Source organism: Benincasa hispida, chromosome 7 (genome assembly GCF_009727055.1).
Source record: "Benincasa hispida cultivar B227 chromosome 7, ASM972705v1, whole genome shotgun sequence".
Lineage (NCBI taxonomy): Eukaryota > Viridiplantae > Streptophyta > Magnoliopsida > Cucurbitales > Cucurbitaceae > Benincasa > Benincasa hispida.
In genome coordinates, this window is record NC_052355.1 from 51,389,815 (window position 1) to 51,455,967 (window position 66,153).

The window sequence follows — 66,153 nt, forward strand, 5'->3', positions numbered from 1 at the left end:
ATTTAGCTACTCATGCGTAATATACAGAGAGTGAATAGATATAAAGATGTAAATTCCATTTCTATAGATAAGTTCAGAGTACAAAATGACAATGGAAGATAAGGATAGAGAGCCTGGTAGCAATTCCTTACTTCCCAAGGATTTTACATTGTTAACTCTATTCTGCTTAAAAGATGTTCCTGCTTCCACAGGAGTTGGCCTTCTCTCTGATCTCGACGCTTCCGGCACTCTTCCAAGTTCACCGGAATGATCTCTCGGTACAATCTCACTTCCCTCGCTTCCGCCTTTTAAGTAAAATAAAACTATGAACAAGACTACTTCTATCTAAGAGGGAAATTCTTTTAACTGTCGAACTCCTTCACTGAAGGTGGCCTCTGGTATTTATAGAGCTTCGGGGTAAAAGGCTTCTTCTCTCTTATAATTGCACTGATGGGATGGCATTAATTCTCTGTCTGATGCACTGAATATTTGTCATCGAAAAGTTGAGTGTACTTGCTACAGTAGTTCGTTAACGGCTTGTCAACTTAATTCGGAATCGACCGTCATCAGCTTTATGTCCCATCGTGATTTATTACGCTTTTCACCCAGATGCGCCCACCAAGTTGCGTCGGCTCTATGCGGCAACCTTCTTGAGCAGATATTTGCGAGCGCAAATGACCACATAGCCTTGCGTTAATGCAATCTCTTAATGCGCACGACCGTTGATTTCTTTGGATCGCATTTTCTGCCTTGCGTTAATGCATATTCTGCACAAAAATACATAAGTTAACTATTTTAATGCGATGGACGCATGCGACCGCAATATTGTGAACTTAGTGCTTTTTGGACACAATCTTATATATTTTTATCATCGCAAGCCTGCATTGTTTAATAACCTTGCACTGTAATAACCTGCATATCTATCTGTTATCAGACCTTTTCTAGTAAAGGGTCTTTTAGTCATTTTGCCTTCAAGGCATGACTCACACATAGGTAAAGAATTTTCTTCTAACTCGCTTAGAAGTTCATTCTTCACCAACCGCTCAATCTTATTGAGATTGATGTATCCCAACCTTAGGTACCAAAGTTGGACATTTTCTCTAGGAGAAATTTTAAGACTTTTATGTTGAGTTACTGCAGTTTTAAACATTTCAATATTATGGAAGGCTTAAGTTGCTAACGGTCCTAGCACAAAAAGGTTGTTTTCCCGTTTCACAAAACAAATATCAACACCATTTTTAGAAATAAACACTTTATTTACATTGAAGTTGATACAATAAGATTGTTCAAGTAAACACTTTACAAAAATTAAATTTCTTTTTAAACCAGGAACTACATACACATTTTCTAACAAAATGAATTTATTCTGTAAAGTTAACTAGAGACTCCCACTGCCACTGTCGAGACAACATACCCAGCTCCAACCTGCATCGTCATTTAACCAACATCAAATTGTCACCAGGAACTAATTTCCTGAAATGAAGAAAAAACTGTTGAGGTTGATGCCTTAAATCTCGTAGGGTCTTGTAGTTTGTAAACACATGTATGATCAAACGCTTTGTGATTTATAATATGAGATATTTTATTCCTTTCAGTCTATGAAATATGAGATATTTTAGTTGCATTAACCACAAACCAATAAACTAAGATCCAGGATTATCGTTGTAACTTAAGCATGTATATGGAGACATACAAGTGGACCATGCTTTAAGTGATAACCTAAATGGTCTGTAGTATATGGATAAATAAGGGACACCTTATCCTGGTGACACTACGAGTGTGGCCCACTTTTGTAGGTGTTACAATTGTTATAAAGTGCTACAAATGGTATGATCTTGATCGTTTGTGTATTAGACATGCGAGTGAGGATACTCTATATAAAGAAGTTTGTATAAGATCAGACCACGAAATGTTTAGTCTCGTTAACGCCATTCATCATAAAGACTTTCATTTCACTAGGATGACCATAAGTAACATGACCTTAATCCTGAGTTAGTTGTAAACTCCTGCCTATGAGGGCAGTCCTTTGATTTGCATGGGTGAGGTCACTCAGGATTAAGGTCATGTTACCTATGGTCATCCTAGTGAAATGAAAGTCTCTTTCATAAACGGTATTATATAATGAGATTAAACATTTTGTGGTTCAGTCTTATACAAACTCCTTTGTATAGAGCGTCCCCGCTAGCATGTCTAATACACGAATAACCAGGATCAGACCATTTGTAGCATTTTACAACAATTGTAACACCTACAAAGCGGGTCACACTCGTAATGTGATCAGGATAAGATATCCCTCCTTTATCCATATACTACAGACCATTTAGGTTATCAGTTAAAGCACGATCCACTTGTATGTCTCCACATGTTGGGATTGGTGTCCTAATTCTCCCGGAGTCTCGTTGTTTTGTAAAGATACACATTGTTTGATGAATAAAATAATTGTTATTTAATTCTGGCATTTACTCATATCCAATAAATAAAGCTCCTTTTGTAAAGATACACATTGTTTGATGAATAAAATAATTGTTATTTAATTCTGGCATTTACTCATATCCAATAAACGAAGCTTCTTGGTTATCTTATGTGAACTTAAGCATGTATATGTGATATACAAGTGGATCATGACTTAAGTGATAACCTAAATAGGTCTGTAGTATAAGGATTAAGGTGGGATACCTGATTCTGGTGACACTACGGATACAACCCGCTTTGTAGAGGTTTGCAAGTATTGTAAACTACTACAGATGGTAGATCCTGACCATTCATATGGAGACGGGCGAGCGGGGGTGTCCTATACAAAGAGTTTGTATAAGACCCGGACCACAAGATGATTAGACTTTGTAATATAACTCGTTGATACTAGAGACTACATCTCACCTAAACGATCTAGTGACAACGACCTCAATCCCTAAGTGTTTTGGAACTCTTGCCTTTTAGACAGCGATCTTTTGATTAGTATGGGTGAGAGTGGCCAGGATTGGCCCAATCAGCAATGCCTACTTTTTGGGGACTTGTCTGATCTGGGAGTTGGAACTCAATCCCATAAGATGTGATTCACGTCCTATTCCGAAGCAGGGATAATTAGAGAGATTGTGCTCCTTAATGGGCTTGATTCCGGACTTGAACATAGTGGTCACAGCTTTCTCTTTGAAGAAGGGACTCAAGTCATAGTAGGACTATGACTTATGTTTAATTAGAAAGATCAGTAGTACTTAAGGAGTTAGATGTAACTACAGGGGTATAATGGTTATTAGCCCATTATACTTACGAGCGATCTATTGAAGGGTTTAAGATGGCACACTATAATATCTGTGGTAAGGAGAATTTCAATTGTCGGTCTTTAGTGGAGTGTCCGACAGTACGGATGGTGGATCCCGTGACTAAGAGTTTAGTCAGTTATTCAAGTACCGTTGGAGCTTCGAGCTACAGGTCCATAAGGTCCCTCTTGGTAGCTCAATGGATTTAGTTGAGGATCAGTTTCTTGGTGTTGATTTGAAAATGTTTAAATTGACAAGAGGTAATTCGATTATATATGATATGATCGATATGATGTATGAGATACATCTAGTGGAGGATTAATGTAAATGAGAATTTAATTAAAGTAACATGGAATAGAAGAAAGAACTATGGTTTATATGTTTTCATGAGATGAAATATAAAAACTCTAGGTTATAAATATATGTATGATAAAGTTGGTTGTCATTTTATATTTATAGTAATATTAATTATTAGATAATTAATTCTTTTTTCTCTAATAACCAATTGAGTGGGAGGTTATTAATGGTTCATGGTAACCGTGAGATAAAAAGAAAAATTGTTTTCCTAATTTTAGTAAGTTTTTGTTAAAAATTGATTTGGAGATTTCTCTCTCGAAAAAAGAATCTCACGGAGCTTGTCAAGTAAATACGAATTTACTAAACGATAGCTTTGACAAAGAGGTAAACAATCATGTAGTGTTTGTAGGTGCAGACACACTGCTAAACGATCGTTGAGCTTTTGCTAGACGATCGCTTAGCTTTTTGCTAAACGATTGGGCATTTGACCTATACGATAGGTTTCAGCCATCTCTCACTTGCCCAACATGTACACGATGTTGAATCCTCCTTCATCTGCCTCAAACCAAGTCCACACAGAGCCTACCCTCTGAATTCTCACACTGAGAATACCAAGGTAGCCTTCTTGGTGGTGTCATACTCAGCTCGATGTCGTTGAGGTTCTATGGAGGCTGTTCGTATTGCTGGGGTGTTTGTGATCAAGGCGATCGTAGAGGACGAGTGCGCGGTGTTCGTGCTGCGGAGCGGTCGTGTTGTTCCAGCGTTCGAGATTTTTGTTCGAGCATTCATGAGCAAGGAGCATGTAGACGAGTCTACAAATGTTCGTAGCATTCTCCTTGTTCATTTATAGTTTTTATGTTGTAATTTCTATATTGATTGCATAACTGTTTATCTCTATTTACGACTGTAATTTGTAATGTTCATACATGATTGCATTTGGAATGATCTATTCCGCTGCTCATGGAAATCCTTAAGATCGATTTCCTTCACCACATACATACTTAAGTTACAACGACAACCATGGATCTTAGTTTATTGGTTTGTGGTTAATGCAACTAAAATATCTCATATTTTATGGATTGAAGTGAATAAAATATCTCATATTATAAATCACAAAGCGTTTGTTCATACATGTATTTACAAACTACAAGACTCTATGAGATTTAGGGCATCAATCCCAACAATCTCCCACTTATCCTAAAGCGAGTGGGGTGAACAAGATAATCAAACTACAAGTACACAAGACAATAAACCAGGGCATAAACGCCTAGTACAACACAAACATGGTTAGTGGCGCCAGAATCTATAATCCAAGCATAATCATCATTATCCACTAAACATGTTTCCAAAACAAGCAAATCATATTTATCTTGTTTGGCCTTCTTCTTTTTTGCCAAGTACTTGAGACAGTTCCTCTTCCAATATCCCTCTTAACTATAATGGAAACATATTTCCTTTGCAACCTTGGCTTTCTTACACTTTTGGGTAGCAGCTAGTAGGTTAGCTTTCCCCTTTCCACCTTTCTTCTTCTTCCACTTTTTGGTATCGTAGGAAGAAGATATAGACTTTTTACCAGAGGTTGAACCTCTGTGGAACTTCTTAGAGGATGAAGAAACATTTGCCTCATCCTTCTGTTCCTTGCTTTTCATCAAGGATTGGAAGGTATGTAGTTCGTTGAGCAAGGTGGTTAAGTTGTAGTCAATCCTGTTCAAAACGACATTTCTACGAAAGTGTTTGAAACTTTCAGGTAAAGATTTCAAAATGAAGCTAACTTGGCTGGCTTCATCGATGACGGACCCATTCATCTCCGCCATATTGAAGTGGACCATCATGTTAAGTATATGGTCTTGAATAGATGCCCCTTCTTGCATACGGGCATTGAAGATGTGTTTGAGAGCATCATGCCTGAGCTGTGCGGACGGTTGTTCAAACATTCTCTTCAGGGACTCCTTAATCTCACGAGTTGTGAGCATGGGCTCATGCTTCTTGCCCAAGACTCACCAAGATATATGCTTGGGCCTTTTCATTCTCCCATGTCCAACGCTCATATGCTTCTCGAGTATTTCGAGCAACATTTAAAGCTGGAATGGAAAGACGATCCTCCATCAGGACAAAATGAAGGTCATCGATGATAAGTATTGTGTTGATCGTGTTTTTCCATGAAGTTTAATTTTTATTGGTTAATTTACCAGCAGCGAGTAAATTTAATGTCCCGTAAGTCATTATGAAATAAATTTGCTGAAACCATAGAATTTATTTATTATTAGTTTATTTGCAATAAACCATCAAGACAATCAATCAATTTTTAGCAAAATAGTCTAATGTACCCTAAGTGACATCTATTTTGCAATGATGTTTCAGTGAGGCAGGGCAAAAATCACCTTAGGGTAATCAGGTACCCTTTCACTAAAATGAGACAATTTCAACTAACAGACAGAACAACTCCTTGCTACTATCACTATTAATCACCATTGTTTGGTCCAAATTTGTTAAACTCGTTTAACAATTCTCGTAAGTGTAACCTCTCATTTTAGGTCCTAGAGTTCCACCCTAATGAGCCAACCATAGGGAAAAATCAATTGGTACATGAAACTAAAGCAACCCTATCCATTTCTGGAGTTTGAATAAAGCGTCATGCAAAGATATCATCCTTTAGGGGGATACCCACGGTGCCACGAGGCCATGCATGAAACTTTACTTTAAACTAATGAGAGAGACCGAGGGATGTGTTATCACACATCTTGCTCTCACGTACTATAAACACTCTCTCCATTCACCTTGATATTGATCTACACAAATGCCACCTGTAGGGGGACACCTATGGTGCCTCGAGGCCGAGTATAGATCTCACGGTGTGAACTTTAAGAAGAAACGTGAAGAGGATGAAATGAAGTATCATCTACCCCATTTTCCCCCCACTGAGTGTTTTACCTAGGGTTAATTAACTTAAGAAAGATCCAGGTACTAATTTTATCTAAGTGATTGTTTAATTTGCCTAAAAACAACACTTGCCTTTGAATAGTTAAACAATTTTGATTAAGGTTCATTAAACTCTTTAACAAACTTTAATCAAACTTGCATGCTTATAACAAATCTATCTAATTCACCTTTCCATGTAAGTTCTCAAGTAGAGAGAGTTACATTTCTGTCAACTTAAATACCCCAGCCTATACAAAACTACCCTTAGTCAAAAGGTCCCTTATAGATACATTTGTTACAATATTTAATCTTTTAATTAAGATCAATTTAATCTTATTAAACCGATTAAAAGATTGAACTTAAATTTCTATCTCATTAGAAAAGTGATTTTAAGTCTACGTGAATCATGTTTTAAAACAATTTTAAAAGATGATTATTAACCTAAGGTTTGCATGCAACTCTTAATTATTGATTTTAATTTCTAATTTCATTTTGTTATAACAATTATAAACAAAAGAAATTAATTAAAACCATACATTGCATGCTTTGACATACTTTAGTAAATTATAACATTTATAAATTAAACTAAAGTAGTATCATGCTTCATGCAATTTCATTTCATTACTAACATATAAAACATTTTTATAATAAAGTAATGAAACATACTATAGCATGCATCTATACATACATTGAACCATATATTATAACAATTATAATATAAATGATGCATGAATATGTTGTTAATACATGCATGCATATATTATAGCATTTATATTATATGATGCATAAGCATGCTATATTAAATAAGTCATGCATATACATATATTATAACACTTATAATATAAATGATGCATGAAATTAAATGCATAACCTATGGTGGGATTTTATACTATATGACATACTTTATGTCATAAAAATATAAATGAAATTCATACATCACATGTATAAAATAAAGCAATTGATTGGGATTGGACACCTAGAAGGAAATTAAATCTAACTATTACAAATAAATATCCATTCAGTTCGAAATAGGTGTATTGGCCTTGAACCGCTCGAACTAGACCGCAATCGGCTCGAACAAGCCATGAATCAGTCTAGAAGAACCCAACCAATTCAAACTGGAGAGACCACGAACCGAACTGGACCAGCAGACCACGAACCACGTTGGATCGGAATTGGACCACATGTCCTCTCCTCCTTGGAGCATCATGATGTTGTGTTCTAGCGTCGCAACGCTACAGAGATGACCTTCGTCCGCCGCATCACAGCATCGTGACGCTAAGGCACAACGTCACAATGCTACTATATAGTCGCCCACTGTATAGTTTTGAACTTCTTCGAAACACCTCTGATTTTGGCCTCGTTTTCACCAAATCACCACCGAGAACAGTACAAACAACTCAAGGATTAACAAATACAGAATCATCGCAAGTTTTATGCCCCAAAAAATAGGCCTTTACAACACCAAATTTATAAAACAAAAGTGATAAATCTAAATGTCTAATCCTGTAAACATCCGTTAATGCAAACCATTCAACATAAAACTCATCACTTGAATTTACAAAATGCACATACCCACTATTGACTGTAAAATTAATTCATAAAAATGAAAATTTGGGATCAAAACCTAAAGGCTCTAATAGCAATTGAAAGATCCAATGAAGGGTCCTTGAGCGAAAACGATGGATCGTCTCAATCTTATTAATTTTACATAATACAAAATTTTATAGAGATGAAAAGAACCTATGCACTTAATTCATAAATATAGCATGCTTAAAAAAAACAAAAGAACAAATAAGGGTTTCAGGAACCATTTACCTTTGAAGACCAAATCTTCACGAATCCTCTTCTCCGTGAAAATCACGAACACTCCAAAAAGGGCACTACCAATTGATGACCTCGATATTCTCTGGATGAGAATCCAGAAGGTGTGGTGCTCTGATGATTTTGGATTGAGAGGGAGAGTAGTAATTGAGAGAAGACAGGAAGGAATTTCTCAGAGAAAAATACATAACTATTCTATATTCAAGTTCACTGACCAAAAAGGGAGAAGAGGAAGATCAACCATCTCCCTCCATCAACCACCCACATAATACATGGGTAGAAAGAAAATTGGGGAGGGAAGTTAATTCCCTCCCAATAATTCAAAAATAAAAAATAATTAATTTAAAATTTAATTTAATTTAAATTAATTAATTTAATATATATGTATATATAATAACTAACTTATTATACATATATACTAACTATATGTTATATCACATATAGTATATAACCTATAGCTTTTATATTGTATCAAATACAACATATCCTATAGTTTCAATTTTCTCTCACCAATGGTTTTTAATATAAATCACATTTACATTAAATTTAATTATATGACAATTCATATAATTAATATTTGAATCATATTCAAACAATTATTTCTTCTTTTATAAACTTTATATGAATGTATCAAATACATTATAGTAATTATATCATATATGATTAAAATAACTTAATTATATCACATATAATTAATTTCCTCGATTATTTGAAAAATTAAAATTAATCTAAAAACTTATTCTCATTTATTCCCATTGAACTACTTAGGGAGCCTCATGGACCTGTAGCTTGAAGTTCCAATGGTACGTGAATAATTAATTAAACTATTCACCATCTACTAACTAACGAACACTCCACTAAAGATCGACAGTTGCACTCTTCGCACTACAGATATATTTTTGTGCCCATTGGATATAACTAATCAACAGTACGATGGCCCCTCACAAATTGCTCGTAAGTACAGCTGAACCAAAAACCGTTTTGCCCCTTTAGCTACATCTAACTTCTTAAGTACCACTGGTCCCTCTAATGAACAATAAATCATAGTCCAACTATGATCATACCTCTCTCAGGTCAAGAGATGGTGTGGCGCCACATTGTTCAAGCCTTAAAATCAGGCTTTAAGAAAGAAAATTATCTACTTGCCCTGACATTGGGGAATGGGTGAATTCCTGCTTGTGTAATTGTGTTCCCAACTTCTCAATTAGACGAAACCCCAAAATGGTAGGCTTGTTGAGTCGACGATCTGATCATTCTCACCCATACAAATCAAAGGACCGCCTTCTTAGGTAGGAGTTCACAACTCATTCAGGATTCATGTCATGTTACCTACGGTCATCCTGGTGAAATGTAAGTCTCTATTATGAACGACGTTATATAATGAGACAAACGTTTCGTGGTCCGGTCTTATACAAACTCCTTTGTATAGAATATCTCCACTCACATGTCTCCATATGAATGATCAGGATCAGATCATTTTTAGCACTTTACAACAATTGTACATCTACAAATCAGGTCATACTCGTAGTGTCGCCATGATAAGGTATTCAGCCTTATCTATCTATAATAGACCATTTAGGTTATCACTTAAACATGATCTACTTGTATGTCTCTGCATACATGTTTAAGCTACAAGATAACCTTGGATGTTAGTTTATTGGTTTCTGGTTAATGCAACTAGTTTTATAATAAAACATCACATATTTCATTACATAAATAAAATATTTGTACATTACAATTACAAACTACGGGACTCTACGAGATTTAGGGTATGATCCCAACAAGTGTATCCTATAAGGATCAAATCCTTAGACTCATACACAAGTATGTATTCTCTCATTCTTCTAAGATACTTGAGAATGGTTTTAACGAAAGTCCAGGGATCAAATCCTGGATTAAACTTATATCTACTGACTATCCCCATGGCATAGCAGATGTCAGGTCTAGTACATAATATCGTATACATTAGGCTGCCAACAGCCGATGAATAGGGGTCCATCTCATCTCCTCAACTTTTTTAGGTGTCTTAGGACACTATTCCTTAGACAAAGAAACCCTATGCCTGAAATAGGGAAACTTTTCTTAGAGTTTTGCATCGAATACAGCTTGTCAATATATGATGCTTGAGACAAGGCTAGCAATTTATTCTTACGATCTCTAAATATCTGAACATTAAGAACAAATTGCTCTTCTCTCAAATCTTTTATTTGGAATTTGGCCGACAACCACCGTTTTATGTCAGTCAGTAGGTCTACATCATTCCCAATGAGTAGGAGGATATCATCTACGTATAATATTAAGAAAGCCACTGAATTGTTGATGATTTTCTTGTATACAAAAGGTTCATAAACATTTTGATCAAAATCATAAGATCTGATCATAGTATCAAACCTTATATTTCAAGATCGAGAAGCTTGTTTCAGTCCATAAATTGACCGATTGAGCTTACAAACCTTTTTCTGTTGACCTTGGGTTATGAATCTCTCTAGTTGTTGCATATAGATGGTCTCCTCAAGATTGTTGTTCAGAAAGGCAGTTTTGACATCCATTTGCCAAATTTCATAGTCATAATATGCAGCAATGGATAGAAGTATCTGGATAGACATTAACATGACAACAGTTGACAAAGTCTTCTCATAGTCAACTCCCTCAACTTGGGTATAACCCTTTTCCACTAGTCTAGCCTTGAAGGTTTACACTTTACCATCTGCAACCCTTTTTCTCTTGTAGATCAATTTGCAACCTATAGATTTTACCCCCATCAGGTTGATCTATAAAATCCTAGACTAAATTGAAGTACATAGATTCCATTTCGAGATCTATAACTTTGATCCATTAATCTTTATCTACATCATCCATTGCATGTTTATAAGACAATGGATCCTCAAATTCTTTATAAGATATGATGGTTAGGGTTTTTGTTAAACCCATATAACAAATAGGCAGATTCGCAATCCTCTCACTATGACAAGGTTCCCTCAATAGTGGAGGTGGATGTGATCTATTAGATGAACCAACATCAATAACTTTTGTTGATATTCTACGCTCTTCAATAACTCTTGTTGAAGACTTAGTGGTTTTGCCAAAAATTTCATTTAATACTATCTTACTGTGCAGTTTGTGCTTCCTAATGTGGTCCTCTTCTAAAAATGTAGCATTTGTCAACACAAACACTTTATTATCTTTAGGATCATAGAAGTAAAAACATGTCATTCCTTTGGGGTAGCCTACAAATAAGCACAATTTTGAACGAGATTTCAATTTCTCAAGATTAGCCACAAACACGTGTGCTAGGCAACCCCAAATCCTAAAGTGGAAAACCACCTTTATGACCATTCCATAATTTCAAATGTGTTTTAGAAACACTCTTGGATGGAACACAATTCAAAATAGAGGTTGCAGTATGTACTGCATAACCTCAGAACGAATTAGACAAATGAATGTAACTCATCATAAACCGAACTATGTCTAGCAAGGTTCAGTTTCTCTTTTTTGATACACCATTCTACTGAGGTATACCAAGTGTCGAGAGTTGGGATACAATTCCATATCCTATCAAATAGTCTTGGAATTTAAAATCCATATACTCTCTACTTCGATTAGATCGAAGCATCTTTATTGTTTTACTTGGTGTATTTTCAACTTCAGCCTTGTACTCCTTGAACTTTTTAAGAGCTTCATACTTATGTTTCATTAAGTAAACATACCCATATCTTGAATAATCATCTATGAAGGTGCATTCAAACCCTCCTCTTTCCTTAAAATTTATAGGACCACAAAGATCTAAATGTATAAATTCTAAGGGTTCTTTGGCTCTGTGACCTTTTCCAGTAAAAAGACTCTTAGTCATTTTTCTTTCAAGGCGCGACTCACATACTAGTAGAGAATTTCTTCTAACTCACTTCGAAGTCCATTGTTAATAAACCTCTCAATCCTATCGAGATTTATGTGACCTAATCTTAGGTGCCAAAGTTGGACATTTTCTTTAGGAAAAACTTTTTGTCTTTTATTTTGAGTTACGAAAGTTCCAAACAATTCAGTATGAAGGAGGGCCTTTGATTCTAACGGCCTTAGCACATAAAGGTTACTATCTAACTTTGCAAAACAAATCTCAACACCATTTTTGTAAACGCTTTATTCACATTAACACTCAAAGTGTACAATTGTTTTAATAAGCACTTTATAGAAATCAAGTTCCTTTTTAAATCAGAAACTGCATAAACATTATCTAACAAAAGATATGATTTCTATAAACATAAGCAGAGTCCTCCCACTACCACAGTTGAGACGACGTGCCCAGTTCCAACCTGCATCATCATCTCGCCAGTCTTCAGCTGTCGTCAAGAACTAATTCCTTAAAATTAAGAACAAACATGGATAGTGGTGCCTAAATCAATTATTAAGGCAGAATCATCATTATCCACTAAATAAGTTTCCAACATGAGTAAATCACATTTACCTTGTTTGGCCTTCTTCTTTTCTGCCAAATATTTGGCACAAATCATCTTTCAGTGTCCCTCCTAGTTAAAATGGAAACATATTTCCTTTGCAACCTTTGCCTTCTTCTCCTTATGGGCAATAGTAGGGTTAGCTTTCCCCTGACCTCCCTTCTTTTTCTTCCACTTTTTGGTGCCGAAAGAAAAATGTACAAACTTTATTCCAAACGTCGAACCTTATGAAACTATTTAGAGTACGAGACAACATTTGCCTCATCCTTCTATTCCTTGACTTTCATCAAGGACTGATAAGTCTGCAGCTCATTGTGTAGGGTGGTCAGGTTGTAGCCAAGCTTGTTCGTGACAATGTTGCTACGAAACTGATGGAAACTTTCAGGTAAAGTTTCCAAGATGAAGCTAACCTGACTAGCCTCATTAATGATAGACTCGTTCATCTCAACTATGTTAAAGTGGATCATCATGTTTAAAACTGAAGGAACTCTAAATAGAGAACCAGTGAGCAGAAGCGGATCGTTCTAAATTCCATTGAGAAAGAATACAAACATTATAGTCAAGAAGAACAGATTATGCATATCGAGTAAATTACAGCATGCTTCTTAATAAAATACAAGGGATCGAGTATAATACCTTTGAAGAACTCCTTCTTCACATATTTTCCTCGGTCAAACTTCAATACGTCCAAACAGGAACCCAAACATAACGATCAACACAACAAATAGCACAAACTATAGAATCCTCGATCACAATCAAGTACAATTGGATCCTTGAACCTCGAACGGAACTGAACACCACTACAAAGGCTACCTTGGTACTTCTCGATGTGAGAATATAGAAGTTGTGAGCTCTATATGACTTTGGATAGAGGAATAGAGGAAGTGAATGATCGAGTAAACGATCGAGTATGCGACAGAAGAAGGAAATCTATCGTATAATTTGAACACTTCAAACTAACTCAAAATTTGATTCTCAACTTAAACCCATTGAGCTACCAAGGGGATCTTATGGACCTGTAGCTTGAAGTTCCAACGGTATGTGAAAAACTGACTAAACTCTTTAATCACGATATCCACCATCCATTAACTGCCGAACACTTCACTAAAGACCTAAAGTTGCACTCTTCGCACTATAGATATATTTCTGTGTCCATATAACCAATCAACCATTTGATGACTTTTCACAAATCGCTCATAAGTACAGCTACGCCAATTTTCCGTTTTTCCCCTGTAGTTACATCTAACTCCTTAAGTACCATTAATTCCTCTAATGAACAATAAGTCATAGTCCCCACTATGACTGAGTCCTCTCTTCCCAAGAGAGGTGTGGCTACTATGTTCAAGACCCGGAATCAGCCTTTAAAGGAGCAATTTATCTACTTACCCTTACTTCAGGGAATGAGTGAATTCCGTCTTGTGTAGCTAAGTTCCCAGCTCCCCAGTCAGACGAATCCCCAAAATGGTAGGCTTATTGAGTTGGCAGTCTGGCCACTCTCACCCATACAAATCAAAAGACCTCTCTCAAAGACAAGAGTTTACAACTCACTCAGGATTAAGGTCATGTCACCTATGGTCATGCCAGTGAAATGTAAGTCTTATTTATCAACCACGTTATATAAAGAGACTAATCATTTCGTGGTTCGGTCTTATACAAACTCTTTGTATAGAATAAATTGTATAGGATACCCCACTCGCATATCGTCACATGAATGATCAGGATCAAACCATTTGTAGCACTTTAAAATACTTGTAACATCTACAAAGCGGGTCGTATTCGTAGTGTCACCAGGATAAGGTATCTCTCCTTTATCCATTTACTAGAGACCATTTAGGTTATTACTTAAGGCATGATCCACTTGTATGTCTCCACATACATGCTTAAGTTACATAGAATAACTACGGATCTTAGTTTATTGGATTGAGTAAATACTTATAAAATAACACTTATTTTATTAATAATAATATGTTTACAAAATGTTTACAAACTACAAGACTACTAGGAGATTTAGGACACCATCCCAATAAGAACATGTTCACAAACTGATGTCCCTTCTTTCATCCGGGCATTGAAGATGAACTTGAGAGCGTCATGCTTGAGCTGTGTGGACAGTTATCCAAATATTCCCCTCAAGAACTCCATAATCTCACAGGCCGTGAGCATGGGCTCATGCTTCTTGGCCAAAAATTTAGACAAGTTGGCCAAGATATACGTTTGGGCCTTTTCATTCACCTTGACCAATCGCTCATATTCCTTTCGAACATTTTGGGATGCATTGACAGTCGGAATTGAGGACACTTCTCAACCAAGATAAATTGCATGTCATTGATAATGAGTACAGTATTAATAATATTTTCCCAGCTTGTATAATTATCACCATTTAACTTATCACTGGAAAGTGGGTTTAAAGTAGCGCCCGTCATAATGAAATTTTTGAAACCATACAATTTATTTATATTAGTTATTAGATGCATTACCCAATTAAACAATCCAATTAATTTAGCAAAATTCTAATGTACCCTATGTGACATCTATTTTGTAATTATGCTTCAATGGGGCAGGGTAAAAGTCACCGTAGGGTGGTCAGTTACCCCTTCACTGAGTTGAGACAATCTCAACTAATAATTACACCAGATTAACTCTTTTTTCAAGAATTATTAGTCACCATTATTTGGTCCAAAAAAATGTTAACTTGCTTAACATTTTCTTGTAAGTGTAACCCCTCATAGAAAAAAACTGATTGGGACAAAAATTAAAGTTGTCCTATCCATTTCTAGAGGTTGAGTAAAAATTCATGCAAATATCATCTGTAGAGAGATACAAGCAAAGGTGTCTCGAGGATGAGCATGAAAGTTTACTTCAAAATAATGAAGGAGACTGTAGGATGTTTTGACACACTTCCCTTTTCCACTTACTATAAATACTCCCTCTATTCACCTTGTTATTGACATATGCAAACACCACCCATAGGTGGATACAAGCAAAGGTGCCTCGAGGCTAAGCGTAGGTCTCACGGTGTGAACATTCAAAGAGAAATGTGAAATGAAAAATGAAGTATCATATAACTCATTTTCCTTCCACTTAGTGTTTTACCTAGGTTTGATCAATTTAGAAAATTCGGCTAATAATTTCTACTACATGTTTGTTAATCTTTGCCTAAAGTAATATTTACTTTGGGTAGTTTAACAACGATGATTATTGTTCATATTTTAACAAACTCTAATCATTCATTGCATACTTGTAACAAATCTATCTAATTCACCTTTGAGGTTAGTTCCCAAGTAGGGGTGTTCTATTTCCATCAACTTAAGTCCCCATCCTAAAACAAAATTGTCCTTAGACAAAGGTCTCTTATAGATTCATTTGTTATAAATTTAATCTTTATTTGAAATCAATTTAATCCTATTAAACTGAATTGAAAGATTAAACCTATTTCTAATTGTATTAGAAATTTATTAAACATAGGTCTATTGTGAAATTAATTTTAAACTATTTAAAAAAAATAACTTATGTTAGCATGCAACTCTTTATATAGATTTTATTTCTAAATTCGTTTACTTATAATTATTATAAGGATTAAATGAAACAATTAAAATTCATACATGCATCTCCTTTTTCATTACATTGCATACATAACAATTATATACTATGGTAATGAAACAAAAATTAACATACATCCAAATATCTAAACTATATAATATAACATTAACATAAATGATGCATGAAAATGTTATTTATGCATGCATTCATATATAATAACGTTTATGTTATATGATGCATGAGCATGCTTAATATATCATGCAACTTTATGAGATAACAATTATATTAAAATTGATGCATGATTAAATGTATATCCTATAGTGGGATTTTTCTATATGACATATATTAAATTAAAATAACCATACATCACATGCATAGTTAAAAGCATCAATTAGGATTGGGATTGGCTTCCTAAATCTTTAATTAAATTAATATAATAAATTAATCAATCTTCATTAACTACTGGTCACTCCACTAAAGACCGGAAGCTGCACTCTTTGAACTTTAGATATATTTATATAATATTTATATTAATTTAATTAATAAAAAATTAAATACTAAAATATTACTATTAAAAATTAAAAACATAGGGAAAAATTGCTGATGGACTGATCATATTACAATTCTAAATTACGTTCGAAAATTAAAATTGGGACTCAAAACTATGCTCTGATACCAATTGAAAGGATATGTGAATACCCGTTGCTGAAGCGATCATATCCCAATCCTAATTTTTTTACAAAACATATAGAAAACACATTGTGCGGAAACAATATTTACATAACAAAATAAGCATGCATTTTTACTGAAAATGAAGAGGAATAAGAGATTTGAAGATCACTTATCCTTGAAGATTAATCTCTCCACGATTCCTCTCTGAATCTCGAATACAACGAACTCTTCAATCACGAGCACCCAAAATCACATCAATAAAACCCAGTTAATCAGACACCACCATGCAGAGACCTCGGTGTTCTCCAAAGATAGATAATCTTTGAGAGTTTATGGGCTTCAAGTTTAATTTTGAAGAGATGGATGTTATTGATTTGAGAGAGCAAAATATGTAAGGAAAACACATACACAAAATCCTACTCATTTTGTGTTATATAAGAGTGCAAGAAGACAATCAACCAACCTTGCCCTTTTGGCTTCCACACATTAAGACATGAGAAAATAATTGTGGGGGGTTTAAAAAACTCCCTCCCTAATAATTTAATTATTTAATTAATTAAAAAAATTATCTTTTTGAATTAATTAATTAATTAACTATATAATAACTAATTATATATATATATATATTAAAACCATATGTTATATCTAATATAACATATAAACTATAATTTATATTATTTATATTATATCACATATAATATAACCTATAGTTTAATATTTGAATCATACTCAAATATTTATTTTTCTCTCAGATAACACTTTATCTTTTAATGTATCATATGTAGGAATCGAATCCCGAGCGGAAGCATGAGAATGCCTTGCATTTCGTAATTTGATTTTAAAGAAACAAAATACAACAAATTAAAATAGAATAAAAGAGGATAAACATCATAATAAGTATGCCTTATAAAGGAGAAAAAAAAGGGATGAACGATTTTTACTTTAGTAGATTCTTAACTTCTCGAAATTCCTCTTGTTCGTCGTCTTCTCAATGATCATCGACCCACAGGAATAATCGTTATTCTCTAGGATTCCAAGAGTTAGATGAGTGTCTCAAACACATTGGAAGAGGAAGAGGTAGAGAGATTGTAGAGAGGAATTATCTTGGAGGCTAGGGTATATTTTTGCACAAATGAATGTTTGTCGTAAATGGGCTAATGGATGAATTTATATAGATAAGGGTTTCCTCCTTCTCTAAGTATTTCCTTTTTCACCGTTGATGCCAATTAATTAAATAACCCCCTACTTAATTAATTGACACATTAGATTTAATATACAATTAATTAATCAATTAATATATAAACATCATATGTTTGTATGCTTCTACCTCTCTAACATTATGATTAATTAATTCTTCATGAATCTAATTCATATGGACTAAATATTTGAATCTCATTCAAATATTTTTCTCTAACATAATTTGAATTATAGATCAAATCTATAATTAATTATATATTAATCACATTAATATACAATTTCCTTAATTGATTGGATCAATTCAAATCATTCCTCATTAATATCTTTTAGTGAACTAACAAGAGAACCTAGTAGATGTACAGATCAGAAGCTCCAACGATATGAGATTAATTGTCTAAACTCATTAACCAAATTAATCAATATTCATTAACTGTGGGTACACTCCATTAAAGACCCATAACTGCACTCTTCTCACTATAGATATATTTCTGTGTCCATGGATATAGACCAATAACAGCAAGTTAGTCCTTCACGAGCGTTCATAACACCAGTTAGGTCAAATTATCGTTTTACCCTTGGGTTACCTTTGTATTCTTAAGTACCAATGCTCTCTAATGAACAACATGTTTATGGTCCAACCATTAAATAGAAACTCTCTCGAGCCAGCAAGAGGGTAGAGCCCTTTGTTCAAGTCCCGAAGACACCATTTAAGGGAACACTCATCTACTTACCCTAAAGTCGGAAAGAAGTGGAATCCATCTTGTATTATTATGTTTCCAGCTTCTCACTGGGTCTTGTCCCCAAAATGGTAAGCTTATTGAGTCGGTAAACTGGTCACTCTCACCATACAAATTAAAGGGCAATCTCTTGTGAACAGAAGTTCATAATACACTCAGGATTAAGATTAAGTTGTCTAGGTCGTTCTATTAAAATAGAAACCTAAGTAGACAACAGTGTTACATCTAGTAGTTACTAACGCAGTCTGGTCTTATGCAAACTCATTGCATAGGATACCCCCACTTGCATGCCACTTACACGAACGCGTTGGATCATTGTGTTTGTATCAAATACAAAGTAAGTCGTATCTATAGTATCACCAGGATAAGGTTCCAACATTATCCTATACTATAAACCCTTTAGGTTGTATCTTGAACATTGATCCTTGTATATCTCCATATATAGTTCAAGACTCAGACAACCTAGGATGTTAGTTTATTGGATTTAGGGTTATTAAGACAAAATATAATACAACATAATCAATAACATTTATTGAAATAATATCAATAACTTTAGTGATGATGGTCAATAAATTACATTTACTATCTACGAGTTTTAGGGCATAAAACTCAACATCATATAGATTGTATTAATTTTATCTCATATAATTTTAAGTTAATTATCTCTTATATAATTAATTCTCTTTATTAATTTGAACAATACAAATTAATTGGATTCTCATTAATCCCAATTGAGCTAACAATGGGACCTTATGGACCTATAGATTGAAGTTCCTATGGTACTTGATTAATCAATTAAACTCTTTAATTAAATTAACCAACTTCTATTAACTGTTGGTCATTCCACTAAAGACCGACAGCTGCACCCTTCACACTATAGATATATTTCTATGTCCATTGGATATAATCAATCAACAATGCATTGACCCTTCACAAATTGCTCATAAGTATTGTTGGGTTAAAATTACTTTTTTGCCCCTATAGTTACATCTAACTCCTTAAGTACCACAGATCCCTTTAATGAACAATAAGTTATAATCCAACTATAACCAAACCCCTCTTGGACCAGGAGAGGGTGTAGCACCACATCGTTCAAGCCTTGAAGTCAGCCATTAAGAGAGCAATTTCTCTACTCATCCTAAGAATAGGGAAAGAGTGAATTCCTTCTTGTGAAGTTGCGTTCCCAGTTCCCCAATCAGAACAATCCCCAAAATGATACGCATATTGAGTCAACGAAACTAGCTATTCTTACCCATACAAAACAAAGGATCGCCTTCATAGGTAGGAGTTCACAGCTCACCCAAAATTTAGGTCAAGTCACCTGTGGTCATCCTAATGAAATGTAAGTGTCTATTAACAACAGTGTTATATAGAGAGACTATTCATTTCATGGTCCGGTCTTATACAGACTCTTTGTATAAAATACCCTCGCTTGCATCTCTCTACATGAATGATCAGGATCAGATCATTTATAGCACTTTACAATAATTATAATATTTACAAAGCGGGTCGTATTCGTAGTGTCACCAGGATAAGATATCCAACCTTATCCATCTACTACAAACCATTTAGGTTATCACTTAATTCATTTTAGAAGATAACCTTGGATGTTAGTTTATTGGTTTTGTGGGTTAAGGCTACTAAATGTCAAATAAAATACCTATTATTTTATTAGATAAATAAAGTATTTGTATAATATAATTACAAACTACAAAACTACGAGATTTAGAGCATCAACCTCAACACTTAATAAGAAGGATGTTGAGAGAGAAGTTAGGGTAGCTAGGGTTACTGAAATAGATGGTCCTGTTAGTTCAGTTGGTTTAAGTACCAATTTTGTTGATAATATTCTTTATTCTGAAGAAAATTTTTCTAACCCTAGAAATCAGAAAATTACAAATATTGAAAATTCTGAAATGGTTGATCATCCTCTCAACGTCTTATCAAATGTTGTTACATCTAGTTTTCTTAATGAGGATGCTAGTGCTCAAAAAGAGTCCGGTTCTGAGAAGCCAACTTTGTTCTCTGAGCATAATGATTCTGAGCTGAAGAAAGAGATTGTTAATTCTGATGAGTCTGCTACTGTAAATTTTGATGATTTGAGGAGAAAAACACTGATGTCTCTGATGGAAACCGTAAGAGTGTGGATGTTTCTACTTCTGTTAGTGACACTTCTGATGACAACACCACAATTAACTACTTAGGTTTGAAAGGAAAGAATAAAATAAGTGATGTTGATCCAAGCTCCTCTAAGTAGAGAGTTGATGAGATAAGTTCTGACTCAAAGTGGATTGATGAGCAACATGACCACCCCGAGTATGAAAGTCTCCTTCATAGCCCCCATAAATCTCAGAAAAAGCATCCTACTAAACAGACCAAGAAAAAGTCCCACTCCAATTTTGTACCTGTTGTGCCCCTTGATGGAATCTCGTCTTAATTTGTAGATAGTGCTTAGATGTGGACATTTGTGGTTAACAAGAGAATTGCAGTTGAAAGAGATCTTTCTGAAAAAGGTTAAGATTGTCTAAAAATTATGGATTTATTGGTGAAGGTTGATATTGTTCGTTCTGTGTTAAATCTTGGGCCTTACTATCCTTAGCTAGTTCATGAATTTTATGTGAATATGTCATACCAATTTGATGTTCAAGGTAGCTCTGATTTTAGAAGGGTTCGTGCGAGAGGCACTTTTTTTTCCAGCTATTGTTATCAACAAGTTTCTCGATAGATAAGTTCCAGAAGATGTCATTGAACAGAGACCCTCCATGTCAGATCTTGTCTTTGAACTCACAAGAGGTGTAAAGCGTGCCTAGCCTAAGAAGGGCCAATTGACTTGTTTTGATCTCAGCGTGAAATGTGTGCTGCTCCATAAAGTAGGACAAAAAAATTGGTGCCTTTCCTCTTTCAAATTTGGGCTTTCTACGATATTAGCAAGTCTTCTGTTCCAAATTGGTAGAGGAACTCAATTCATATGGAGTCTTTATCCTCGATCAAATCAAATGTCATAGTGGCTTACAAGCCACTAAAGTTCCTTTGTGCTTTCCAAGGCTTATTGTGGTATTCTTCTAGCTTAGAAACCTAACCTTCAGACTGACTCAGATTCTCTTAGACCTCTTCCCTTTGCCTTGTCTTTTTGTTATCGTTTATATCAAGGGAAGTATATCCTTGATTTGGTTCACTCTATAGTGTCTTCCTCTGAAAGTGGCCCAACTACGGAGTTTCTTTTGACACCTCATGGGAAAAAGGTGGTGTATGTTTTGGCAAATGAATCAAGGGATTTGGGAGTTTTACTCCAAAAAATTTCTAATCGCAAAGTCAAGATAGATGACATGTTGAACCTTCTTCATGGTTCTATGGATGCTCTTGCTCAGGATGGCAATTCTGGTTCCCAGGATGAGGATGGGAATGTTTGATGCATGCTTGTTTTCTGCTTTGTTCCCTTCATTCTTTTAAGCATGACAAAAGGGGGAGAAAAGTTTGTGTTGGGTTTGGTAGCTACTTGTTTGGTTTGGTTGGTTGTGTTTTATGTTGGCTAATATTTTGTTGGTTTCTTGATGATTTCTACTTTTTTTAATGATGTGGTGATATGTTCTTCAAACTGTTATGAACTATTCAAGTGAATTTTCCTACTGATTTTGTCATGATCGGTTGTGTATTTGTCACTTCTTGGAAAATATTGCCAAATGGGGAATTTTTCAGATCTTGTGTGGTTGGCATTATTTGTTTAAGTGTTACATATGTTATCGAAGTTATCATTACATTTGTGGTTTCTGGAAAAGGAATATTTCTCATAAATGCAGAATCTGCAAAATTCTTTCCTTATCGGGATTTTTCTTCTGCATTATTATTTATCGATCTTTTCTTTGTTCAGTATGTGATTGTTTTGGAAGTTAGGGATACTCTTCCTTGTTCCCACTGTGCATATCTAAAGGACAACTAGTTCTTTGGTTTAGGTCAGTCGTTCTATCTTTACAAGAGCAACATCACAATTGTATCGATTGTGTAAGAAGAAGTGAATTACATCACTTGGAGACATACTCTGTTTTGTTTATATTCTGTGTATCACGATTCATCTGAGAAATGATTCTCAGAGCTTGGGAGAAGCCCAAATTCATTCTATTCAAGGGGACTTTTCTCTTAGAGGGAAATATACAATTTCAATAAAAATAAGTCTCACGACTTGAGGGGAGCTCAAGCCTTACAGAGAGGGAGTCTCGGTCTTAAGGGGAGCCTAAGACATTCTTCGCTAATATTCTCACTTAGGGGAAGCTTAAGTTCCGTGAAAGGAAGTCTCAAACCTAGAGGGAGTTTAGATATGGTTGAGTGATAGAGTTGTTCGGGAGTCATTGTAGTTGTGTGATCATTATAGATAAGTATTACATTGTAATTGCTTATCATTAATATTAGTGAAGTTATCTTTCTTAGGTACACTACCCTCCAAACATAGGTGGTTTACATTAAACTAGGTTACCAATCTCTTGTGTTCATTTATCTCCTGATTATATCTTGTAATTGTTGTGTGAAATGTTGTGACATTACAGGTAACATAGTTATCTTGTATTAGTCATTTCCTTTCTTATTTTCAGACGGTATTTATTTTTCCAACCCATGAGCATGTAAATGCCACAAATCTCTCTATTATAAAACCCTACAACTCTCAAGTTTATGATCCTAAAGCCAAATCAATCACACTATGCTATTATGCAATTCTTCACTTTCCCTATTCTCTTTTCCCTTTTTATTCTCCTCCATTCTTCTTTTGTTGCTAACGATTCTTCCAACCTCCACTCTCTATACCACTATGGTACTACTACTTTGATTTTTCTTTTTCATTCTTCTTTCCATTTCTCTACGTTTTTCGACTTTTTTACTACGTTTAATTTGAATTGATACTGAAAATGAAAGCAACAAAGAGAGAGTTGGTTATTTGGTTATTTCTTTACGTTTTTCGACTTCTTTACTATGTTTATTTTGAATCGATATTGAAAACGAGAGAGTTGGTTGAAATAAGAGATAAAATCATGAGAATGAACTACCGAAATGTAGAGTGAGAGATATAGAGAGATGATTTGAAAAAAAAAACTATGGAATAGTGAAATATGGAGGAAAAAGATAATAAAAGGCTTGAAATTTGTTTTATCGTGTTTTAAACTTGGTTTCAATTGGGAATTTTCATGGATTTGATTTTTTTTTTTTTTTTTTTGGTGTAGAAGTAAAAGATGAACAAATAGCTTGAAATCTGTTTGATATTTTTGTTTGAATTTTTTATTTATTGGTAATGTTAGAGAATGTATCACTTTTTCCCTTTATACCATAGTTTTCTTTTTATTCATACGTAATAATAATTTTTAGCTATTTTGTATCTTTGTTGTAGATATATGTCATTCCTCTGTGTTTATATATCTCAAAATTCTCACTCTAATGCCTCAAAAGGTACCATTATTATTATATTTTTTTTGGCCTTTATATACATAAAAGTTATGTACCATTTTTTTCTCTAATGCCTCAAATTAGGGGCTTTAATCGATATTCTATGTTTATTGGGGTTTTTATATTGCAATTTTGGGATAAGTTTATTTTTAATTGATATTGAAAAGAGAAGAAAGGAACAGAGAATTGGTTGAGATGAGTGAGAAAATAATGGGAATAAAGAAAAAAATAGGGAAATAGGAGATATATAACAAGATATTTGAGAAAATCAGGGAATAGTGAAAATTTGAGAGAGAAGTTGAGGGAAAAAGGGAGTTATTATGTAAAAATTCATTTAGTTTTTAAATGTACAATAATCTATTTGTCTTCCTCCTTCATTTCCACATTCTCATCCTTTTAGGTTATTTGTTCTAACAACCAATCATCTTCCACATTTTTTAGAATTAAACTATTACGTACATATCCGAATTCTTTGTTGATTTTCTTTAAATTAACAAAATAGTATAATCATATAGTTTTATTAACTTTTGGATGTGTTGTGTTACTTCATATTTATAATTGGTATTAAAAATTTGTTGTTATAATATAGTTTTATTAAAATTTAATTAAAACTATGAGATTTCACATGCATTGTATGTGTTTCTTGACTAGTATATATATTAGCTTAATAACAGTAGAATAATAAATTTTATCATTGACACATGAATTGTGTAATATATGTACACAATCTAGAAATTGTCACATTTTTTTGGCATCGGGAGAATGCAAAATTCTTGTAGCGTGTGATATCAATTGAGAAGTTATACTAACAAAAGAGATATTTCTTATTTTATTAAATCATCGAAAGAAATCGAAAAATAAATCTAAATTCCAACTAATAATATATTATTGATATCTGTATTTTGATGTTTATTGAAGACAAAAAAAAAAAAAAAAAAAAAAGAGGAAAGAAGTACAAAGTAGTCCAATTGTCAAATGTACAGTCACTCTAACCTAAAGTAAGACCTTACATATTACATCCACAACAAAAGAACTACCAAAGATGGGAAATGGGATTTTTTTTTTAAAAAAAAAAAAAAAGAAAAAAGAAAGCTTTGATAAACATACCCAACAAACTTTGAGAAGTAAAGCAAGCAATCAAGCATTTATATTTTTTTTATGTGAATTATTCGTAGAATCAAACCAATTATTTCAAAATTGATAATACAAATTTTGTGAAAGTTGAACTATATTTATGTTTGCTTGGACTATAAAATTATAAATATGTGTATTTATAAAGAAAAGTGTTTGCACAAGACTTTTTAATAAATTTAATTAAATCTTAACATGATTGTAACTATGACAATTAATTTAAAAAGGGATATGTAAATAACTAAACTAATTCTTGATTAAATGTTGTGAATTTTAATATTTTATCTATATCAAACTATAAAGTAAAAAATAATTTATGATATTCAATTAATCTTCAACGTGAAATCCAAATGAACCTTGCTATTGCCGGCGCATTTAAATTAATTATTCATAGTTTTTTTAACCCTTCCTCGAGTTGTCTTGTTATAATTAATTAGTTCGAAATTAATGGAAACGAAAATAGTAAATTGAATGTTTGTTTGCAAATTTGAAGCCAACATGGTTTGACCGGTAGCCGGTCTCATAATTTCATTGATTATTCAGACAAAATCCAACGCAAATCACTCTTTGTATCTTATTTTATTTCATTGTCATTATCGATGAGAAATAATTAATACGGGATTTAAATCATAAAAATATTTGAAAATATTTAAAATATCATAATATATCATAGATATACATTAATAGATGAGATAGTGATATCTATCACAAATAAATAGTGATATTTTATTATATTTATAAATATTTTGATTTATTTTATTATATTTAAAAATAACCTATTATTATAATTTATTAGTAGTTAAAATATTTCCAAGGAACTTAAAAAAAAATAGATAGATAATAGAACAAAAAATATAGTTAGCCTTCTGTATTATGTTTAATTAGTCTCAGTTATAAAAAAAATGTTATTTTCAAATATAAGAAAATTAATTAAAATATTTATAAATATAGTAAAAATTTACTGTCTAATAACGATAAACTACAATAGACTATTATTTGTATCTATCATGACATAGATAATAATCTATCATGATCTCTCGCGATTCATCACATATAGTAATATTTTGCTATTATTTGTAAATATTTCCAGTAGTTTTATCATTTCAAATAATTTTCTTAAAAAAATTTCAATTTTTTAACTTTTAATATTATATCTAACAATAAATTTATGATTTGTTGAATATTTTATAAAGTTGAATAATTTGTTGGGCCTAAATTGAACGTTACCTATTACATATATTTAAGAATTTAGAGAATAATTAAGAACATTAGCTAAAACTTTTTTTGTCCTTAAAATTTTTGTAAAAGGAACATAATTTAGGCTCATTTGGTAACTATTTTATTTTTTGTTTTTGTTTTTGAAAATTAAGTCTATGAATACTACTTTCACCTCTAAATTTCTTCCATAAAACTTTTCACCAATAATTTAAAAAATCAAGCAAATTTTGGGAATTTAAAAAGTAGCTTTCAAAAAATTATTTTTTATTTTGAAATTTGGTTAAGAATTGAATTATTGTACTTAAGAAAGATGTAAATCATTGTAAGAAATAAGGATGAAATAGATTTAATTTAAAAACAAAAAACAAAAACCAAAAATCAAATAGTTACTAAATGGGACATTAATTTTTTAAATTAGTTATAACAATTTAATCTATATATTTTGAAAGTTGTAATAATTTAATATATATGAAAGTTTAAGTATCCATGTTATAAAATATATCCTTTATATTTCTTAATTTGTAATCTATTGAAAATTTAAAATTAAGTGTTGGTTTCAATTACGTAACGGCTCAATATGTGTAGCATTATGAAAACATTTTCGTCTCTAATCAGTTAATTGAATTTACATATTTAAGAATTTCTATAAAATTTTAGGGTATTTTTTTACGACAGAGACAAAATCCTTAAAATTTTTAAAATACAACTAAGACCTCCCATTTCGTTTTTCTATTTTTCTAATTAAGTCTATTCCCTCTCATTTTTTTTTTTTTAATGATTTGCAACTTTCTTAAATATAAAGAGTTGAATTCTTAGATAAATTTTAAATTTCAAAAACAAGTTTTTCGAAACTGTACTTTTCTTAGTTTCAAACTTTGGCTTAGTTTCTAAAAGTATTGGTAAAAAGTAGATTACAAAATAAGAAATTTAAAGATGAAACGAGTGTTTATAGACTTAATTTTCAAAAACTAAATATAAAGTACGAAATAATTACTAAACAAAACCTAAGTTATTGTATCTAAGGTTGAATGACTAATTTGCTACAAAATTAAAATAAAAAATTGTTTGTTGTTCACCATCGATTCGGGTCATTGGGATGTTGCAAAGTTTCAAGAGAACCTTAATATTGAGGAGGGATCTTTGATTCTAATTATTCGTGCTCTTCATTGGGACATTAGATGATTCCCATATTTGTTATTGTGAGTATAATGACATTTTTTTCGATTAAAAGTGACAATATGAAATGATATTCGAGTTTGAATGTCTTCTTCTTAGACTAAAAGTTTATGCCAATAGTGAAAATGTTTTTGGAAGATGCAAATTATAGAGAAAATTAAAATATTTATTTGGCGGTCGTGTTTGAATAGACTCCCTAATCCAATTAAATTGTTACGTTTGAAGTTCATTTGTTACTAGAGTTAGCACACTAAGCTAATTATGTGAAAATTTGTTACAATTAAAGTTAGTACACTAAGTTTAAAGTGTTTCTAATTAGGATAACTTGAAATTAAAGGCACGGGCTCCTTTTATAAGTTTGGAGTTCATCCCCATTCTTAAATTTAATCGATGTGAAATAAACTGCATTTCTAATATTTTGTTAAAAATTTAATATAGATCATCACAATTCACAAAGTTCATGAACTTAAATTACTACTCTCTTAAGATTTCATATACCAATAATAGTTTGTAACCTATTACACATAGAATTGATAAGTATACAAATCCACGTAAAGTTGGAAAAAACATAAAAGATATAATTCCAAAATATTTGGAATCCAGCATTAATTAATTGGACACGATTATACACATCAACTAACAAACAAATTAAATTAATATATATATATATATATATATATATATATATATATATATTATATAATATAATTTAAAAAATTGAGAGAAGGAAGCAAAACCACGCCGGTGCCACGTGGCGTACGTGACATTCATAACTTACTACCGTCCCTGAGTGTTTCGTGTTTTCTTATTCCTCCGTTTTTCATGTCACCTTGGATGCTTCCGGTCGGGGCATTTTTCGGACAGATTCCCTCGTGGATTTAAAAAATAATTAACCCAATAATTCAACATCTTTTCCAATGAATATTCATCCCTCATCCCATGTAGGGTGTATTTGGATCAAGAATTGAAGTATCCGTAAATATATCAACATATCCGTAAATCGAAGGATTCGGTTTTAATAGTAAATATCAATAGATATCTCAAACATCTTTTATAGTGCTCATAAAATATAAAAAATGTCTATTTAGTCTAACATAAATATTCACTCATTATAACATCCATAACTTACTTTTTGAGTAGAAACAACTTTATTATTAATCTAAATAATTTTTTATAAATTTCATGACTTACAAAAATATTCGTCGATATCAATATTCCGTCGGTATATCCGTAAAATAGAAATCTCGATATCGATACTTTAATCCTTAGTTTGGATTAACTTTTAAAGTGTCTAATTTTAAAAATAAATCAATAGAAAAAATTGAAGTATATGACAACTACTCAAAATAATTTTGTAAACAATTCATGGTTTATTTTAAACAATTTTTATCAAAAAAATTTAAATAAAACTGGTTTTATTGAAAAATAACTTTTTCAACTAATCAATCCAAACATATTCTAATCTTAAATCAAAATTAATCGATTATATTATGTTTTCTATTTTATATTTTTAAATGCCACCCACCTTTTAGATCTCTAATCTACAAAGATCAAAACATATGCAACAAATTTATTTGGAACATTTTTTTTTGTGAAGTAGATATTTGATATTTTTGTTATTTTAATTAGTTAAATTATAGGTTAGAAATAACTTAAGCTTTTGATCCATAGTAAAAATTAATAATAATAAGAAATGTTGTTATCTCACGTTGGAAGATTTTGAGTTGCTTGAAGTTTATTTACCAAAGTCGAAGACTTTGATCGAACTTCCAAAATGTGGTTGTACTATTAGTAGAATCTTTTTTTCCACAAAAATTTCACTGCATTGTCTTTTAAGGGTGTTGCATTAACGTTCCAAACATAATATATTTAGATTTAGGTATATTTCATAATTATGACAAATTTTGTAATTTATATCGCTTCATTTATACATGCCAAAAAAAAACAATTAATCGGTATATTTGTATTTGATTATATATTAAATATTTTATGTGGCTGAAAAATGTTTGGCTTTATACTGTTAGATATATAAAATAAAAAAAATAAAAAACTATAATTTCACTGTGCATTCAGTAGTTTAGAGAGGACAGCAACAAAATGGTTTAATATAATTCTCCAAACTGTAAAGATTTATCATAAACATATTATGGATTTTCTTTCAGTTATAGTACAATAATCTAAAATAATAAAAAAAAACTTTACTATTAAGAAATATGAAAGAAAATATAAATTTTCCTTAAGTATCTTGAGAAAGTTTGATTAATAATTCGGAAAGTCAATATAACCTAAATGTGGAATTGAATCACTGCTTCCACTAGGGATGAAAAGTTGTTTATTTTATGAATTAATTTCATGGTCTCAAAAGCGAAAATAAGGATATTTTTTGTTTAGAATTTTGTTTTATATTTTCGGATTGTTCAACAAATTTGTGTTTCTAAAAATTATTTTTGGATTATCTAATCTAAATAGTGAAAATTACAAAAACAACATTTTTTTTTATATTTTTATTGTAACAAGACTTTGAATTTTAAAATTTAAAATATAAAACTATATTAAATAAAGATAAAAATAATTAGAAATATAATATGTCTGGTTATAAACTCAGTCATTTTTAAAAAAATATAATATGTATTATGTCATGTATTATAAATTATATAGGAAAATTTTTACATATAGAAAAAATGTAAAACTATTTATAAAAATAGAAAAAAAATACTGATAGACATGAATAGACTTTTATCATCGATAGACTTCTATTAGTTTCTGTCACTGATAGACATTATTAGACTTCTATTAGCCTCTATCAACGAAAATTAAAATTTTGCTATTTTATATAAATAGTTTTCCTGGTTTTTCTATTTTTGAAAATTCCCCAATTATATATTGTTACAAAATAATAAGTATATAATTTTTTAAAAAATAAATTAATAATAATTTATTGTCAACTAAATATTAATGGGCAACTATAACTAGTTTTATAATTTATAAATATATGGTATCAAACACATTTTAAACTATTTTCAAATTAGAATCCAATTTCTAAATCTCTACCAAACATATATTCAAAGACATGATATACAATTCTCTTTTCCTTGAATAATTTGTTTTTAGATTTTTTATTTCAAATTCTTTATCAGACCCTAAATTTCTCATATTTTACCTTATAAGTTATCATCGAGCTTTCATCCTTATTTCTATTTTAGTCTCTAATGTTGTCGGATTAAATTACTATTTTAGTCCATAAATTTTAATTATATTTTAATCTATATATTTTTAAATGTCTAGATTTATATATTTCAGTCACCTTAAGTTTACTAATTCTTAATCTTAAATATGTCTCTAAGTTTTGAGTGTTGTTTCTATTTGGTCCATAGGTTTTAAAATGGATAATGGCATTTGGTAGAACTTTTAGTGACAATAATTAAGTGTATAACAATATTTTTTTAAAAAAAATCATATATAGCAAAATCTATCGGTGATAGACTCCTACCACTAACATGGTCTATCACTAATAAACCTCTATTAGTAATATGGTTTATCACTTATAGACTTCGAAATCAAAATCTAAATTTTGTTATAACTACAAATTTTTTTGCATTGTGATATATTTGCAAATATTTTAGGCATCATAACTATATCGCACCTGCCCCTTTTAAAATGTCACATGTTTAATATTTAAGTTTTGAGTTTAGTTTTAATTTAGTCCATAAGTTTGACAATGTTACAATTTTATGTTTGAGATTCTAGTTTTGTTTCAATTTAGTCTCTAAATTTAAAGATTTACACTTTTAACCTCAATTTTTCATTAAATACTAATTTTTGTTTTTAGTGTTAACACATGTTAATTAATTTAAAACATCTAAAAGAATTATAATTAATTAAGTTTCACTATTTTATTATCACTATTTAAACTAAATTTAAAATCTCAAATTCTTAATAATTTTAAGTTAAATAATACACATTGACATCAATTTGAGAAATAGAGATTAAAAAAAATGAAAAATCTTATTAAGGACCAAATTAAAATAAAATTCAAATCTCAATAGCAAAATAACAATATTTTGAAATTTATAGACTAAACTAAAATTAAACATAAAATTTAAAAGTTAAACATTTTGAAAGCGAACAAGTAAAAATTATAATCCAAATCTAGAAAAACAAAAGAGGTATTTTCCTCTAAAATTTATTGAAAATACAAAATTTTTAACATTTGAAAGTCGAAAATGGTATTTAAATTCCCATTGGTTTCTCATAATCTCATTGCAGTTGCAGTCAGTGGGATGATATAAAGCGTCGGAGAATCACAGAGAATAGAGATTATTGGGCGGTGAGATGAGTTTAGTCAACACTCATAGAAGCTCTGCGCCAATTCGTTCCCTCTCTCCTTCTTCATCCTTCATTTCCCGCTGCTCTCACACTCACACTTCCTCCTCTGGTAATCCTATCCTCTCTCAACGCTTCTTCTCTTTTCTTTTCCCTTTATTACCGTCTCATCGTCATCGTTACCCCTTATTCTAACCACTTTCTGCCTGAATTGAATCAAAACATTTGCTCTTGTTTCTCAATTCGCCTAATCAACTCATGGACCGCTTTCCTGAATGAATTAGTAAACTGCATTTTGTTTATTTTTCGAGTTTTTCAGGGATACCCGTAGTTTTGTGGCAATTTTGGAACTTAATTAGGAAAATCAAAGCCTTTCTGCATTTCTTTGAAGAACAAAAGAATGCAGGATTCGGTTTTGATAATAAATTGGTGTGATGAAATGAGATATTTAAGGCTCCATTTCATAATCATTCGGTTTTTTTAAATTAAGCTTATGAAATCTAATTCTTACATCCTGGTGAGTTTTTTTTAGTTTGTTGTCTACTTTTCTTTTAGGGTGTTTTCAAAATTCATGCCAAGTTTTGAGAACTAAAAAAAAAATTTGGAATCTGAAATTTGGTTATAGATTCAAATCTTTATTTAAGCAAGACGAAAACCGTGACCAAGGAATTGTGAGAAAAGAAGCTTAAACCAAATAGTCATTAAATGGGATCTGAATTCTATTCCGTGGCACTTCAAAATCCATTGGCTCTGGACTGGTGACAACCATGCCGGAAACAGAGCCATCGGGTGAAGGTTTATTGCCTCCTTAGGTAGAATTAACATGTTTATTTAGCGATTGCTATTTTGGATCCTTTCAAACCATACTTACATGTATGTCATTCTATACATTCCCATCTCATTTTTAATGTATGTATTAAAAAATCAACGATTAAAGATAAACAGAAAAAACGTAAACGATAGAGAATCGATAATTTATATAGCATACTCCTTTAAATACTGAAAATAACATAAATACAAATATAATAGTATAGTCCCTAGTTAGCTGGTTTTAAGACAGCATTAAGATTAGCCTTCTTTGGGGATTACTGCAAGTTTCAGTCAGATGCATGCAAAACAACCTCAACTGATACAGTGTTTTTTTTTCTTTATTAGACTGGATATTATTATAAACTTTTTCCAGCCCCCACTGATTCGCTTTTCTTTATGAAAGAGGGGAATGGGAAGATGGAAAATGAGGTAGTCTAGGGAAAGGCCGGATACTGTTTTTCCATGTTACTCATTGATAAATAGGAAAAGTCATCCTCCACGAGCATAGTAAAATCATCTGGAGTGGTTTCTACTCAAGCTGCTGTTATGATTTTTCTCAAGTGTGATTCACAAGTCAAGTTATTTAAGTTTTATTTCATTCAGGATTGAAGGACAGCAATGCATGTATTCAAACTGCATACAGGAAATGGCTGATTTAGTGGCAATAATTTCAAGTGTGAGCTTAAATTTGAACGTCAATGATTTAATGTGCAGATTATGTGACGTGTGGAACGCCAACTTGGATTGGGAAGGGAATCACTTGCATTTGCTTCAAGCGGAAGGGAACTTTTGAACGAATTTGTATCAACCTGACTCCTGTACAGGCAAGTAAATAAAAAAACTATCAAATTGATTGGAGTAAGACGGGGAAGTAGTAGAGATATAAACCATAAAGTTACCACTTCCATCGTGGATGTAGTTATTGATGAATTTATACTGATCCTTGGCATTCTGTTTCTGTCTTTGTTCTTTGCTGGCTTTTACTTGCAAGCCATGTTTTAAAAGGTTTTGTTGGCCTTGAGACTTTTTCCAAGGCGAGGTGTAACCTTCCAATTAAATTAAAGACATTTTACAAATCCTCAATTGCTATAACCAAGTATTGCTATACATGATAGTCATATAAAAGCGTAAAAAATTAAATATCATTGCAATTTTCACCAAATAAAAAATTCTAAAAGGATACCTTTAATATCACAATTATTATCATTAATAAGATTGATTTATACTATAGAATTTTGTCTTTAGTGTTCTTAAAGTCACAACACTAAAAGTAGTAATATTTCAAATTGTCACAATTTATGTCTTTACATTTTGCAAGAATTTGGCAAATCAAAATTATTTTTCTAATCGTTAGGTGAGGCGTAGAGATTTTAAATCTAAAGCGCCTTTTCACAGAGGCATAAAGTCTCGAAGTTAAAAGTTAGAATCTTACTTGAAGACGTAAGCCTTAATAGCTTTCTAAAACATAAGTCGGAAGTAATGTACTTCGTGCCTGCTGGCTCAATCATGCTCTTGCGAGTTCAATTTTTTGTGCTGTTAATGTCAGACAGTGTCATTGGCTTGTTTGAAAACGAACACATTGTAAACATTTGATTTCAGATTTTTATTGAAATAAACAAATTAATTACAATATGGGGTTAAGCTAATAGAAGTCCAACAGTCACACACGTTCCTTAAATATAAGACGTTTCCTCCTGATTGATAATTTTCAAATAGTATTGATGACGATTCTTGCCAACTATTCATGTACTGTGAATCTTTTAACTTGATGAAAATCATTGTGTTGCTGAGTGCCATTTACATTCATGATCTCAGGAAGATAGGTTAAGAAGATTAAAGCACCGCATGAAGGTCTACTTTGATGGTTCAAGAATCGACCACCAGGTTCTTATTAGTGCAAACATAAGCACCCTTTTACACATTTCATTTTATCTTTCTTAGTCTCCGATTGGAAATGTTTCTTGTAATTTGCCTCTTGATGTTGGGGTTTCTCCGATTTCATTTAACCAATGAAAGGTCTGTTATCAAAACAAAAACGACCACGAGGTTTGCTTATATTCTGAAATTTGATGCCTTAGTTTAGTACTCAGAAGATTCCCCAAAGCACAGCAACTTGAGTTCATATCTGGAATAGCTTCTAAGCTATTAATAACATTTCCTTCTAATGTCATTTTACAAAATCTTTATGTTATTAGTTCTCTGTGTACAACTTGCTCTCTAGTATGCTTATTGTGAAATTTTCACCAAGGACAGGAGGCTTTAAGAGCTCTATGGTATGCAGCTTATCCTGGTCAAGAGCTTCAGGCGTTGGTATCAGATCAATGGAAAGAAATGGGATGGCAGGGAAGAGACCCATCAACTGATTTTAGGTTATTATTTTGCTATATGAGTTGAGGACTGCTTGTTTATCTCTTGTATTACCTTTTGGCACGTTATCTCCTTTTCATTGCTCTGAAAAGCTTTTACCTAATCCAGAGGAGCTGGATTTATCTCTTTGGAGAATTTGTTGTTCTTTGCAAAGACATTCTCGGTAAGATCCTAAACTTCATTTGACTTGAAAAATTCTTTAGTTTCTTTTCACCTGAATGGGCCAAAGAGTTTATTAACTTAGGTTAAAAACTTCCCATAGATCCCCAAGTGTTAACATGTTATTAAGTTTTCCACATGTTATTATGTTTTCCACTTATCCTATTTGTCCTTTTATCGTTTCAGACAACTTTCCAACTTCTGTTGAGAAAACAAGGAGGAAAGCCAGCTGCTTGGGAATATCCCTTTGCTGTTGCTGGTGTAAATATCACATTTATGATCATGCAAATGCTTGATCTAGATTCTCGTGAGTAGCAAATCCATTTATAAGTACTGGTCTACATACAAATATACATGTAGGCTGCAATACTCCAGTATACTATTAGAGCTTCATTTTTATGGCGACTTTTAAATTCTTGGAAAGAGAACTAATGCAGCTCACCTTTTCAAATGCAGCAAAACCAAGGACTTTTATCAGATCAGTTTTCCTGCAGATGTTGTCAGGTAAATCTCTAAAAAGACACATATATATGACAATAATAATAAATTGGGTGAAATACATCAAACTATATTTTTAAGCATATAAATGCATTAACTCATTTACTTTGAATTTTCTTCTGTATAAAAATTATGTATATTTTAATAAACGTGTCCTAGAATCTTAAAACATGATGTGTTGCCCGTGCTTCTTAGTTTCTAAACTTAATCCTGCAACATGTCAAGTTTGAAGTTGCTTATTAATACAAGAGATATAATTGTCCTTGGTATGGTATTTTCTGTTAACAGAGAATGAATGGGCATTTGACTTGCTTTACTGCGTCGCCTTCGTTGTCATGGACAAACAATGGCTGGAGAGAAATGCTACCTACATGGAGTTCAATGTAAGAATAAATTGCAGACTCAGCTTATTCACTTCAAGAGTTCACTCTTTTAAAAATAAAAAGAAAAAAATATCTCTCTGCGAATTCTAACTCGTATTTGCTCTTTATTAGATGATATATAAATAAATTTACCTTCATCGACTAGTTTGAGTTTTTTAATCCATTAGTGATTTAAGACTCTAAGTGACATCTACTCATTTAATAAATATAGCATGAAAAAGCAATATAAATGAATAATCGAATAATCCATTTGTGGTAGGATGTATTGAAGTCCACCAGAGCTCAGTTGGAGAAAGAACTTTTAATGGAAGATGTATTACGGATTGAAGATATGCCTTCTTACAACCTTCTTTTAACATTAGATTACAGGTAGAATAATCTGTCACACCACTATCAAAGACAGGGTTGAAGTTAGAAATATATACACGTATTCACTTATTACTCTTATATATATATTATATATATATTTTTATGATATTAGGTTTTGAGCGAAGAAAAGCCCCTAGAACCCTTGCCTAATTTACTTGATGTTCTTTGTATTGTTTCAAATTTCAGCATAGGTAGATGTAAGATGATGTTACTTTAGCAGAAGAATGGACCGAGACTTTCCTATTGTTGAGATTTATTTATTATTATTGTAAAAAAATTGTGAAGTGAGAGATTGAATCTCTAACCTTTTAGGATGAAAGTCATGTTAATTACCGTTGAATTAAGCTTAATTTGACTTATTGTTGAGAAATTTAATTTAAATAGGAAGGTTTTTAGTTTACTGTTATTACGATGTTTATCATTTAACTGTTGATATTTTACAAACATGAAACATAGCCTATTGGTTAGAAATTAGAATATACTTACTTTCTTTGAGGAGTAGGAGGTTGAAACTCCTATCAAATTTTAGTCTCAATCTTCCCCATTTTTATATTTTAGGGATGAAAATGTCTCTCAATTTTATAAGGGATGGAGAGGGGGGATGGATCTTTCTCCGATCATTGTTTCAATAGTTTAGTTCAAGTTTCATTTTATGGTCTATTTAGATTAATTTTTTAAGGGTTGAAAAATGTACTTCTAAATGAAGTTAGGGGCAGATCTATGAAGGAATAGGGGGACACGTGTCCCTCTCACATTGTATCGTTATATATATATATATATATATATTATTAAATATTAAAAAATACGCGTATGTTTTGAATGTATATAGACTTACCCCTAGGATGTATAGGAGGAGTTTGCTTTAGTGGTTAGCAGTCCACTAGATTAGTGTATTTTTAATTTTTGAAAACTAAAGCATATAAACACTATTTTTACATATAATATTTTTGGTATTTACTTTACCATTACTTTAGAATTATATTCAAGTTAGTACAAGTTTAATCCTTAGTTTTTAGAATTATGATTAACAAATATCTAAAATTCAATTTTAACTTGAATAAATCCCTTAAAAATGTATAATAGATATATAAACTATCAATTAGTATCTAAAAATCTCATAAAATATAAAAAATTGCTTAAAAACTCATCGTCGTATTAGACAAAAATTTATTTTTGTTTCTAATTAAATCTCAGATTTTAAATTTTGTAGCCAATAGTTACATTGTTTTTCTTAAAAAAAATGTCTAGTATTATATATTAGACACATAATCGAGATATTAGTGATCTAATATATATTTTTTAAAGTTCAAGAACTATATATGACACAAATTGAGACGTTAATAGGCTAAAATTTTAACCTTAGATAAAGTTAGTGCCCCTAACATGAAATTTTGGATCTGCCATATGTTAATTAGTTAGGCTTGTTTTGACGATCTTATATAATTTGAATATTATATTGATATATTTAAAATTATACTTATATGAATTTGTATCCCCCTACTTAAAATCCTGGATCCAGTAACGAAGTAAATAATAAAATAAATTTTTTAAAACTTAAAAAGTTAGTTCAAACGTGCTCTTTAGTGCCAACTAGAGTAGTTTTTTTTTAGTGTCATTTACATATATAGCCTAGATAAATATATAAATTACACAATTGTTTAAAGTTTCCTATTTTTAGTCATATAAATTATTATTTTATGTAATAGTTTGATCTGATTTACTTTTTCAGCTCTTTTTGTCATTGATTTTTTTTTTTAAAAAAATAGTATATGATAATATTAATACCAAACAATGCATGTAAGGGAAGTTTTCTTGTAGTTATGAACCTCTATTGCATGCATCCTTTGTTGGGTTTTATGTCCTAAAACTCGTATTTTGTAAAATGATAAACATTTTCTATTATCAATATACTTGTTATTGATCTCATAAATCGTATGAAAATCTAAATTCAATAAACTAAGACCCATGACTATTGTATGAGTACTTCAATTTTATATGGAGACATAAGAGTGGATCGGGTTCGAGTAAATAGTCAAAATGATCTATGGTACATGAATGAGGTTGGGTACCTTATTTTGGTAACACCATTGGATGCGGCCTACTCTGTAGTTGTTACAAAGAGTTGTAAAGTGCTACATATGATGTGATCCTAATTCGTACATGTTATGACATGAGGAGTGGGGGCGTCCTATGCAATGAGTTTGTATAAGATCAAGACCAAGAAATAAGTCACTCTTACTTTATAACATTGTTTACTGTTTAAAACTGACTATTTCACCTAGATGACCTAGGTAACTCGATCTTAATCCTGAGCTAACTATGAACTCCTGTTTATTTGGGATTGCCCTTAGATTTGCATAGTTGAGGGTTGGTTCAACAGCGCCGGCTCAATAAGACTCCCATTTTAGGGGTAAGACCGGATAGATAGTTGGGGACATAAGGTGCAAGACGGAGTTCATGCCCACCCAATTTAAGGATAGGAGAAAGGTTGTTCTCTCAAGTACTGAATCTAGGTCTTAAACAAGGGGCTCTACCCTTTTACTGGGCTGAGAGAGTTTGGTTTGGTGATTAGATCACAAACTAGTTGTTCATTAGAGGATCAGTAGGGACTTGAGGAATAAGATGTAATCTCGGGGGTAAAAACATATATTTGACTCAGCCGTTATTACAAACAACCTGTGAAGGGTCGACTTGTTGATTATGGTTAAATCATGTGGACATAATATATCTACAGTAATGGAAGTGCAACTATGAGCTTTAGTGGAGTGACCCATTAGTTAACGAATGAGGATTAATTTGGTCTAATGAGTTTAGCCAATTAATCTCGGATCGTTGGAGCCCATGATCTGTAGGTCCGCGAGGTCCCCCTATTAGCTCGTAACGGACTAACTCTAGAATAGCGTGATAAGTTAATTTGAAACGTTCAAATTAGAATTAGGGGAATTAGTAATTATATGAGATATAATTATGTTTAATTTTAGAATTAAATGGAATAGGAGAATTTATATATTTAAATATAGCAATATATTTGCCTTGGCTTCTCCAAAGCTCACACATATAACAATATATTTGCCTTGTCTTCTCCAAGCATGGGCTGCAACTCATGCAGCTCTTCTCTTTGCATGTTGATTTGCATTATAATGAAGAGATTGGAGTGAAAATCGGGCATGCAATTTACAGAATTTTGAGAGAAAATTCGATTTGAAGAAAGGTTCTTCAACAAAGGTTGCTACAGTGAGTTTTTCTCCTTCATCCCTTGATTCAAGCTTGTTTTGAGTCCCACAACTCAATCTAGAGCACCAAGAGAATAGTGGGGAAGATCTTGAGGTGGTCTACAATAAGATATGGAGAAGATTGCAGCTGGAGAAGGGGCTTTGAAGAAGTTCTACAAGAGGTATGTCTTGAAACCCATTTTTCTGCCAGAAGCATGCTTTATATTATGCCAAAATTAGTGAATTTGAATGCTTAAATGATCCTTTGTGCTTCTGCTACCGTTGATACAATCCTACAATTGGTATCAGAGCATCATATAAGCATTCAATTCGGTTTAATTTTGGTTTGGTGGGTGTTTTATATGAGAAATATGAAACTAGTGCACTGATATGGTTTTCTGAGTTTTTGCTGTTTAATTCTCTTTAATTTCTCATTTAAATTTGTAATTGGCTCTTACTTAATGAACTTTAATGTGTTCTCAAGAGTCTAAAATTTATTTGGAGTCATTAGAGTTGAAATTAAGCTGTAATTTAAAGAAACAAGCGAAGGGGCCGAGTTGCAGTTCTAGAAAATTAGCCTATGTTCTTATCGTCGTTGAGGTTCCAGTTGCTAAAAGATCGTCTAGCTCCAGATGCTACACGATGTGAAGAAAAGCTAGACGATCGTATAGCAATGGGTGTTGGTCGTTATGATATTGAACACTAGACGATCGTGTACTTGCGGGAGCTAAACGATGCATTCAATTTTCTATACGATAGCATTAAACGTTCGTTTAGTTTTGGCGTGGGGACTAAACGATACGTTGAATTTACTATACGATGGTACTATGCGATTGTTTAGCAACGATGCGCTCTAAGTAATGCGATGAAGTGCTATGCAATCGCGCTGAGCAATCGTTTAGATGCGGAGCTAAGCGATCGTGTAGACATAGTGTGATGCGTTGAAGTTTCTATGCAATGGAACTAAACAAATCGCTTCCTACGATGTTGAACGACGCGATGATGTTCTAAAAGATGGAGCTAAGCGATCGTTTAGCTACACGGCGGATACTAAAACGATGATGTTGTTAAGCGATCAGTTTGGTTCTATGCGATAGAACTAAGTGATAGTGATGAAGAGCTATACGATAGCCTTGAGCAATCGCTTACTTCAATCGTTTATCTTTGATCGGAAGCTAAACGATGCGTTGAGTTGCTATGCGATAGCACTACGCGATCGTTTACCTCTATGCGGTAGCTAAGCGATGCATTGAGTTGCTATGTGATAGCACTACGCGATCGCATAAATTTGTGCGGTAGCTGGGCGATGCATTGAATGCTATGCGATGGCATTAAAAGATTGTTTACTTTTCGCGCGCTAAACAATCAAGCATTTACTAAACGATCTTTCAAAATGTAAGACGATGATCGTCATTACTAAACGATGAGACTTAGAACATGTGCAAGGGCTGCCGGGTCGACCGGTTCTCTTGTGGTTTGGTCTGGTTCAGCTTCGAATGGTTCTTGGCTGGTCCGGTTTAGACGGTTCGGGTCCCGTTAAAGCTACTTCAGTTCGTATTGGAGCGGTTCGGAAGCTGTTTTGTAATAATTAGGCTTCTGTTTGCTTTTTTTTTTTGCCAAAACTAAAACCATATCAGTCTGTATTTAATTATTTATGCATTTAATGTATGTTATAATTAAATAAATCTTATACGTGCATATAGTATGCCATTTAGATTTAAAATCCCACCATAGGAAGCATGTAACATGCATTAAAAGTATGTTATAATTGTTATAATATATAGTATGCATGTTAGGGTTTCTCGTACTTAATTTAAATGTTATATTAAATGTTTGAATGCCTAATGTATGTTATGGATGAATAGCATGTCTAAAGTTTTATAAGTTGTTATAAAATTGGGTTAGACATTTAAAATCCATAAACAACAACTGCATGCTCATGTAGGTTGACTACCTGTTTTAATTGTTAAAACTTATAAAACCTAGATTACAAACTCAATCGGTATATAATCATGTCTAAGGCTTGGGGTACAACTCCTACCTGGGGATTATGGCCGAATAATTGAGCATTGGTAACCGATTTTATGAGCATACGAGAGTGATGTGAGGTAATAAAATGGTTTATCACCTAGACATCGTAAGTTAAAATCCAATTATAAGAGTTACACTTGGATAAACCACATAGAATTAGAGTTTTTTTATTAGCCGAAAAAAACCTAAGTATAGATATACCCAAATAGAACACTTCAATGGCAGTTTAATAACTTTTATATGATAGAGTTATTAGAAAACTTCAGTGGGAAATTTATAACATATATGATACATTATTTTTTAGCTCTCACTTTTCTAAGAGTTCACAATTCATATTTAAGCGGTACTTCGTGTCACCCTGGGAGTGACCTTCCTTCGAAAAGTATTTTTAGCTTAAATCTAGATTTCGGTGAATAGGAGAAAGTTGTTCAAATATAAGTCTATTATACGATAAATAGATTTCAACTACCATGTCTCCACATAGTTTACAACGTGAGATTCATATGACGCTTCGTATCACCCTGGGAGTGACCTCCCTTCGGAGAGTGTTTTGTATGAGTCAATATCAAGGTAAACGGAGGAAGTAGTTCATAGTAAGTGGGTGAAGGATATGTGTCAATATATCCTATGGTCTCCTCCATTAGTCTGAACCGTGAGATTCCTATGTTGCGCCTGTTGATTTGCTTTAGGCGGCCCTTTGCTAGTCGTTTAGCGACAACTATCCCTGGAGGGTTGTAACATAGGATTCAGAATAACCCAGGCTTCAATAAAATGAATAGGGTCTTATAGTTCCGTTTTGGATGTTGTCTTCTATTTCGGATGCAAATTCATACCGTCCTATATGATTTGAAAATGGCGGGTCACACTTACAAGAATTACTAAGTTGTTAGTAAAGATCTTGACAGAAAACGATAACTAAACGACTATAGGAATAAGAGTTATTCCGGAGACAATAGCAATAAGAGTTATTCCGAGGATAGTGTTTAGTTAAAATTGTTTGTTTTAGTGAAGGAGTATCTGACTGCCCACGGTAGCACATATTCTGACTCACTAAAATATCGTTGCAAATAAATAATGGTTATGGGTATATTATTACATTTTACTAAAACTTGATTTTGAGTTTAGTTACAATTTGCTAATTAGAATTTATTTGAATTTTATCAGCATGTCGAATTCTAGAATACTCGTTTCCAATGTACATAACAGTAAAATCAAATCAACAAACAAATTACTAGCGGTTGATTATACCAACAGAGTTTTAACAGAGGATTGTCCTCTATCTCCCAACTCATCTGAAATTATGAATTATGTAGATGAGGATGTTGAATTCGAACAACAAGATAAATATGATTTACTTGTTATCGAAGCATGTTTAGTAGAAAACGATAAAATCTAGATAATTGATTCAGGTGCCACTAATCATGTATGTACTATCTTACAAGAAACAAGTTCCTGGAGACAGTTGACAGAAGGTGAAACAATCTTTAAGGTAGGGACCGGGGAGATTGTTTCAGCCAAAGCAGTGAGAGATATGAAGTTATTTATAGGAGATAAGTACATATATTTGAAAAATGTATAATATATTCCTTCTATGAAAAGGAATCTAATTTCTATCTCCTGTTTGCTAGAACAAAATTATAAAGTTTATTTCGAAAATGGTGAAGTGTTCATCAAAACGGGTAATAAACAAATTTGCTCTGCAAAATTAGAAAATAACTTGTACACATTAAAACCAACTGAGGTCAAAGCTATTTTGAACATAGAGATGTTTACAACTGTTGGGACTCATAAGAAAAGGAAGATTTCTCCAAATGCCTATCTTTGGCACTTAAGACTGCATCATATAAATCTCAATAGGATTGAGAGATCGGTTAAGAACGGTCATCTAAATAAGTTGGAAGATAGTTCATTACCACCATGTGAGTCCTGTCTTGAGGGTAAAATGACAAAAAGATCTTTTTCTGGAAAAGGTCTTAGAGCCAAAGAACCCCTAGAGCTGATTCATTCAGACCTTTGTGGACCTCTAAATGTTAAAGCAAGAGGAGGGTATGAATATTTCATCATTTTTATTGATGATTATTCCAGGTATGGGCATGTTTACCTAATGCGCCAAAAGTATGAAACTTTTGAAAAGTTCAAAGAGTATAAGGCTGAGGTTGAGAACCAAGATTAAAACACTTCAATCGGATCGAAGTGGTGAGTATTTAGACATAGAATTCTAGAACTATTTGATAGAACATGGAATTCAGTCTCAATTCATAGCCCTTAGCACATCTTAGTAGAACGGTGTGGCAGAGAGGAGAAACAGAACTTTGCTGGACATGGTTCGTTCCATGATGAGTTACGCTCAGTTACCAAATTCTTTTTGGGGACACGCAGTTAAGACCGCGGTTTATATTTTGAACATGGTTCCCTCGAAAAGTGTTTCTGAAACACCTTATGAGCTCTAGAGAGGACGTAAAGGAAATTTATATCATTTCAAAATTTGGGATTGTCCAGCACATGTGTTGGTGCAAAATCCTAAAAAGTTGGAACACCGTTCAAAAGTATGCCTATTTGTAGGTTACCCATAAGAAACAAAAGGTGGCTTCTTTTATGATCCTCAGGAAGATAAAGTGTTTGTATCGACAAATACAACCTTCCTGGAGGAAGATTATATAAAGAATCATCAACCTTGTAGTAAGCTAGTAATAGAAGAAATGTCTAGAGAAACGACAAACGTATCAATAAGAGTTGTTGATCGAGCAAGTCCTTCAACAAGAGTTATTGATAGAGTAGGCCTGTCAACAAAAGTTGTTGATGAAACTGATACTTCACATCCTTCTCAAGAGTTGAGGATGCCTCGTCGTAGTGGGAGGGTTGTGCAACAGCCTGACCGGTACATGGGTTTAACTGAAACTCAAGTCATCATACCAGATGATGGTTTAGAGGATCTATTGTCTTTTAATCAAACAATGAATGATTTGGACAAAGACTAATGGATTAAAGCCATGGACCTTGAAATGGAATCTATGTATTTCAATTTTGTCTAGGATTTTGTAGATCAACCGGAAGAGGTAAAACCCATCGGTTGCAAATGGGCCTACAAGAGAAAATGAGACCAAGCTAGTAAGGTACAGACCTATAAAGCTAGACTTGTGGCAAAAGAGTTTACCCAAAGAGAGGGGTTAGATTTTGAAGAAACCTTCTCTCTAGTTGTCATGATAAAGTCAATTAGAATACTCTTATCCATAGCCACTTTTTATGAAATATGGCAAATGGATGTCAAGACAGCTTTTCTGAATGGCTATCTTGAAGAGAGTATCTATATGTCTCAACCAGAAGGGTTTATACAGCAGGGTCAAGAGCAAAAAGTTTGCAAGCTTAATCGATTCATTTATGGATTAAAACAAGCTTCTAGATCCTGAAATATGGATTTGACTCTGTGATCAAATCTCATGGCTTTGAACAAAATATTGACGAACTTTATGTATACAAGAAGATCATCAACAAAACTGTCACTTTTCTGGTGTTATATGTTGATGATACTCTACTCATTGGGAATGAGGTAGAATATCTAGTTGACGTTAAGAGATGGCTAGCTTCACAATTCCAAATGAAAGATTTGGGAGAAGCACAGTATGTTCTTGGAATCTAAATAGTTTGGAATCGCAAGAACAGAATATTGTCATTATCTCAAGCATCTTATATAGACAAGATGTTGTCTAGGTATAAAATGCAAAATTCCAAGAAAGGATCTTTACCATCAGGCATGGAATTCACTTGTCTAAGGAGCAGAGTCCTAAGACACCTCATGAGGTTGAGGAGATGAATCAAATTCCATATGCATATACAGTTCGGAGTTTGATGTATGCAATGTTGTGTACTCGTCCCGACATATGCTATGTTGTAGGAATTGTCAGCAGATTTCAATCCAATCCTGGTCATGACCATTAGATTGCTATTAAAAACATTCTCAAGTATCTTCGGAGATCAAGAGATTATATGCTCGTGTATGGTCCTAAGGATCTGATTCTTATCGGATATATTGATTCTGACTTTCAGACCGATATTGATTCGAGGAAATCAACATTGGGGTTAGTATTCACTCTTAATGGAGAAAAAGTTGTGTAGAGAAGCATCAAGTAGAGTTGTATTGCGGACTCCACAATGGAAGCTGAGTATGTTGCTGTAAGTGAATCAGCAAAAGAAATATAGTTGATCCATTTACGAAGGCCCTCTCGGCTAATGTGTTCGAGGGTCACCTAGTAGGACTAGGTCTACGAGTTTTGTATCACTAGGGCAAGTGGGAGAATTGATGGGTATTGTGATGCCCTAGTTTATTGTATTTGTACATTTTATTCTCTCAATGTAAATACAACATTGTATATATTTGTATATATTGATCCACTGAAGTTTTAATCCAAGTGGGAGTATTGTTGGGTTTATGTTCTAAAACTCGCAATTTGTAAAATGATAAACATTTTCTATTATCAATATACTTGTTATTGATCTCATAAATTTTATGAAAGTCTAAATCCAATAAACTAAGACCCATGACTATTGTATGAATACTTGAACTTTATGTGGAGACATAAGAGTGGATCCGGTTCGAGTAAATAGTCAAAATGATCTATGGTACATGAATGAAGTTAGGTACCTTATTCTTGTAACACCATTGGATACGACCTACTCTGTAGTTGTTACAAAGAGTTGTAAAGTGCTACATATGATGTGATCCTAATTCGTACATGTTTTGACATGAGGAGTAGGGACGTCCTATGCAATGAGTTTGCATAAGATTAGATCCAAGAAATAAGTCATTCTTACTTTATAACGTTGTTTACTGTTTAAGACTGACTATTTCACCTAGATAACCTAGGTAACTCAATCTTAATCTTGAGCTAACTATGAACTCCTGTTTATTCGAGTTTGCTCTTAGATTTGCATAGTTGAGGGTTGGCTCAACAACGTCGGCTCAATAAGACTCCCATTTCAAGGGTAAGACCGGATAGATAGCTGGGGACATAGGGTGCAAGACGGAGTTCACGCCTACCCAATTTAGGGATAGGAGAAACGTTGTTCTCTCAAGTACTAATCTTGAACAAGGGGCCCCACCCTCTCACTGGGCTGAGAGAGTTTGGTTTGGTGATTGGATCACAAACCAGTTGTTCATTAGAGGATCAGTAGGGACTTGAGGAATAAGACGTAATCTCGGGGGTAAAACAGATATTTGACCCAATCGTTATTACGAACAACCTGTGAAGGGTCGACTGCTGATTATGGTTAAATCATGTGGACATAATATATCTGGGAGTGCAATTATGAGCTTAGTGGAGTGACCCATTAGTTAACGAATGTGGATTAATTTGGTCTAATGAGTTTAGCCAATTAATCTCGGATCGTTGGAGCCCATGATCTGTAGTCGCGAGGTCCCCCTATTAACTCGTAACCGACTAGCTCTAGAATAGCGTGATAAGCTAATTTGAAACGTTCAAATTAGAATTAGGGAATTAGTAATTATATGAGATATAATTATGTTTAATTTTAGAATTAAACAGAATAGGAGAATTTATATATTTAAATATGATTTAAATATATAAAGATGGATATGTGTTAAAATTAATTTAATATTTGATATTAAATTAATTAAGTTTTATTTAATAATTAATTTATGAAATTAATTAATTTTTCATTTTAAAAATCAAATAGATTTTTTAAATCAAAATTTGATTTTTAGATAAAATTGAAAAATAAAAAGAAAACAAAAACACAAAATGGAAAAATGGTTTTTTCCATTATCCATCACTTAACTAGCTCACACATATGCAATATATTTGCCTTGTCTTCTCTAAGCATGAGCTGCAACTCATGCAACTCTTCTCTTTGCATGTTGATCTACATTATCATGAAGAGATTGGAGTGAAAATCGGGCATGCAATTTACAGAATTTTGAGAGAAAATTCGGTTTGAAGAAAGGTTCTTCAACAAAGGTTGCTGAATTCAAGCTTGTTTTGAGTCCCACAACTCAATCTAGAGCACCAAGAGAATAGTGGGGAAGATCTTGAGGTAGTCTACAACAAGATATGGAGAAGATTGCAGTTAGGGAAGGGGCTTTGAAGAAGTTCTACAAAAGGTATGTCTTGAAACCCATTTTTCTGCAGAAACATGCTTTATATTATGCCAAAATTAGTGAATTTGAATGCTTAGATGAACCTTGTGCTTCCGCTGCCGTTGATACAATCCTACATCCTTTTGGTATATTTGATCTAACAACACAATATATTTAATATTTATTTGAATTTTGTAGGAATAAATTAGGATATATTTCATAAGTGAATGAATAAGACAATTTGTATAATATAAGTTTGGAAAATAAAAGAGGAAGGAATTGGTATCGTTTACCTCTTCGTTGTACACGGTAGAGTCAAGGAGCTAAACGAAAAAAAATGTATTGATCGTTTACCTCTTCGTTGTACATGATAGAGTCAGGAAGCTAAGCGATAGAGTCAATCGTTTACCTCTTCGTTGTACACGATGGAGTCTGGGAGCTAAACGATAATGAGAGTATTGAGTCATTTACCTCTTCATTGTATACGATAGGATTAGAAATACTAAACGATAGAAAGGGAATTGTATCACTTGCCTCTTCGTATTCAACGATAGCTTTGGAAAGGTGCAACCTGCCCAATTTATACACTGTTTCTTATTTTAGGGATACAAAAGAATTAAAAAATTATTTAAAGAATGACTAATGGTATGAGGACACATGGTCCAATACATGTTTATTATTACCCAATCCTAACAGAATTTTGGAGCACTAAGGGAATACTGACTCACCTCAGTGACATGGCTTAAGCTAATGTGTTTTATTGACTCTTCCTTCGTAGCTAATGTGAGAGTCTCAAACAATATATCCTTCTACATACCAAACAATGTATGTAATATATATTTACATTTTCCATTATATTTGTAAATACACCAAAAAATAAAACATGATATAAACATGTATATTTACATTTACATTCTCCATATATTTGATATATACTTAATATCTAAATGGAGAGGTGATTGATTTTAGTTAGGAATATTGAAGAAAATAAACAAATTTTCTTAAAATGAATAAGACATGAATTTGAAATATCATGCATTAAATAAATATCGACCAAAATTAATAAATAACAAAAACAAAGTCAATATTGAAAATGATATTATAAGAAAATAATTAAATATTTCGAAAATTTCGAAATAATGGTGAAATAGTTAAATTTAAAGTTTAACGATCATAACAAAATAATTCAAAATCTATGACATTTATGAAATAAATGGTGTACAAATGATTTTCATGCAAAAATCTCAAGTTCAAGAATTTAGTTAAAGATTTCAACCCATCAGTTATTTTAATTTTTTTAAAATATATACTTGAATATCTATTGTATACAAAATTGTAAGTTTATAAATTTATTAGACAATTTAAGAGCTATTTTTTTAGTCAAACTTAAATTTTCAGGAATTTAACCTACAAATTAAATTTCATCATAAAAAAAGAAATATAATAGCATACAACCATTTGGTATTTGATTTTTAGTTTTTGAAAGTTAAGCCCATAAATATCGTTTCAACTTCTAAATCTATTACTTTTATCAATGTTTTTTTTTCTAAAAAAAAAAAAAAAAAAAAACCAAGGCAACTTCTTTTATTTTTGGGCAAATATCAATTTATACTCCTTACGTTGTATCAATTTAAACTCTTAATTTTCTAAATTGTATCAAAATAAACTTCAAACTAATAGTTATAACAATTTTAACCCTAAACTTTTATTAATGTGTCGATATAAATCTTGAACTTTTATAATTGTATCTATTTAAACCCTCCATTATGTTTTATTTAGAAAAACTTATGAAACTTCATGATTTAAATTGGTATATTTATGAAACCTCAAAGTTTAAATTGATACACTTGAAAATTTAGGGTTTAAATTGATACAACTATTAGTTTGGGGTTTAAACTGATACAACTCCCCAAAATTAAAGATTTAGATTAATACAATCCTCAAAGTTTAGGGTCTAAATTGATATAATTATTAATTTGGGGTTTGAATTGATACAACCCAAAGTTCATGAATATAAACTGACATTGAGTTGTTATTAGATATAAGAAAATGGATCAACTTATTTATAAATATAGTAAAATGTCACAGTCTATCTAATGATAAATACTTGATATTTACCCTTTATTTTATTTTATATTTTAAAGAAAATTATTTTAAATAACAAAACTACTAAAAATATTTTTAAAAATATAATAAAATGTCATATCGATATTTATTAGGACAATGACATTTTAATATATTTGTAAATATTTTGTATCATTTTACTATAATTGAAAATAATCCTTATTTATTTATTATTATTATTATTTTGAAATTTGGTAAGAATTCAACATTTGGCTTATTTTTCCCTCGTTTCGCAGGTGTGAGCAGGAACCATCGGCAAAGCCGCTTGGCGATTGCACCGAACAGTCTTCTATCGCTGGTTCAGTTATCGTTACTCTGTATGTCCATGGAAGAATTTCAGACGAAATGCAGTAAGTTTCAAGTATTAGCTATGGAGTTTTTTTTTAGTTTCACAACACATTGATCGCCGCCCGCTGTTCGGAACTCTCTATCTCGTCATGTACTCTCTCGATTCCTATGTTCTTATTCCTTGTTTGTTCGTATATGTTACAAATTGAATGTAATTTTTCATTCTGCTGCTAAGAACACTACAGCAATGTTGATTCACTTTTCTTGTGATTTCCAATTGTTATCACCAAATTTGCCATTAGAGAATGAATGAATCTAAACACAAATCTGGACTTAGTATTCGCAGCCGTTTGTTAGCTTCTACTTCCAACTGATTTACAATTTTCCCAATTTTTCTGTTACACACGTTTTGGTTAAACGAAATGGTGTGGAACGTTTTCCTGATAATCGATTCTGTGAATCAGAGGCGTGTAGCTTCTGCTAGGGAAGGATTGGTTGGTTGATCATATGGTTTGGAATTTTGGCTGAAACAGGAGCGATTGGTGCAGTACAGGTGCGTTGGGATCCCATAATAATGCACATAAATTTTTTCTCCTTATTTAATACAAAAGTTTTCGTTCCTGTGATTATTTTATTCTTGCATTTCCATTGCTCTGCATCTATCTGGACTCGTCTGTGTGATTTCTTCTTTTGTAAGTTGGTAACAAACAATTCTTTATGTGCTCATGCTGTCATTAGAAATACCAATGGTCTATCGTGGAATGCAATTGGAGATCCGCATACATAGCATATTCTCTCCATCTTGATTTTAATATATTTCCATTTTTTTTCATCTGAGCTTCTGCTTTATGATTTACATTTTCTCGATTGAAATAGACATATCATTAACCTCTCCGCTTCAAAAAAGAAAAAGCAAAAAGGACAGAAAAGAAAGATATGGACAAGGAGAAGTTTCTCTCTTTTTCTCTAGTTGTGGCATTAGCATTACATCCTCACGACCTAAAGTTCCCATGCCAGATGTCGAAGTTTAAAACAATGAGCTGAAGATGACCTAACTGATGAATAGTTAGTTTACAATATTTTTATAAAGCGAATTTTCCTAATTGCAAAAATAACAAATAAATTAATGATTAAAATTCTTCCAAAAGGAGTACTTGTTATGATATATTTTTTTAAAAATTATGAAGGTTTCATTTTAAAATACTACCTTAAGAACAGACCAAAAACATTAGAATCCTGCTTGTGCCTGCTAACACAAGTATCTATCCTGTCAATGAATGGGACATAAATAAATGAATTTACTGGCCCCTCTTTTGAGATCAATGATCTTCTTTAGTGTTAGGAGTACGACTAAAATCCCACATTAACCAGATAAGGGAAGATCATGAACATATAAGTGAAGACAACTATCTCAAATGGTATCAGGTTTTTTGAGTGATTTCAAAAGCAAAGTCTTGAGGGCTTATGCCCAATATCACACCAATGTGGAGATATGTGAAGAGTTTTTGTCCTTAAATGGTGAATTTGAACTCTATTGGATAGGCAGCAAAAGTTCTATATGGGCTAAATAAGGAAAGGATCATGAGGTATGAGATCTTTTGGGTGGTTCCAAAAGCAAAGCTGTGAAAGGCTTATGAAGTGGACTATCATTTCATTGTGGAGATATGTAGAGAGTATTGTCTTTTAACATTTAGTATTTACAAATGATCAAACATTAATATATTTGATAATAATCTGGTTGATGGGCGCCTTTGGTAAATCTGTAGCTTGTGGTCTAAAGGAAACTTCTGTTTGTATAGCTAAAATTGTTAATAATGGATCCAGGGAACATTTGATTGCCAAGAGTTGCAGTTGGCAATGTCCACACACAGATATGTTGTCAAAGGAAGTTGTTTTTATTTATTTCTTTATTTTATATATGATATACATAGATTTTAACATATAGTAGTTTTAATTACATATGGAACAAGGATGTGGAATGAAAGTAGCCATTTGGAAAAATATCTAGAAAATAATATAAAGAAAAACTAGCATCTGTAAATATTATTTAAATAACAAGATAATATTAAGGCACGTATATGCTGAAAACGTGATTAAATTTCATTTTTCATACTTCATTGGTTGATTCACTCATTGTTTTCTCGAGAGTATTGAACCACTTATTGTTAAGAATAGGTTAGAGACATATATTTCTAATGGTCCCACATTAGATCTCCTTCTAAAGACTGAAGCTGATTATTAAATAAAATTTTGAAGGGCATGCAATTTGAAGTGATTTTGTTTCTAACCATCATGGGTTGATTTAGTAGTAATAAAAGGTTGGAGTTTGATAAAAGGCTAAGAGGTAATGGGTTCAATCCATGGTGGTCACTTACCTAGGATTTAATATCCTACAAGCTTCCTTGACACTAAATGTTGTAGGGTCAGTAGTTGTCCTCTGAGATTAGTCAAGGTGTGAGTTGGTCTTCACTACTCCTAGATAATTTAAAAAAATATATATATAAAAAGAAGAAGACGAAGAAGAAGTGCTTTTGTTTCCATGTACAAAGTAGAGCTTCTTTTCTCTCTTCACCCCTCCCCATTTTTTTTTTCCTTGAATAATCCTGATGCTAGAAGCTGTACTTGATGCTCGATAGGATGCAAACTTTCTGTTATGTATATATTTCTTGTGAAAGTATGCCTTTACTTCTGCCTTACTAGTGATTGAGACTGTAATAGTTGGTTTTAGTTTTGTTGTGAAGAAGATCCTGCCTTATCCAGCAAGATTAGATTTGATTGTTCTATATCTGTTGAATTGATTCTGTGTGAACTTTAAACTAAATTTTGGCAATGGATTGTCGTAAAGATGTAAGCTTTTTCTCCAATGTCTAAACTAAGCTAGAATATTCTGAAAAACAAATGCTGAAACGTTTATGATATGCAGACATGGTGTTTTTTACATATTCCTCAATGTCATTAGTTATATATAAAATTCTTTGTGTATAATTAACTGAACGATTATTCTTATTTCTGAGATTGCTTCTAATTACTTTATTTATACGATATCAGAATAAAACATTTCCATATGCTTCAGAATTCAGGCCTTTTGGACGTATCTGGATACTTGAAATCTAATAAAGGAAAAGTGGTGTAGAGAAGCTTTTTGGCTATTAAGCAGTGGCCATTAAGCTTATTTTATTGTGATTCTCTTGCACTACATGTTTTTCCTTCACTATGAAATATAAGTTCCGGATTAAGCAATCTTTTTAGTTTATTGAATACTTTATTTGGGGGGGGTCCCATCATATGGGCTAGCACTTTGCTGTTCTTATCTTCAGAAAGCAACATTTACATCTTGTGACGACTATTTCTTACTGTATTTTACATTACATGAAGGTAGAGGATCTTGATAGATGAAAGTAAATATAATATAATATCATCTAATAGAGGACACCTTGTTATTAGTATTAGGGTGCCAATCAGGCAAATCTACCTTGGTACTAGTGGAAAGAGGTTTCATGGGAAGAAAGTAACAGGTAACAGCCAGGGGGGTGGTCCGCGACTGGGGTTAGTGGATATAAGAAAGATTAGGATAAGGATATTATTCTAATCTAAAAGTTAGCCAGCATTCCGAATTATGCCGGCTTTATTTTTCTGTTGCAGGACGAAAGTCTTCAAGAAGAGTCTACTAAAGAATTTGTTTTGTAGAACAAAGACAATTTGCTTTAGCACTTGTGTTCTAAACAAATCATTTCTTTGATTCCTGCTAGTCCAGTTCTAATTGGTGGTCTTTGTCCCAAATTTTTAATCACCAGCCTGGGAAAACCACAGGTCATATAGCACGCCAGCGAATATGGGAGTAAGTGGGGGGGGGTTTTATATTCCCTGCTTTGAGCAAAGTAGAATCGTCATCCTCCCAAATTGAAAGATCTCTTTTTATTATTGAACCCAAGTAGAGGAAGCCACGCGTCTTGTTTGGCACATCCAAGTTTGTACATATTGGGGACTCTTTTGTTTCTTCCAATATGATATGCAGTGTGGATTATAGGCCCCAATAATGGGGGATGCTTTGCGGATGGACTGCGGAGGATTAAAATATATTGGGTGCTCATGTCGGCGAGACTCTTCTTTTTGCTGAATTATCTAATTACTCATTACTCATTAGTGGGGTGGGGTAAAAAGAAAGCACTGCCACAGGGCCTTCGTACGGGATGATGTATTATGTGTTGGCCGGGGTGTCATCAAATGGTGACATAATCATTTAGATTGGACGGTTATTAGTGAATTTGTTCTTGTAAAATTCTGATCAACATAGAATTGATGGTTAAAGGTGTTCTCATGAAATTTCGTATTGGAATATGGAGCTCAATTAGATTTGTCACTTTAGCGTAGATAATTGGTTAAGGATTTGATGGTTATTAGTGAATTTATCCTTGTAAAATAATGAATCGAACAAAATTGACGGTTATTTGGATTTGTCATAGAATCTCATATTTGGGATAGGGAGTTCAATTGGATTTGTTACTTTAGCACAAGTAGTCAGCTAAGGCGTAAGGCCTGGAGATTTACTTAGTGTGCTATTATTTATCAGCTTTGGCATGAGGGTAGTAAGCATATCTATGGTACTACATTGAGTCCTTCATGGGTGATTAGTCTAACTGTTCGGTCTAAGGTTCTTATTTGTTGTTCCAAGTGGCGTGGGGCTTGGACTCAAATGGCCTGTTGTCCTCAGAACTTCTTTCCTCGAGTCATGTGTGCTTTATTACTTGTTCTCATGCTTTTATGTTGTTTTTTTGTACTTTGACCTCGAGTTGTGATTTTGAGGTCTACCTCTCTTTTTAGCAATTCAATACTTAGAAAAAATAATAATAATACTGACTGGAAATATCTCTTATGGTTTTCTTCTCTCACTAGTATTGAATCGTGCAGTAATGGATGTCATAGTTATTTCAACAAATGGGTCGCTGTTATATATGTCCCCCCCTCTTTTTATTATTTTTGTTTTTATACGATAATGACTATTATTATTGGTTTGTGGTATGCAGCTTTGTGAATCTAATTTGGTCAGCCCCGTTGCCCATTTCAGGTGAAAGTGTAAAGTTGATTTTGGCATTTTGGACATTTCGATCGATTATTGGTCATATTCCCTCATTTTCATGTCGATATCTTCCTACTAATGTCGAATCCTTTCTTTTTCAATAGATAAAAAATCATTAGAGCAGCCGCCGGCCTTTTATGTCAGGCAACTATACACCAATTCATGCGCACAAAGGTATGAAACCTAGGCATTTCTTTATTTATATATTTAATTTAATTTAATTTATTAGGATATACAGAAAGGTTCATTTCTGAGAAGAAATGTACTGAAAGGTTCTCCCACTATCGATGATGATTAGTTTCATTATTGTTATGAAAAATTAATCTCAACAAAACCAATTTTGGGCATTAATGGGCCGTTTGAACACTAATTTTTTTTTATAAACAACTCAACTTCACTGTGAAACACTATTATATTTTACACATTTATCGAGTAACTTCATCTTCCGTTCTTAATTTACATTTCATAATTATCAAGAAACTTCATCTTACAATTCTGCACCCTAAACACAAACTTACTAACTCTAATATATTAATTCCAGACTTATTAACTCCACTCGGTAGGTTAAATGCCCCTTAAAATTGTTTGGGGTGAGGGAACTTGATTGTTTTCTCTTTTCCTTTTCAGAATGTAACATCATAATTGTTAGATAGAGGATTGAACCTTCAAGGTATAGGAATATTATTTATTAGTGATATATAATTAAATTTACCTTTGTCCATAAGCTTAAGTTTTTGTGTCAATCGATGATTTAAGATGATATCAGAGTAGGTTGCTTCAAGATGTCCTAGGTTCAAGCCCATGCAATGTTATTTCCTTTCATTTAATATTGATTTCCACTTGTTGGATCCTCTTCATATTTCAAGCCCATAATTCGGGAATGTTAGTGATACATAATTAAATTTACCTTTACCCATCAGCTTAAACTTTTGGGTTTTTTTTTTTTTTTTTGTTAAATTTTTACAATATATAAGGGATTATCCTCTAATCTTAAAGTTTATAGTATATATTTGATGTTTATTGAGCTATGCTCATTATGGCCGAAAATGTTATTAGTGTGTTCCATCGTTGAGTCATTCTCAATTTGGGACATTGATTTTTCTCTCCAAAGGATGGGCTTTTTCTTTCCGGCTAAAATTGGAAAGACTACTGGGTTTACAAAATAAACTGACTGAAAATAAAATGGAGGAAATAATTAATATTTGCGGATGTTTTAAAAGTTGACAGGAAAAAGAAGAAGAGAAGAGGAAAAAAAAAAAAAAAAAAAAACTAAACTAAACAGGGGAGAAAAGGCTCATTCCGATGTGTAGCTTTACAGCCTGTTCTTTCACTTTGTTTTTAACGCATGAATAATTTTCATGTTTATCCCAAACAAATATAATAATAACCTGTTTCATCGTTTGAATTATATATTTGGTTGAATTACAAAACTTTCATATTTGTGTTTATGAAAAGTAAGTGTATGAGACTCATAAGTCTTGAACTATTAAATTTATATTTAGTTAGTTCATATTAAAAAGTAATAAGTCCAAACATTTTCATTTTTTTGTCCATAAGTTCCTGAAAGTTCAATTTTGTGTATAATAAATCACTTGTCTATTTAATAATTTTTTAAAGTTCACAAACTTGCGAACAATAGATTAAAAGTTTCGGAGTCTATTAGTTATAAAATTAAACTACATATCTAATTTGTTAATTTTTAAAAATTTTTAGCATTTAAAGATCTATTAGATATAAAATTGAAAGTTATGTTACATATTTTGAAATTTTAAAGACTTTTTAGATATAAAATTGATAGTTATGGACCTTTTAGCTACAAATTTGAAAATCTAGACATTACGGGAGCGTTTGGTGTGCAAGTTTGGAATCTTAAACTTGAGAATGTTAAGTCTAGATTAGGTTGGGAGGTTTAGGTAACTTGGGTTTAAGAAACTATATTTGGAGTTTTGGTTTTGGAAATCTGGATTTAAGAAGTTTGTGTTTAGAGTGCAATAAGTAACCTGGGAATGAAATACAAATTTATAAATATTTAGTTTGTGAAATATATTTTTTTTGTATTTAATCATCCATTAGATTTTATATTAGTTTAAATTTGTTATCTTAATTAGTTTAATATAGTTAACTTTAAAATAAATTTAAAAAATTTCGAAGAATATTTTTTAAAAAAAAAAAATTAAAATAGAGATTTTGACTAAAATCATAATTTTATTTAATCTATTGTTTTAATAATTTGATATTTTAATCTTATTAGATTTTGAAATAAAATTTCACAGACTTTTGTCGCTTTAACTAATTTAAAAATGATAAATTTTTTTACCATAATAAGTTGACTTAAAATTGAAATAAACTAATATTTTAATATTAAATTCAATGATTAAAAACTATATATTTCTTACCAAATTCATTTGAGGAATAAAAAATCATAAATTTTGAGTTTTAGTTTTTATTTGGTTGTTAATTTTGAGTTTTAGTTTTTATTTGATCGCTAAGTTGTTTTAAACATTTTAAATTTTAGAAAAATATCTTTCAAAAATTAATTTTTAATTAAACACTTTTGATAAAAATCATTAAAATAAAAAAAAACATACATGTATTGCAATTCTTTCTTAAAAGTGTTTTTATATACAAATTTGTTTAGTTTGTTATATACTAAGAGTATTTTTATTAATGTTTTTCAAGGTTGGTTGGGTTCCCAGAGGTTGGTCGATGGTAATCGGAGTTGGTCAATGACGACTAGAGGTTGGCTGACGTGGTCACTAAGGTGGCAGCCAGAGTTGGCCGGTGGCGGTCGCCGAGGTGGTGGCCGGAGTTGGCCAATGACGATCGTAGAAGGTGGCGAGCAGAGTGTTGGGTTGTATGTTCTAAAACTCGCAGTTTGTAATGTTAACATTTTTCTATTATTAATAAAGATGTTATTGACATTTATTCAATAACACTGTTGTTGGATAGGCAAATTGTACCTGTATAAACTGAATCTAATAAACTAAGATTCATGACTATTACATGAATATTTGAACTTTATGTAGAGACAGATCAAGTTAGAGTAAATAGCTAAAATGGTCTATAGTATATGAATAAGGTTGGTGTAACACTATTGGATGCGACTCACTTTGTAGATAGTACAAACGATATGATCCTAAATCATTCATTGGAGACATGCGAGTGGGGACAAGTAGGGACGTCTTATGCAATGAGTTTGTATAAGATCAGATCAATAAATAAGTTACTTTTACTTTATAACGTTGTTTAACTAATTATTTCAAATCAATGACCTAGGTAATTCAACCTGAATTTTGAGCTAACTATGAATTCCTATTTATTTGGGATTATCCTTGGATTTGCATAGCAACAATGTCGGTTCAATAAGTCTCCTATTTCAGGGGTAAGACCGGTAAATAGTCAGGGACATAGGATGCAAGATGGAATTCACTCCTACTCGATTTAATGATAGTAGAGAGGTTGTTCTCTTAAGTACTGATTCCAGGTCTTGAACAAGGGGCACTTTCTCATTGATCAAAGAGGGACTCGGTTTAGTGATTGGATCATAAACCAATTGTTCTTTAGAGGATTAGTGGGACTTAAGGAGCAAGATGTAATTTTAGGGGTAAAACAACATTTGACTCACCTGTTATTACGAACAACCTGTGAAGAGTCGACTTACTAATTATGATTAAATCAAGTGGATAGAAATATAGAAGAGTGCAACCATTGAACCATAGTGGTATGTCTTTGTGGTTAACGAATATTGATTAATTCAGATTAAAGAGTTTAACCGATTAATCTCAAATCGTTGGAGCTCATGATCTATAGGGCGATAAGGTCTCTCTACTAGCTCGTAAAATATTACACATTGGATTAGAATATTGAGTGAATTTGAAGTATTCAAATTCAATTTAGGATTTTAATTTGAAGTGTTCAATTTCAATTTATTGTTTGTACAATTTTATTTGATATAATTAACGTTTAATTTTGTTGAAACTAAACATAATTAGAGAGTTCAAAATATTTAAATATTGATTTAAATATTGAAAACATGAATAGGGATTCATGTTTGAATTAGCTGTTTAATTAATTTAATATTTCATATTAAATTATTAATGGATAAATTAATTAATTGAATTTGTTTAATTAATTATTTAAATTAAATTATTTCAAAACTAAGAATTTTGGAAATTGAATTTGAAAGTTGAGAATTTAAAATGGTCTTAAATTATCATAGTGGAATTATCCAACATTTGATGGATTAATCTTAATTTCAACACCTAGCCCACTATATTAATGTCATTTGAAGTGTCAAATGGCTGAAGGACTTAATGCTTGCATGTTTATGTTAAATAAATACTTCAATTTTCAAAATTGAACTTGTCCTTGCATGCTAAATTTTTGAAAATTCTGAGAATTTGTGAAATTCTCTCAAACTCTCTCGGCTGAGAATAGTAGAGAAGACTCTCGTGGTGATCTATTAAGGATTTGAAGGTTAAATTCGTAGAGTACAATAAGGATCAAGATGGAATCTACAAAGGTATACATACTTGAAACCTTTTTACTTGAAAACGGTTTTTGCATGTTTTAAATTCAAATTAAGTGTAATTAGATTGCTTAATGATTTTATTTGCTTCCGCTTTATGTATGTTTATTCTATCAATAGGTATCAGAGCATGATTTAAACACTCAATTAATGTTAATTTGAGTTTGGTGGGTGAATTTCTAGCAATGCATGTTTGATGACTGATATGATTTTTAATTCAACTTTGGCATTAGAATTCTCTTTGATTCAATTGTTAAATTTATAATTGGCTCTTGGTTGATGAGCCTTAATGTATGTGCAAGGGTCTGTAATTTTATTGCAATCAATAGAGTTGAAAATAGGCTGTAATTGAAAATTGAAGCAAGTTCAACTGGAAAATCTGGAGAAGAAGCCACTGTCAGGCAGTGTCGCGACGATGCCCAGATAGCGTTGCAATGCTGTTCTTCATGAAATCGAGGCGTTGCAATGCTGGGATGGAGCGTTACGACACTGCTCATCCTAGCCCAGAATTGCTCGTGTCCATGAATTGGTTCGCGGGAGCGGTCCGGTTCGATAGCTCGGTGGCCTAGGGTCCGGTTCAACTCTCAATGGACCAGTTTAGACTTCTTTGAAGCTTTGGAAGGCCGGTTCGAGTGATTCGAGTCAGTTCAAGCGGTCCAGAGGCAACTTCAAGTTGTCTTTTATTTAATTTTGTTATAAAATTGTTTAGTGCTTGCTTAGGATGCCAAAGTTGATCCATATCAGTGTTGTTTAAATATTTTATGCATGTGATGTATGTTATATTTAAATTAAACATGTATGTGCATATTGTATGTCATGTAGATTTAAAATCCTAACATAGGAAAGCATGTTTCATGCATTGATATATGTTATAAAATTGGTTGTAATGTACATAGTATGCATGAATAGGGTAAATAAGATTAATATAATTGTTATATTAATGAGTGGAATACTTAAGTTTTTGTTATAGTATGTCTATATTTTTATAAGAGTAAAATGAATTAGACATTTAAAATCTATAACAAAGATAAATTACATGCTCACTTAGGTGTAATGACAACTTGTTTTAATAGTTAAAATAAGTCATTATCTTATAAAACACGGTTACTGAAGGAACTCTTTTGATAGAGAACCTATGAACGAAAGTGGATTGTCCAAATCTCATTTCAATTGAAACAAACATTTAATGTCAACAATACAAATTATGCATAAAACTAAATTACAACATGCTTTCTAACAAAGAAACAAGGTTTAAGAGATTATATCTTTGAAGAACTTTTCTTCAAGTAAATCCTTCCAACTAACTTGTTCACGAACGCGTCGAACAAGCACGAACTCTCCTTGAACAAGCAGTAACCAAACTCAAACCAAAAGGTAGAGGACACTACCACTTAATTACCTTGGTATTCTCGGTGTGAGAACCCAGGAGTGGTGGGCTCTGGCTATTTTGGTTAGAGGAAGTTTGTTCTTTGGAGGAGGAAGACGAATGGAAGAGGAAAAACTCTATCGCATAGATGAACTCTTCAATCGTGTAGTAAATTGAGTCTATCGCATAAGCTTTCAAGAAAATCGTGTAGAAGATCTCAATTGTGTACCGCTTGTCTTCTGAATAATAAAATCATATTTTGTTTTATTCCATTTTGCCATAAAACTGATTAACTTCCCACTAAAGTGGTTAGAGAGAAAAAAAGGGATAATTATCCAATAATTAATAATTATAAATAAATATGATAACCAACTTATCATATTATATTTATAACCTATAGTTTTAATATTGCATCACATACCATATAAACTATAGTTCTTTTTCTCTATTTTATGGAATTTAATATAAATCATATTTATATTAAATTTAACAACTATGACTCCTAGGCTCACGGGAATTCACCATAGCACCATTATTATCACAATAAAGTGTGATGGGCCTTGACATGTCTGGAACAACTTCCAAATCAGTCAGGAATTTCCTGAGCTAAATGACCTCCTTAGCAACTTCACAAGCCGCTACATACTCAACCTTCATGGTGGAGTTTGTGATGCACCTCTACTTGGTGCTTCGTCATACTACAGCCCCTTCGTTAAGAGTGAACACTGATCCTGAACTGGATTTCCGAGAATCCCTATTAGTTTGAAAATCAGAGTCCGTGTATCCTGTAAGGATCAAATCCTTAGAACCATACACAAGCATGTTCCCTCATTCTCCAAAGATACTTAAGGATGTTCTTGACGGTTGTCCAGTGATCATATCCTGGATTAGATTAATATCTACTGACTATCCCCACTACATAGCAGATATCAGGTCTAGTACATAACATCACATACATTAAACTGCCCACAGCAGATGCATAGGGGACCCATCTCATTTCCTCAACCTCTTGAGGTGTCTTAGGTCATTGTTCCTTAGACAAAGTAACTCCGTGTTTGAAAGGCAATAGGCCCCTCTTGGAGTTCTACATCAAATATTTGATCAACATCTTGTCAATATACGATGCTTGAGACAGTGCTAGCATTTTGTTCTTTCGATCCCAAAAGATCTGTATACAAAGAAAAAATCGAGTCTCTCCTAAATATTTCATTTGGAATTGGGTCGCTAGCCAGTTCTTTGTTGGGAATGTCATAGAACTCGCAGTTCGTGTTAAACATTCTATTTATCAATAATAATGACTTGTTTATTTTGTATCTTATTATGAAAATCCAATAAACATATCCATGGCTATAATTTGAATACTGTAACTTTATGTAGTGACATAAACAGGATCAAGTTGACAGTATATAGCCTAAATGGTATAATAAGTATATGGATGAAATTGGGTATCTAATCCTGGTAACATTATTGGATGCGGCCCACTTTATAGTTGTTATAAGAAGTTGTAAAGTGCTACAAATGATGTGATCCAAAAATCGTTCATGTTGAACATGTGAGTGGGATCATCCTATGCAATGAGCTTGCATATAGAGTGGACCATAAAAATAGTAACTTTTCTTTATAAAGACCGTTTACTGTTAAAACTGACTATTTCATTTATCAAATAACCTAGGTTAACTCGATCTTAATCCTGAGCTAGCTATGAACTCCTGTTTGTTCGAGATTATCCTTTGATCTGCAAACAATGAGAGTAATCCAATAGCACTGCTCAATAAGCTTCCCATTTTGGGGATAAGACCGGATGAATAGTTGGGGATATAGCCTTGCAAGATGGAATTCACTCCTACCCGATTTAGGGTTAGTAGATAGGTTGTTCTCTTAAGTACTGATTCCAGGTTTTGAACAATCGGGGTCCCACCTTCTCATAATAGAGAAAGGATTTGATTCATAGAGATTATGAATCAGAATTATTCATTAGAGGGTCAGTAGGTACTTAAGAAACAAGATGTATTCACAGGGGTAAAACAGTAGTTTTGACCTAGCTGTGAATACGAATAATCTGTGAAGGATCGACTTACTGATTATGGTTATGAAGTGAACGTAATATATCTACAGTGAGGGGGAGTTCAACTATGGACTATAGTGGAGTGTCCCATTAGTTAACGAATGGGGGTTAGATCGGATAATGAGTTTAGCCGATTAATCTCGAATCGTTCGAGCTCATGATCTGTAGGTCCGCAAGGTTCCCTTACTAGCTTGTAAATGGTTAAGCTTTAGAGTGCTTGAGAAATTAATTTGAAACGTTCAAATTAAATGGAATAGGAGAATATATATTTAAATATGATTTAAATATATGAAGATGATTATTGTGCAAAAATTAATTTAATATTTGATATTAAATTAATTAATATTTTAATTTATGAAATTAACTTTAGAAATATGATTTTTCAGTTTTAAAAATCAAAATGGTTTTTAAAACAAAATTTTGGTTTTAAAGAAAAATTGGAAAATTAGTTTGCATGCACAAAATGGAAAAACTTGATTTTCCAATATCATCTTCTTCATGCTCATACAAAGCCCACTTCCTCTTCTTCATTAAAACTCTAAGCATGAGCTGCAAGTCATGTATATATCTTCTTTGCATGTTCATTTGTAATAAATAAAGAAGATTGGAATGAATTGAAGGCATGTATTACACAGAAATTTCGAGAGAAAATTTCAACTGGAAGAAAGGGTTCTTTGGAAGTGTGCTGCTGTGTGCTTTTCTCTGTTATTCATCACTTCAAGTTGTTCTTGAGTCCCACAACTCGGTCTAAAGCTCCAAGAGGATAGTGAGGAAGATCTTGAGGTGGTTCACGGTGATCTTTAGTGAAGACTGTTGTTGTTTGATCAAGTTCTTCAAGAGTTCTACAAAGGTATGATCTAAAAACCGTCTTATTTAGATGAGCATGCTATAGTTTCTACCAAAATTAGTGAATTTAAATGCTTATGGATCCTTGATACTTTCGCTGCATGTTTTCTTACTCTAACATTCTTAACTGAAGCCAGTAAGCCTACATCATTCCTAATGAGTAGGATATCATCTACATACAATACTAAGAAAACTACTGAACTGTTGATGATCTTCTTGTAGACATAAGACTCATCAATGTTCTGATAAAAGCCATAAGACTTGATCGTAGTATCAAACCTTATATTCCAAGATCGAGATGCCTGTTTTAGTCCATAAATGGACCGATTCAACTTGCAAACCTTATGCTCTTGACCTTGGACTATGAATCCCTTGGGTTACATCATATAAATGGTCTTCTTAAGACTGTCATTCAGAAAAAAAAAAAAAAAAAATTGACATCCATTTACCATATCTCATAATCATGATATGAGGAAATGGATATGATGATCCAAATAGACTTTAGCATGGCAACAGGTGAGAAAGTCTCTTCATAGTTGACTCCCTCTACCTAGGTATAACCCTTTGCCACCAGTCTAACCTTGGAGGTTTGTACATTCCCATCAGTACCCCATTTCCTCTTGTAAATCCATTTGCAACTTATAGGTTTAACCCCATCAGTTTGATCTACAAGATCTCAAATAGAATTAAAGTACATAGACTCCATTTCGAAATCCATGGCTTTGATCCATTCATCTCTATCAACATCCTCCATTGCCTTCTTATAAGATAGTGGATCCTCAACCTCGTCATTAACTACCATAGCTAGGATTTTAGTTAAACCCATATAGCGAATAGGTGGGTTTGCAACGCTCCCACTACATTGAGGTTCCCTCAACACTTGAGATGTATTTGACCTACTAGATGAACCTAGTTCAACAACTCTTGTTGAGGTAAAAGGTTCTTCAACAACTCTTATTGAAGATTCAGTAGTTTCTTTGGAAAGTTCATTCAACTCGATCTTGCTTCTAGGTCTGTGCTCCCTTATATGATCATCTTCAAGAAAAGTAGAATTTGTCGATACAAACACTTTGTTTTCTTTAGGATCATAAAAATAACCTCCTTTCGTTCCCTTGGGGTAGCCTACAAATAGGCATAACCTTGAACGTGGTTTCAGTTTCTTAGGATTAGCCTCAAGCATATATGCTGGAAAACCCCAAATCCTGAAATGACGTAAATTAGGTTTACGACCATTCCATAACTCCAAAGGTGTTCTGGTAACACTCTTTGTAACACCCCGCACATTTTTTTAGTAATAATGTAATTTCAGTAACTTTATTATTTGGAATTTCAGTAATTGTTATTAGTTGGAGGGCATTTTTGGAATTTTGGACTTCAAATGTAAGTGCAGGAATTTAATTGTTGGCGTGAAATTATTCAAACTGAAAATTAATGGCAGGAATTAATTTTCTTTTGAAACGAAAAGGAATTTAATGGTATAAACGAAAAGGAATTAAATGTAATTATATTTAATTCTTTTTTTGTTTTATTATTATTATTATTGTTGTTGTTTTTTTTAATAAAAAATCAAACCCCACCCCCATTTCTTTCCTCACGCACCCACCGATACCCTCCCCCCTTCAATTTCTTCTTCCTCCAACCGAGACCCTAGCCGCCGTCCAAAGCCCGCCGCGTCAGTTTCTTCTTCATGAATCGATTTGGGTAAGATTTCTGTCGTTTGGATTGTTTTCGGTTGATTCTTGAATACTCATTTACTTTTGGCATCAATTGGTTGATACCCATTGTGTTTCAACT

General features: G+C 32.5%; 1 protein-coding gene and 1 long non-coding RNA gene across 3 annotated transcripts; both read left to right on the forward strand.

Annotated features, from left to right (window-relative positions):
• Window positions 1–32,094: 32,094 nt before the first annotated feature.
• On the forward strand, window positions 32,095–37,112 carry LOC120081712 (ELMO domain-containing protein C). Its single transcript, XM_039036803.1, has 10 exons — window positions 32,095–32,257; window positions 33,670–33,779; window positions 34,771–34,839; window positions 35,209–35,324; window positions 35,431–35,485; window positions 35,668–35,788; window positions 35,938–35,985; window positions 36,268–36,362; window positions 36,622–36,731; window positions 36,918–37,112. Exons 1-10 carry the CDS (start codon window positions 32,155–32,157, stop codon window positions 36,946–36,948), a joined length of 858 nt encoding a protein of 285 aa, XP_038892731.1. The 5' UTR covers window positions 32,095–32,154; the 3' UTR covers window positions 36,949–37,112.
• A 13,283-nt stretch (window positions 37,113–50,395) lies between these two features.
• LOC120082023 lies at window positions 50,396–58,543 on the forward strand. 2 transcript variants are annotated; one of them, XR_005483026.1, is made up of 5 exons: window positions 50,396–50,628; window positions 50,942–51,030; window positions 55,502–55,542; window positions 55,659–55,728; window positions 58,234–58,543. It is a non-coding gene; the product is annotated as an uncharacterized LOC120082023 (long non-coding RNA). The 2 variants fall into 2 exon arrangements; XR_005483025.1 differs by having other exon boundaries at window positions 50,396–50,539.
• The last annotated feature ends 7,610 nt before the right edge of the window (window positions 58,544–66,153 follow it).

What these genes read in the sequence shown, in the direction of transcription:
- LOC120081712 (XM_039036803.1), top strand. Translation starts at nt 32,155, where the DNA reads ATGAGTTTAGTCAACACTCATAGAAGCTCTGCGCCAATTCGTTCCCTC. An exon ending in GACCCATCAACTGATTTTAG is followed by an intron (nt 35,325 to 35,430) that starts GTTATTATTTTG and finishes TACCTAATCCAG; the next exon opens with AGGAGCTGGATTTATCTCTT. An exon ending in AATGCTTGATCTAGATTCTC is followed by an intron (nt 35,789 to 35,937) that starts GTGAGTAGCAAA and finishes TTTCAAATGCAG; the next exon opens with CAAAACCAAGGACTTTTATC.